The 71,030-nt window shown below is 41.4% G+C and overlaps 2 protein-coding genes across 10 annotated transcripts in view; one reads left to right on the forward strand and one right to left on the reverse strand.

The window, feature by feature from the left end:
* The first annotated feature begins 11,776 nt into the window (after positions 1-11,776).
* On the forward strand, positions 11,777-53,366 carry ACSL5 (acyl-CoA synthetase long chain family member 5). Of its 2 annotated transcripts, none has more exons than XM_069460389.1 (22): positions 11,777-11,930; positions 29,122-29,306; positions 32,443-32,551; positions 35,834-35,898; positions 36,030-36,131; positions 36,737-36,836; positions 37,812-37,990; positions 38,808-38,840; positions 38,928-38,979; positions 39,785-39,858; positions 40,189-40,266; positions 41,412-41,546; positions 44,012-44,146; positions 44,661-44,756; positions 47,624-47,696; positions 47,997-48,085; positions 48,379-48,495; positions 50,433-50,576; positions 51,203-51,304; positions 51,786-51,857; positions 52,224-52,370; positions 53,097-53,366. In XM_069460389.1, exons 2-21 carry the CDS (start codon positions 29,151-29,153, stop codon positions 52,362-52,364), a joined length of 2,052 nt encoding a protein of 683 aa, XP_069316490.1. In that variant the 5' UTR covers positions 11,777-11,930; positions 29,122-29,150; the 3' UTR covers positions 52,365-52,370; positions 53,097-53,366. The 2 variants fall into 2 exon arrangements, with proteins under 2 accessions (XP_069316490.1, XP_069316489.1); XM_069460388.1 differs by lacking the exon at positions 11,777-11,930 and adding an exon at positions 11,988-14,054.
* Positions 53,367-54,714: 1,348 nt separating this feature from the next.
* ZDHHC6 (zinc finger DHHC-type palmitoyltransferase 6) overlaps positions 54,715-71,030 on the reverse strand; it is a 17,304-nt gene continuing 988 nt past the window's right edge. For 4 of the 8 annotated variants that reach the window (XM_069459896.1, XM_069459894.1, XM_069459892.1 and 1 more), the window contains exons 2-11: positions 69,322-69,796; positions 67,622-67,713; positions 65,970-66,129; positions 64,603-64,764; positions 62,615-62,668; positions 58,435-58,602; positions 57,354-57,395; positions 56,493-56,638; positions 56,354-56,400; positions 54,715-55,319 (exon numbers count right to left, since the gene is read on the reverse strand). In XM_069459896.1, coding sequence (XP_069315997.1) covers positions 55,216-55,319; positions 56,354-56,400; positions 56,493-56,638; positions 57,354-57,395; positions 58,435-58,602; positions 62,615-62,668; positions 64,603-64,764; positions 65,970-66,129; positions 67,622-67,713; positions 69,322-69,588 — 1,242 coding nt within the window. In that variant the 5' untranslated portion in view covers positions 69,589-69,796 and the 3' untranslated portion in view covers positions 54,715-55,215. The remainder of the gene's footprint in view (positions 55,320-56,353; positions 56,401-56,492; positions 56,639-57,353; positions 57,396-58,434; positions 58,603-62,614; positions 62,669-64,602; positions 64,765-65,969; positions 66,130-67,621; positions 67,714-69,321; positions 69,797-71,030) is intronic. The other 4 variants (XM_069459900.1, XM_069459897.1, XM_069459899.1 and 1 more) reach the window with 4 other exon arrangements.

Raw genomic sequence — 71,030 nt, forward strand, 5'->3', positions numbered from 1 at the left:
TAATTCAGTGACATCACTGACAAATTTCACATTCCTGAGCAAGTCACATGACCCCTCTGTCCCTCTCCACCAGTAAAATAAGCATCATGGAAACCACACAAATGTCATCAGGTGGCCTGGGCTGGAATTCTGACTGCATCACGTGTTAGTTATGTGACCTGGGACATATCACTTCCCCTCTCTGTGCCTTCATTTTCTGATCTGTAAAATGGGGACAAAACTGTAATGGGGTATTCCCCAAAGTGATAAGATGAGGATTAAAGAGATCAAACAAGTCCAGTCTTTGGCACAATACCTGGACAAAGAAAGCTATTCCATCACTGTTAGATTTGATAATGGTGGTGGTGATGATGATGATATTGATAAGAGTAATAATAATTATCACCTGCTGATTCCATCCTATAGGAAATTTTTCTGGAATAAGTGTGCTAATGGCCATGAGAAGGGCTACTGACAACCTGGCACAGTCTGCACCTCTCGCCCAGGCCCCAGGGCACCATGGATTGGTTACTGATGGATGAATACTAACCCTCTCTCTACACAGGTCAGGGCGGGCAAGGAGCTGGGGCAGCTCTTCCATGTCTGAATATCACAGGGTATTGTTAAGTGAAGAAGCACACTATAAAACATTTAGTTGTATTTTTTAAAGCACAAAAAGTTGCATAGAAAAGATCACATATACCAAACCACTAAAAGTGGCTTTGTGTGATGAGAATTATGAGCGGTTTTCTCTTTGCTTTGCTTATCTTAATTTTGCGCCTTTTTTTTTTTTTGACAAGAGTCTCACTCTGTTGCCAGGCTAGAGTGCTATGGCATCAGCCTAGCTCACAGCAACCTCAAACTCCTGGGTTCAAGCGATCCCTGCCTCAGCCTCCCAAAGAGCTGGGACTACAGGCATGTGCCAACATGCCCGGCTAATTTTTTCTCTATATATTTTTAGTTGTCCATATAATTTCTTTGTATTTTTAGTAGAGACAAGGTCTCATTCTTGCTCAGGCTGGTCTCGAACTCCTGAGCTCAAATGATCCACCTGCCTCGGCCTCCCAGAGTGCTAGGATTACAGGCGTGAGCCACCACGCCCGGCCATATTTTTTTGCTCTTCATGTCTTTGCAACAAGTAGAAAAATGAACATTTTCATCAAAATAAACCCTACAGACTTGTACTCGTGGCAAGAAAGCACAGGGGGTTAAACTTGTGCTGCCTTAATTCCTTAGGTCAAGAGCAGCCCCACTGGCCTGGGCCCCCACGCTGCCAGACACCTGGCTTCCCTCTGTGGGCCCTAATTATTCTCTGCTGAGCTCAGCCCCTTCTCTTTCTTCATTGCCGTCAGAGACAGAGATGCAGTGGTCCAGATAACGACCATCACCGGGTGGAAAACCATTGCCAGAGTTACAAGCCCAATTTGTGTGATGCACTTGATGGGCTGAGTGGAAAGGCCTGAGGGTAAAGCCAGGCTGCGGGGTTGTTGTAGGGGCTGTGGCTGCTGGAGCTGTCTTCCACTTCGCTTCTCTAGCTCTCCTCCCTTCTAGGGGACCCTTATGCCTAGAAGTTACCAGTAGGGTTGAGAGAAGCCACATTATTTCATCTGATGATGCTTTGGAACAAAAGTCATCTGTGCTTGGCCACCAGGGGTTCGAAGTGTGGCCTCCTATGTGAGTGGGGTAGTTCTTTAATTCCTGGCTACTTTATCCCGTCTCTGTTTCCTGAAGGGACTACTACAGAGGGAGGGCATTTTCCTGCCTGGTTTATGGTTTCCTCAGTGCTGACCGGCCTAGTCCATAAACCAGATACGGGGCCAGCTGTTCCGCATCCGAGATCAGATAAGAGTAGCTGTATCCAGGATGGTGGGCTCTTAGTAAAACCTCCGGTGTGTCCCCAGCTGCCCTTCCACCCCATCTGCTTGCCCCCGCCTCCCTTCCATTTGGAAATCAGTGGCTGGATCGGGTTTAGAGGAAAAGGGAAGATTTGGAATGTGTGGGTTCTGATTCTCCTCCAGAGAGCAGGTAAGAGGCAGAAAACGGTGTGTGGCGTGCTTGGAAGACAGTGAGGAGCACCTGCACACACTGTTCCTGGAGAAGGACATGCTCCAGGCTTTCCCAGGTCAATAAGACTGCACCTGAGCCTCAGTTTCCTTATTTGTGAAGCGGGGAGATGGCAGAGGGCAGACACCTCTGACCTTACCAGCTTCTTGCCCTAAGATCTTAGGACTCCAGTGAACCCCTATCTACCCGAATACTGCACTCCTGGCCGGGGGCTTGGGGGATTGGGTGGGGTGGTGTTGTCAGCAAGTTTCTTTTCGGGTCTGGCCCGCAGATTCCTAACAGGAACATGCCTAGAGGTACAGCACACCTTGCACCAACCATCCCAGAAATAAGAGCAAGTAAAAGTGGCTCCTATCTGTCAGGGTGTGACCTTCAGAGTTCCCTGTTGTCTTCTCAGCTCTTGCAAACAGCTGCGACGCAGTCTTTGAAGACAAAGTTCTACTGAGCAAAGGTTTGAGGAGCCACAGGAAAGTGGAGTTAAGTTCAAACTGAGAGATCATGTGTCCTAAGTCCGCAACAAAGAAAATTCCTTGGGATTCAAAAGCCACTGCCTTGGGGAACCGTGCACACGCTGCTCCTAGAAGGGTAAGCATGGCCCCGGCCTTGGTTAACTAATGAGAACACTCTGGTCTTGTTTCTGAAAAAGTTTGTGCAAGAGGAAGAGAATCCCTCCATCATGGGAGGCCTACCTGTCTCCTGTGTCCTTCAACCATCTGATGTTTATCCTGTGCTGCTAAAATCGGCTCTTTATCACACCTGTGTTTGCAAGAAATGAGTCTTTAACAGGTGAGTGATTACTTTTGAAAATCTGGGGCTTCTAATCGATACTTTGAACAATCGAGTTTTTTCCTGGCTACCAGTATAATCTGAAGTTTAGCAGGTTGGTCTGGCATAAATGCCAGATTTCTGAATATTTATTTTCTGGTCTTCACTCCTACATACCAGATAACTGCTCCTCCCCCCTGCTCTCCATGAAGCCTTAGCATGAAAAGAGAAAACTTTCTGCAGGTAGCAAGGAGGACAGGCGACTGCCTGTTCCAGGTACTCAATATTCAAAGACACTGAATGATTAAGAGCAATGTCATTAATTCCTAAGCCACTGTCCATAAAATTTTAATTTTTTCAAGAAGACCTTTATTGTCACAGTGTCCCAGACACTGAACGACTAAAGAATGTGTCCTAATACATCTTTCTTGGTAATGACACACTTTTGATCCATAGAACACGTTTCTCCACGTCTGTCAATCAGTGACCCAGGTGATGCTGGGTTTGGCAGCTTCTCTCTGGTGATAGCCATCTAGAGTGAGGCAAGGCCGGGCGCCGTGGCTCACACCTGTCATTCTAGCACTCTGGGAGGCCAAGGTGGGAGGATCGCTTGAGGTCTGGAGTTCCAGGCCAGCCTGAGCAACAGTGAGACCCCAGCTCTACAAAAAATACAAAAATGAACCTGGTGTGGTGGTGTGCACCTGTCGTCCCAACTTTTCCAGAGGCTGAGGCAGGAGGATGGCTTGAGCCCAGGAGTTTGAGGTTGCAACGAGCTATGATGATGCCACTGCACTATAGCCTAGGCAACAGAGCAAGACTCTGTCTCAAAAAAAAAAAAAATAAATAAAATTAAAATAAAATTAAAAAAAAAAAAGTGAGGCAGGATGTCCCTTCTGATGCCTCCACCCTCTTCAGCTTCTTGTCTGGAGAGACCAGAAGCCCTCCTACTTCCTGGCATTTCCTCCCTGCTCCTGCTAAAGACTCTGAACTAGCTCACTAGCCGGGCGCTCCGTGTGATTCTCCCCACGCTGTGGGCCTGAGAAACCAAGGCTGCAAAGCAGACGATGATATCCCCAAAAGCTTGGCAGGAGGGAGGGACGGCACCCTTCCTCTATCTATGGCACGGAAGCCATGGCTTCTCACCACCACCCTCCCGTAGGAGGCAGTTTTGCAGAATGGCTGGGAGCACAGATTCTGAAATGAGAAAAGCTGGCTTGGACTGAACCCAGTCTCCCCATTTGTAACTACCCTGATGACCTTATGTGCGGCTTCCATGAAATAATAGATGTGAAGTACACAGCGTGGTGCCAGGCATACAACAAGAGCCAGTAAATAGTAGCAGTTTTATAATAAGGGACTGTTGCTTCAGAGAAAAAGTCATAAACTCTGTTGGATGGATTCTGTGTTAACCCAAAGGAACAAATTGCTGCCGCTACAGAAACCAGAGAAACAGGTGAAAGACGTCACTGTTATAGGTTTCTGAAGATGTCTGAATTTATAGCTTCCAATGTATACCTGAACGCACGTATTTAGCTTTCCAGCATTAAATGGGATGATGAAAGCTCTGGCTGGTTATTGGAGAAAAAATTAAAAACTCGCCAGGAGCAGTTACAACACATTTACTGCTGCCACCGGGTAACACCACCTTTTGCTTCCAGCCTGTAGGCATTAAGTCAAAGGACCTTTGGTTTCTAAATCAGCATCATTCCAAAAAAGTAATGTGAAGTAATGGGAGCCACGTATGCTATTTAAGATCCCAGCAGACACATTTAAAAGAGTAAAAGGAGCAGATAAGTTTATGTACCGAGACTACGCTAAATATTATCATTTTGACATGTAATCAATATGGTAAAAATTGAGGTTTTATGTTATTTTCTTCATCTCTGAAATGTGGTGTGTATTTTGTACTGAAACACATCGTGATTCAAACTGGCCTCATTTCTTTCTTTTTTTTATATATTTTTAAAAATACTATTTTATTTATACTCATGTATGAAAAAACTGGCTATCCTGTCATGTTTACATACATATTGATACTGGAAACAGAATTCAATAACAAACCATATTTAAATTTCATAAAGAGCACACAAACATTAAAACATTGATTGGTTACAGAAAGCAGAGTTGGGGGAAAACTCATTAGCCATAATTTTCATTTTCATTAAAGAGCAGCATCCTCTGAAAAGAATCAATTAGTAATATTCACCTATACTGCAAAATAATATGTACAAAGGAAAGTTAGTGATTGTACTGATTTTATTCCTTTTACTGAGCCATTTTATCTTCCTCACAATGCAAAGAAATCAAACATAATCTGAAGACAAATATGTCCTTATCATTATTCACAATAAAAAGAGTCTGCTTCATTCTGCAGACCTGGGCACACTGTACAACAGGGAACACTCAGTGGCTCCAGTGGATCAATGCACCATTTTGATTCTGATCCACTGAATAGAATCTCAGCCATGTCTGGTGACTGGACTAACTCCATGGGAGCTGTGACGGACGGAGCCATTTCTGTGGTATCCCCAGATCTCACTAAATAAGAAAAGACCCAACACGAGAAAATATAACAATCGATCTGTCTATAAATTATATCTATAGGCTCTTTCTTTAGTAGAAGGTGGAAAAGGGGGACCTTTCTTGAGCACGTGGATATAAGTATTCCTGTGTTCTAAAGACTGCTGGATTGATATTGTGTTGCTGTAATGAAGACAAGGTACACATCGAAACCACTGTCAGATTAAGAAACTTCCACAACCCGTGTCAGTTCTTTAAATAATGGAGCAAGTTCCTTTTCTAGGCTGACAATTAGTCCTGTATTGGCATTGCTGCTGGCTATGAAACTCACTACCAAAGGTAAACGATTAAATTGAACCACCTGGTAGGTGTTATAGTAATAGATGATACTTTTATTTTTTGAAAGTCCAAGTTTGCTCCCTTGGTCTGTTGCAAGGGCAAAAGTAGATAAGAAACCAGGTCTCAAAGCATGTTCTGGAGCATTATCATTGGCCACTTTAATAACAGGTACTCCATCCCTATCTGACAACAATAGCATGGAGTCCTTCAACACTTGGGCCAGTTAGGAAATCTTTCTAAGCCTCAGTTGAGCAATCTTGGTAATTTTTTATACAGGAATCGCTTTAGGTCATCCCAAACTGGCCTCATTTCAAGTGCTTAGTAGCCACATGCGGGTAGTGGTTACGGTATTGAACAGGGCAGGTCTCGATCTTCACTCAGAGCTACTTTTCCTTGGGAGAGAGTGATGTTGCCTACGGGATTGTTGACAGCTCTGGGAATCTAAGCCCACACCTCTCTCGAGGACCTTTTCACTTTCCATCTGATTCTTAAACGCTCTTTGGAAGCTCTTGCTGATAAAGGAGCGAGTTGCCAACACGGTGACACTGAGAATAATATTTATATGGCACACGGAAGCCCCCAGAAGAGGCTATTTATGAACACAGCCTGCCACCCTGAGTGTGCCATGTCTCACCAGCTGGGAAGCTCAGATCTAAGGCTGAAAGGCAATTTGCTTTGTGTGTGTTTTTGGGGGGAAAGGAGTGGGTGGTGAGGATCTGGGGTTGAGGGAAGCTTTTTATTGTAATCTGTGCAAACATCATTCTTGTCAACTAGGTGCTCATACTTGGGTAACACTTCCTTCCCATAAAGAATGAGCAAGTGGCCTCGAGCGTATATGTGCCCAAGCTCTTGCTGTCAGTGACTAGAGTTGGGACAACTGAGCTGCTGCAGACCCTGAGCTGTGGGGCCAGCTGCTCCCTTGTGCCCTGAGAAGCTGCCATGTTGCAGTGTTGACCGCAGACCCCAGAATGGAGCTGTGGGCACTCGTGGCATAGCAAACAACTAAGAAGAAAGAGCAGGGGGAGGGTTGCTCAGCTGGAGCATGTGGTTCATTGGCCCCTCCAGTCGAGGGAAGCAGTGAGCTAAGCAGCAGCAAGGACGTCCAGGCAGATGGGAAGCCCTTCTGCGGAGGGGTTGGTAGCTGTTGCTCCACCCTAGAATCAGGTCCACATGTCTGATATTGGATCCTGCTTCCTCTAAGGCCATGGTTCTTAATTTCCTTTGAAAGACTAATTAAAATTCTGAAGAGCAATGCATACCCAATGCACAAGATTGCTAGGGGGTCCAGGAATGGATGGTACTCAATCATGGATATGTGCTTGGGCTCTGGACTCAAGGCCACCTGAGCTCAAAATCTGACTCTGAGACTCGGCCAGCTATTGGCTGTGTACCTTGGGCAAGTTACTTGGCCTCTCTTAGACTTTTCTCTTCTTCCAAATAACAGGAACAACTTTTTCCTCCAGTTGCTATGAAAGTAAATGAGATATTGCAGACAAACCTCTCAGCACAGTGCTGCCACCGCACAGGAATTGCTCAGTAATGTTCACCACCATGGTCATCTATCTAGAAGGTCTTCAGAGAGGATCTGGCATGAGAACCTTACATTGCTGCCCAGTAAGCTGTACTTTGGGTGCCATTAGCCTTTTGAAATATCAGATAAGCAGGGGGAGGGTGGGTATGTAATTCTGATGGCTGATAATGGCACCCTTGTTAGGAACTTTGCCCCTTCCTTCTCATATCTCAATAGAAGGACAAACTTCAGAGTCGGTTCTGCCATGTGGGAAGCTAAAGGTCAGTCCATCGCAGATTTATTTTTGCCCATTGCATGCCCTCACAACCTCTGCCCTGCTGTTCCGTCTAGGGAGGGACATCTCACCTGCTTTCTTTCTGATCCATCATTGCTAAGTTAACGTGAATAGATTCAGCCTATAGCTCTAGGACTCTCCTTCTCTATCCTCCTGGGTCATGTCGCCTGACTTGTAAAGACTTGGCTTATGGGTCAAGACAGCCTAAGACTCTCCCTAAATAAGTGTTCCCCATGCCCCACGGTGTGCCTTTCCTTTTCCTTCTCATCCCCTCCTTGCTTCTCTGCCCTCACCCAGAGTGCTTATGGTAAGCATTATTTTGTGGCTGTTCTATAATCTAAATCCAATGAAATATTCTCAAGCAAAAGATCTAGAGGTTTAATATGAATCTCACAGATCCTGAGGGTAGAGGTTTTTATTAAAAGAAGAAGTTCCACTTTCCTTTACAAGCACTTCATTAGGTTCAGTGGTGTCTGGAATCTGGAAGTATCTTCTAAGACCTTTAAATAACACTTGGTGTCCTGCCTGACTCATCCCCTCAACCCGCTGTAAAATCTGCTCTGCAGTGAGCTGTGCTCCCTAAAGAAAGGCTGCTTTGCAAAGACAAGCTGCAAATCGCTTGGCTTTGCAAAATAGCCTGCAATTTATTTTTTAATTAATTAATTTTTTATTTCAGAATATTATAGTGGTATGAACTTTTTGGTTCCATGAATTGCTTTCATACAGTTTGAGTCAAAGTTATAAGTGTGTCCATCACCCAGTTAATGTGCATTATACCCATTAGGTGTGAATTTACCCATCCCCTCCTCCCCCCTCCCACCTGCTTGATTTCCATTGAATTTTACTACCATATGTGCACATGAGTATTGATCAATTAGTTCCAATTTAGTAGTGAGTACATGTGGTGTTTGTTTTTCCATTTTTTTCAATACTTCACTTAAAAGGATGGTCTCCAGTTCCATCCAGGTTGTTACAAAAGGTTCACCATTTTTTTATAGCTGAGTAGTACTCCATGGTATACATATACCACATTTTATTAATCCACTCACGTATTGATGGGCACTTGGGTTGTTTCCACATCTTTGTGATTGTGAATTGTGCTGCTGTAAGCATTAGAGTGCAGGTGTCTTTTTTATAAAATGTCTTTTTTTCCTTTGGGCAAATACCCAGTATTGGGATTGCTCGGTCAAATGGTAGTTCTACTTTAGCCTGAAATTATTAAAAAATAACTCTTGGCCCCCACCACCATCACCACCCTGTTACTGAGTTACAGGATCTCAGGAAGGTGGTGTAATTTCTCTGAGTTTCTATTTTTCTCATGTGTACAAATCATAACTACCTTCCCAGTTTATTGTAAAGGCCGAATGAAGTGTTTGTCGTGGGCCCTGGCTCCCAGATTTGGGTGTCGAAAGTATTGTTCCCACTTACACCTCACGAGTTTGCTGAGAGGCAGTCTGGGAAGTGTCTCAGGAACTGGGTGGAGCTATAGAGCTGCATGGTCAGGCCGTGTAATGTTGGCCCGTTCATATTGCCTGTCTTTTCCTGCTTTCTAAAACATGGGGAAACCTTGGTTTCTGCTTCTGAAGAGCTGCCAGCCTCTACATCATAAAAGGTATCTTGGCTGTTTCTAGGCTGTGGTACAAAACTCTGGAATGTTAGCCTCTGGTATTCTAGAACTGTCATACATTAACTGTGTGGTTCCTTTGTCCCTAGAAAAAGGAAGGGAGTGTACACAAAGCCATCACAGCAGCATGTGTGTGAGTATGTCGGAATCAGGGCTGTTGGTCAGGCCCCTCACACCTCCTGCACCTCACCAATGGGTGACATATAAAATGAAAGTTTTTTACTTTTTAAGGGCTGCAGGATGTCCAGACCTAAAGGGAATTTGGGTCTGTGTTGGGTTCTAAATGTATATGGCTGTGGGAGGGGAAGGAAGGTGAGAGGGTGTGACAAAGAAGCCTTATCTAACACGTGTTTTTTGAAGAGAGACGCCATAGGAAACAATGGTTTATCAAGAGATCAGGATGTGTGCAGTGGCTCAGGCCTGTAATCCTAGCACTCTGGGAGGTGGTAGGATCACTTGAGGTCAGGAGTTTGAGACCAGCCTGAGCAAGAATGAGACCTTGTTTCTACTAAAAATACAAAAATTAGCTGGGTTTGGTGGTAAGCACCTGTAGTCCCAGCTACTTGGGAGGCTGAGGCAGTAGGATCTCTTGAGCCCAGGAGTTTGAGGTTGCAGTGAGCTGGGATTATACCACTGCACTCTACCCAGGGCAACAGAGCAAGGCTCTGTCTCAAAAAAAAAAAAAAAAACCAGAGAGAGAGAGACAGGGTAGAGGGTATAGCCTGCCAGGGCACATGAGACCTGGGTTCTGACTTTATTATCTCTCTCCCTAAGTCAAAACATCACCTTAGCCAGCTGCTTCACCTTTTGGGGTCTCAGGTACCCTCAGAAGTAAAATTAAGATTGTTGGGTCAGCTGATGTCCCCTACGCACCCACTCTCATAGCCGCATGGTTTATCCAGCAGCGAAGCTGCGCAGCTTTGATTTATAGCTACGCAGAGGAAAAGCAGGACAGTGACTACCAACATCTGCTGCTGCTGCTGCTGCACTGCTCTGCAGCGTGGCCTGGTGGCTGGCCTTGAATAATGCCCCTCTCCCAGAGCACATCACAAGGTCCACTCTGTGTCACGTTATCCTCCCAACTGCAGGGTCACCATAGCCAAGACTACCCCAAACACATCCCTTGCGACATTTCAGCAGTGGGGCCCACTGAGGGCAGGATGGCTGCTTGAAGCAGGGACGTTCCTAGTGTGGTCCAGCTGTGGTCCCCGGACCAGCAGCATCCACACCAGCTGGAATTGCTCGAAATGCAGATTCTCAGGCCCCAGATCAGGGCTACTGAATCAGAAACTCTGGCATAGACCCAGAAATCTACATTGTAATAAGCCCTCCGAGAAACTGTAACACTCACTCAAGTTCAGGAACCATGCAGGCTCAGAGCATCTTGCTCTCTGGCACGCGTTGGTCAGACTGTGTTCGGTGGGTTGCTCCTTAATGCAATTTGGCATTAGGCCAATCAAGTGGTACCCGAGCCCACAGCTCCGTATGGCCTTTAGCTCCTTCTTAGAAGCCCTTTTCTTTCAGATACTAAGGAAGGACTAGGGCTGTGCAGCAAGAAGCAACCTTCAAGAGTTAATGTATCTAAGACCTGGATGAGAATCTGGCCTGAGAAGACCTCTATGTTAATGTGCAACTCACTCCTCCACGAAAGAGGCAGCAGGAAGTGGTATTGGCTTCTGATTTGGGTTATTGTCCACCAGACAGAATTCAGTAAGAAAAAACCTAATATAGCATTTCCTTGAATTTCTGCAGATCTGGTACAGAGAAAACGCGCAAGGATGGAAGGTCTGCAGACACACCACAGGGAGGGTAAAGCCCTGCAGTGGTTGTCGGTGGCCCTGGGTCGGCTCCCAGCTTGACTACTGGGTACGTGATTCCAGGTGACTTCTTTCACCTGAAAAGGCCTCATTGGCCTCACCTATAAAATAGAGGTTGTACACGTCTCCAGGGCCTCTTTCTTCTCTAGGTATCATTTCTGTTTAGTGATGATGCCTTGCAGTCTTAATGATTTCGGAATCTAGAGTGGTGACTAGTGACTTCAACAGGGAAAGAGAGTAAGATAGGCTGGACTGTGGGTGTGGCAGACTGTGTCCATGATTCTGCATTGTAAATACAATGCACTTAAGCGTGTCTCTCAGTCTAGACGCTAGACTTTAGACTGATCTGGCTTATTTGGTTGTCCTGAGATGTTCTAATTCTGTAGGGGACACTGGTCCCTTCTAGAACACCACTGGTTTTCAAATGCAGACCTCCACTTAATCTGCATCTTAAAGTTGTAGCTCAAGCCAGTGAGAACAGCTTCTCATTTTCTCTCACCCTACTTGCAAGGAACACTTTTTCCTCTTGTTATCTAGACCTTCCTCTTCCTATCACAGTCTCTAGAATTGTCCCACAAAAGCAGATGCAAATCCCTGTCTACCCCTTCTCCTTTCCCTGAGGTATGAGTTTCATAAAAGGTTTCTCTTGTTGTTGGCTTTCTGAGCCGAGGGCTGTTTTGATCTGTTTTTTTTTTTTTTTTTTTTTCCTTTCCTCTTAAGCCCATTGCATAACAATCTCTTATTTTAAACTTTTGCCAGGTCTGCACTTCTCCCTGTCAGAAGTTACTGCGAGTGTTTGAACAGGTAACTGCTACCTTTGAACTTCCATTGCAACAGGTTCGAAGGTTCCAGGGGACCTTACTGGCCACTCACAGGACGGTACACAGTGGTTTCAGGAGTGGCCCTGTCTCGGGAGCCGTGAAAAGGGCAGAGGTGCCTGAATGTGGAGCTGAACCAGTACAGCCAGCTGTGAGGGGAGCACTCCCTGCACCCGGGAAGTGACAGTCTTCTTACAAGGTAAGCTGTAGCGGTACTACCTGCTCCGTAGTTTATACATCTATGAGATAGCAGGAATTGAGGGGGGCGGGGGGAGGAAGGTGGGACACGTGTCTATTCTCAGCCTCAGGTTCTTTTATAATGTGATATTACATTTAGTTGAGTAGTAATCTCAGCTGACGTGTCTAGGAGGCAAAGGAAAAAATCAATTAGAAAGGGGGCGGAGACATTTGAGCTGTCTGAATGCTAGCAGGAGATGGAATTGGGAGAGAACATTAATTCCACTAGATGTACTAAAACAGACAAAGCCAGGATGTAGGTCTTCATCTTCCATTCAGAAATTTCGGTCTCGGTATGGTTAGAAGCTGCTGATGGCAGAGGTTCCCACATGGAAGGGAGAAGAGGAAGGGAATCTTAGCAGATACTCAGTGAGGTGCTGGGGACTATTCTAGGTAGGTGACTCATTGGCTGTTCGCTTTCCATGGGTAGGTGGTGTCCTTCCCATTTCATGGATGAACAGTGTGTGCAGACTGTGGACAGCACAGCCTGGGCTACAGAGCTGGGAGGTGGTGTGGCTAGGATTTGAGTCCTCACTGGTCTGCTCCATGGTGCAGAATTCTTGTGTGCTGCCAAAACCTCCCATTATACTCCGAACTCTTGAAGGTGTCACTCATGTGCACATAGGATGGGATAGGAATGCAACTCTGATGGGACCTTAGAATGACCTAGACCTTTTCGAACTTGAGCAATCAATCCTGGAGGAGACCAATAAAAAAGCCTCCTCTTCTCCCGGCCCTGAGCCCTTCATCTGGTTGGTGAAGGAAGACAGCACCCAGTGGAGAGCCCGGAGGTATTAGAGCGGCTGAGACTCGACACCCACGCTGATGTCCTCTGCTCTCCTCTGGAGGAAGCTGCCTCTTGGGGAGCTGAGCTCCTAAAACCAAGCAAAAGCCAAGTGCTCCTCCAGCCGTGACAGGACCCAGAAGTGGAGTACCAAGGGCTGCCCTTCATCTTCCTGTCTTTTATGTCATGTCCAAAGAGGGCTCCCATGAGGCCAAGGGATTAGCCCTGGGTGCTCTGAGATTGGGGCACAGCTCACCCCAGCTTCTTTAGCTGGAAGCTTTTAGGACCTTCTCCCCACAGAGAGAACAGATCCTAATCTACTCTAACAAAGAGCCCGGCTCCTGCTGAACTCTCTGTGAGCCTTTGGGGGGAGGGATCCAGGCTGGGAAAGCGCTGCTTAAATCAGGGCTGTCTGTGAGGTGGGGAAGAGGCAGGAGAACCTGTTATTTCCACTTCCAGATCTGAGGGTGGCGGCCCCAGTGCCACAGCTCCGGTGAATTGAGGCTACTAACATCCAGGTGGCACTGGGGGATGAGAGAGAGAGCAGAATACATTTTTAACTTAAATTTTGAGGTGTGAAAGGCTGGAGCTGATGTGTCTGAGAAAAAAAAATCACGTCAGTTTAATGACTGGCTGTGCCTGTCATTCTTGACTGGCTTATCTATTTTCTTGTCTTTGTCAGGACTGCTTTGGGGACTACGGCTGGCAGCTCTGGGGTTGGAGACAGGGGTTACATGGTCTTGGACCGGAGGGCTGAGGGGCCCTCTAGCTGGACTGTCCTGTCCTGCAAATCCAGCAGGGAACAATGTCACCTCTGCCTCTCTGGCGCTAGAGGTCTGAAGGGGCACCTCAAGCCATTTTATTATAGTTTTTTTTGTCTTGGTTTAGAGGTAGTCAGACAGAGGAGGACAGGGTGAATTGTGCTAATGTAAGCTGGCTTTTGTTCCAGCTCTTACGGGCCGGTGTTAAGGCTTTGAAAAATGAGCCAGGGTAGCTTTGGCGGCTTCTCTCCTCCTGGTCAGAACACTTCCACTTTCAGTTGTGAAAGAAAAACCAGGAAGTGAAGTCCCCGAGCACGTTAGAAAGCCCAGCCATGGCCTGAGTCGGGGCAGCTCAGAGCAGGGCAGAACTGGGGACACTCTGAGCGGGGGCCGTCCTCCTGCATGGACTCTCGGAAGCCTCCCTGTCCCAGGAGGAACTGGGGAGTGAGGGAAGACAGACAGGGACTTGTGTGCCAGGAAGAACTCGGAGCCAAGAAGCCCCATTCTCTGGAAGCACCAAGAGATGCGGCCCCCTCGCAGGGTAAGGGGACTGTCTAGGGGTGTGGTATTCAGGAAGGGAGTCTTGTGAGCATGTGGTGGAGGCTGGTTGGGGGGAGCATCCTGACCCCTGATTCAGCGAAGCATCCTGGGACCCAGGGCTTGCTGTGTCCCATCTCCACGTCACGCTCCCTCAGGTCTGTAAGGGACACCTTCAGACATGAATGTCAGGAGCAGTACGCGGAAGGAGGAATGGGGGGCATGGATTGGCGTGGATTTCTCCTGCCTCTCCCAGGGGAGGTGGCCCACAGCAGAGACCTCTTTTTGTGGGTCTGAGCACCAGGCATAGCTCTCTGCAGTGGGCTGGGGGTTGGCCCTCGACTTTCATGTTGGACTGTGCCTCTTTCCTGTGGTAAGAGCTGCTGGATGAGACGGATGAGTTGGGAGAGTTTGATGGAATGGTTTCTGAATGAAGCTGGACTGATTTTAAGGGGTAGGGCCACAGGTTAAATCCAAGGTGAACTTCAAGTACCTTCAGGGAGCATTTGGAAGGGACTCCACGGTGGGGGCTTGATACTTCCTGTGGTTATCAGCTTTTCTGGTCATCTGAAAGGTGGGATTGAATCTATAGCTCTAACTTTTAGGTGATTGGTATTCTGTAACACAGGCAGAGTCTGAAATGCTACAATAAAAGACTGATTTAGTTTTTTTAAAAATGTAGCAATTGTTTTGGTGTGATCCCTCCCTCCATATTCAGGCGTGGGGTCCCTCTGTGGCGGTACCCAACGATCCACCAATATTGCAGGGGAACACAGAATATGTCTTGGAAGAGATAGGGTACAAAATTTTGTAGGCATTGCCTGTGTATTTGGCATAATACAAGGAACAAAAACCTAAATAAAACAAGAGTTGTAAGTGCAATTGCTTCTGGGACAGAAAGGTAACACAGATAAGTAGATGGTGTGTAATAATATGCTGGTGGTGGAGATGCTAGAAAAATTCAGGCTGGCATGCCCTAGATAAATGTCTTCAAATTTAATTATTTTTTTAGAAACACTTTTTAATCCAGATCAAACAGAGCATTTCGACCATGCATTTGTCTAGGTCCTGACCTGATATAGTCTTCTCTCTCAGGCTGTGTTATAATTACTTGAGGGCAAAGACACCTAGAGCAATATCAGCATATGACTGCATGCCTAAGTGTCCAGCTTGCACTGGGCCACAGATACTTCAAAGAGGCTGGAGGTCTAGGAAGGAGAGAGAACTATGAACAGAGAGAGAGAGAGAGATGAAGCCAGGGGGGTACTAGCACGTGGTAGGTACTCTTATATTTAATCAAGACTATCTTCTGAGTGGATGGTTTCACCGTTTTATGTTTGAGAAAGTAGGCTCAGAGAGGTGAAGCAACTTCCCCGAGGTCACAAAGCGAGCAAGTTGTCAAACTGGAATTTGAAGCTGCAGGCAGTCTGATGCTAAAAACGGTCATCCTTCTTCCACTCTCATGTAGGGTTAGCCTTCCTTCAGAGGGCCCAGAAAACTTTATTTGTAAAAGAGATGTTTATGTATGATGATTCAGACAGGTAATGAGTTCACATATTATTGCATGTGTTTCCGGGTTGATGTTTTCCTAGAACTACAAATATTACAGCTACCAGTCGTTGAGCATTTTCTATGGGGCAGCACCGTGCTTAGTGTTTTATGGGGCTTTTATCTTTTGATCGTCAACAGTTCTATGAAGTAGCTACTCTGTCTTATAGATGAGAAAACTGAGGCTTAGAAATAAAGAAACTGGGCACATTGGAGCTGGAATTTGAACTCTGGCTCATTTAGCTCCAAAGCTGAGATGTGCCTCAATTTCTGATGAGTCAAGTTTAGAGCATAAACCAAAGAATTATAAACTGGAAGAAATTTCTCTTTTGAAAATCCCTCCACCTCAGATGTATAGAGACAGAAAGCAGATTGGTGGTTGCCAGGGGCAGGGAGGAGGGAGGAGGAGGGAGTGACTGCTTAATGGGTACGAGGTTTGCTTTTGGAGTAATGAAAATGTTTTAAATAGAGGTGACAGTTGCACAATGTAGTGAATATACTAAATGCCATTTAATTGTTCACTTTAAATGGTTAATTTTATATTATGTAAATTGAACCTCAAAAAAAGAAAAATATCCTTCCATCTCCAGGCACGTGAGTTCCCAAACCAGGATTTGGCAACTTTTTAGGAACCAAGAAGAGAGTATCTACTCATGTTTATCTTGTATGCCTGGCCAGCAGATGTTCTGACCCTCAGCTGGGGTGCAACCAGAGGTGACTCTCATGCCTGGCAGCACCCTGCAAGGGTGATGTGTCCCCGGCAGCCGTAAGCTCGGCCATCACTGTTCTTACCACAATCTGCCGTAAATGCGTCTGGGTCTATTTCTCTCCTACGTGACTGCACATCCTAACGTCAGAAAGGGACGCTCTCACTAGCTCTTCCTCCTGGTGCACGTCTGACACTTCCTAGGTTCTCAATTCATTCTGTTGGAATGGATACATGAGTTTTGGGGGTTGGAAAGTCAGACAATCCAGGTGCTGCTGTGGCCAGGCCATAGTATCAACCCTTTTCAGGGGAGCCAGTGGATCTCTCAGTCTTGCTTCTACTCTAAGCGTTGTGAGGTTGTGAGTGGCTTGTGGGAGGATGTGGAGGGTGAGGGGGCGGAGGCTAGGGCAGAGATAGACCATGGATCCTCCAACTAGAAGTGCTCTGTTCAAATAGAAACGAGGAGTTGTGAAGCCCTCTGCACATTGGTGTAAGGGAAGTTACTGTGCGAAGACCATGATCATCTCTTCTCTTTTGGGACATCTCATAATAGAACGTCTGATATTGGCAAGAACTTGAAAATTGAGATAAATGAAAGAGGGGAAAGGAGCTCATCTTTCCTAAGGACTCCCGATGTGCCTGACAGCGCCCCAGGAGTTCTACAGATAATATCCCCTCTAATAGGGATTATCACCTGCCCCTTCTGTGTGCAGTTGAGGGAAACGTGCTCAGTGACATTAAGGCACTGTCCCCAAGACCACACACGTGGTAAGCAGTAAGCGGTAGAGCTGTTTGGTCTGGTACCTGGAAAGGCAGTAGCCTTGAAAGCTTGCCCTGGACACGAGACTGCTGGCAATAAAGCTTGTTCGTACTTTGAATCCTGGGACTCCTGACCATTGGTCCAACGAGGCAGTGTGAGGGCTGATTCTGCAGACAACCAAGGCAGAAAGGCCTCTTTCACAACCTGTTTCCTAACCCCGTGTTTATGCTGGCATGGGTGACAGGGTCCTAGCCCTTTGTCCAGCCTATCTTTTTACAGACCCTCTTATCAGATGCAGTGAACTTCTGACACTGGTTGTCTTTGCTCCGTTCTCTTATAATTCATGTGGTCAGCAACCGGCTTGGGGTGCCCTTTGGGGGCATTTACTGAGACAAGGTTCTCCTCAAGGTAGGGCCATTGGACTGGGATTTGTTTGAAGCACAGTGGGGGATCAAGGTTGACTATACAACCTGCACTGCAGTGGGATTTGTCACTTCCTGTCACCACCCTGTGGTTTCTTAATGACCTGAGTTAAGAGGCTCTTGGTATTTGACTTAACAAGTGCTCTCCTGTGAAATACCACTTAGCTGGACTGCTCAAGGCCTGGCCCCCCAAAGCCCCGTGGTGTTTGTAAATGAAGTGACCCCAGGGGTACAGCGTCTACATTGGGCCCCAAAGACTGTCTCATTCATCCTTCTTGGAGGCATTTTCTTTTTTTCCCTTTCAACTAAAGATAGACTTTCCACTTCCATCAGAAATACCTCTTCACTATTTCCCTCCCCTATATGACATGCTTGTCCCACTTTAGTGCCCCTAGCACATCTGAGCACTCACCTGCTCCCCTTCCACTTAGGTTCATCCAACCTAATGCCACGATTGGTCTGCCCATGAAGAAAGTGGATGAGAAACACAGGTAGCAGTTGAGAAAGATGGTTTGGTGACAGGGACCCTGGCTGGAATCATAGTTGGGGCCTTCCTTGCCATTGGTGTCACTGGTGGGATCAGCATCCTTGACTGCCCCTGGAAAAGAGACTACTGGCAATAAAGCCAGGGGATCAAGGACACACATCCTTGAAGTTCCAGTGTTCCATACAGCTGTCTGAATCTACCCCAGTCTACACTGGCCTCTCCCTTCTTCAAACCCATGAGCTCATCCCACACACTGAATCATTTCATAAGAGTTTTTAGTGTTAGATAGACCCATAAGTCCCCAGAGGGCAGGAGCTATATCTTCTAAGTGTTTTTCCCTCAACACATGGCCCAGTGCCAGACACACAGGTCCAAGACATTTGTTTGCCTTATTGAAAGTAAATGTACAAATAAATTAAAAGTGCAGAGGGCAAATAGATCTCTCGCAAGACAAATGCTTCTCCAGCCCCCCAAGTGCTGCCAAAGCTGGGGCGCACCCCGTAGAGCACTAGTCTCAAAGTATTGTGGCTGCCTGGGGAGTTGGATGTGTCCTCTACTAAACTAGCAACTCCACTCGGTCTTTCCCTATGCTGAACACACTGCCCGGCACACGGTAAGTGCTCAAATACCCAAATGCACACACGATGAGTGAACCTTGACCTCCCTCTGGTTGGGCTCCTAGTGTTGCCCTTCTCACGGTATGAAGCCCCTGGCCGTGGCATTCCTGAGGAAGACTTGGCAGACTCTGTCCCACTCTGTAGTTAGAAGCATACTGTGTTCATTATGGGATTGAATTCTGCAATCTGTTTCCTTCAACAGACTCCCCTGCCTGGTTGCCTTTCTCTCAACTTGTGCCAATGGCGAGAAAAACAGAAGGTGGCTCAGTACCAGTGGGTTCCTTTGTATCCCAGGTGCTGCACCGTGCTAGGTGCAGTGGCGTCCATAGGCTAGGAGGGCCTCTCTGTGGTGTGTACAGGGAGGCCTATCATCCCAGAGATGTCCATGGGGTCACAGGAAGCTCCACTGAGACCCTAATCCCAGGAAAGAGCTAGTCTTACTCCACCTCTCACCACCCTCCTGACCTCTGGTTCCTGTAGCTTTTTCTGTGTGATCTGGCAGCAAAGATATCACCAGTGAATATGCATCGACTGCCCGAATGATTTATTTATGGTGCGCTCACTTGTGGGCCAGGAAACCTGTCTCCAGCCTAGACTCTTACATTTCCCTGCCAGCTGTCTTACAAATTGGGGCTGTTAGATGCAGCCTAGCAACTGCACTAGGAAGAAAGACGTGGGAGGTTAATATCAACCGCCATTTAAAAAAAAAATTATTTAAGCAATCAAACTTACTCTTTCCCGGGTATGGAAATGACGATTCAACCACTACCTGATATTTTAACAGGGCGTCCTTTGGTCCTAACTCTGTCTCCCTGCTCCCCCCGGCATGTCTCAGGGGTGATGATAAGGGGGCCCCTTCCTGTGAGCACCCAGGCACTGGTGAGAGGCTGAGGAGTTATCTGCGGGGTGTAGGTCAGGATCTTATGCCAGCTGCTCTTCTCAGCTACTTGGAGTAAATGTTGAAAGACGCAGTTTCAGGGGCCCCTCTAGCCCTGTGACTCAGCCTTCATCTTTGCTCAGATTCTTATCAGCTAGAGAAATGAATGAAAAAGGTTTCCACCCCCAGGACTGCTGTCAGTGTCTGAGAAGCATTTTACACAATGTGAGTGCTTGGAAGAAGTTGTGTCAACATGACTTTGGTGGCAGGAGGTGGGAGGGCCAGGCTTATATAATAGAAACAAAGCTGAGGTGTGTTCTCAGGTGCATTCATGTGAAATGCCACCAACTAAAGCGGTAGAACTTTCTAAATTAGCTGCCTGAATCAGAGGTGAACTTACATGAAGTTTCGTTGTCCGTTTGTTTAAAGCATGCATATTTCAGATTAAACAATACACACCATCAAGTGTTACCTTCCCAGTGAGACCTTCTCTAACCTCCCTAATTAAAACTAACCCCCCTCCCTGCTAAACCTCCAATCCTCTTTCCCAACTCTTTTGTTGTTGGTGTTGTTCCATAGTACTATACAATCCAGTTATTGGACGTAACTCCCTAACAGAATACAATCCCCTGAGGACAGGGTTCTCACTGCTATAGCCCCAGCATCTGGAAAAATGCTCCATACAGAGTCAAGCTCTTCAGTATCTCTTGACTGAATGATTGAGTACTCACCCAAAACTTTGTGGAATATCCAATCATGATTTCTCCTCTTCCATCTATCTCTTCCTATGAGGATCATCCTGCCAGAAACACAAATGGACGTATAATTCATCACAATTGCAAGGATAATGTACACATCGTCCATGTATTGTTTTTTTCTTTCTAGTTGGCAGTAGATCAAGGAGCCTTTTTCATATCAGTACATACAGATCTATTTCCTTCTTTTTAATACCAGCCGAGAGTTCCATTGTGTGAAAGTGCTATAATTTATTTGGTTACTGTCCTATCGAGGAAGACTTTCCTGGGCTCCTGTATTAGGAACAATCCTATAGCTTTAATGATGATGAATGTAATAGCTAACACCTGAACCTATATGCCAGGCATGGTGATAAGAACTTTGCAAATACATTGACTCCTTTAATCATGATGACAGCCTTAGGAGGGAGACATCATTATCTCCATTTTACAGAAAAGAAGTCATACAAAGGTGAAGTTATCTGCCCTAGGGCACAAGAAAAGATGACCAAGCAGGGTTTGAGCCCAAGTAGTATGACTCAAGAGCCCACATTCTTAACCAGTATTGCACACGTCATTTGTGATGCAGTTTATTGAGCTGATGTCTCTCTACAAGATAAATTGGTGATAGAATCATAAATTAGTTCAAAGGGCACACATTTTAAATTATGATAGAAGACAATGGGCACATCTCTGTAAGGCTGTGCCAAATTTACATTTCCTCAATTAACTTTGCATTCTGCACTGTTTCATCAATGCTAATCTAATGCATCGGGAAAAGGCATTTCATTTAAATTTGCATTTTTTAAAACCATAAACAAAGGTGAATGTCTTTCCCTAATTTTAAGTTAACTGTTCTGCTGTGAGCTTTCTAGACATTCCCTCTGCCCTCGTTTTAGTGGATTGTGTTTTGTTTTTAACTAACTTCTAAGAGTTCCTTATTGAGGAAATTAGCTCTTTCCCTATCTGGGGAATTTGCTACTTTTTCCAAATTATCTTCTGACTTTGTTTCTGGTATCTTTTTCACAGGACAAATATTTTTTAACATTTGTACGTAATCAAACTTGCCAACATTCTCATTTATAGGCTTTATGTTTATTCTGAGTCTTTCTCATGCCAAGGTTATATTTAATAAAAGAAGGTTTCTCTCTTACCTTTTTGCCCCAAAATACTCTTATGGTTTTCATTGTTTTTTATTTGTCTTTGCTCCATCTCTAACTTATTTTTGTTGTTGAAGTTAAGACAGTAGTCAGCTTTACATATTCTTTCTGAACAGCTAGCTGGTTCTCTCCATACATTTATTGTAAGTGAAAAAAAATCTATTCTGATATGAAATGCAATTTAGTATGTAATGGCATCTACTGGGTGTATTTCAGGATTATTGCATTAAACAAATTTGTCTATTTATGACCAGGAGAAAACTTCTATATTTCTATGATAAGTATTTAAATTTGGTAATGTTTGCCTCTCTGCCAACTACCCAATTCCTGTTATTTAAAAAAAAAAAATTCTGACTCATTTTGTAAGTTTTATTTTTCTGGGTGAACTTTAGAATTAGATTTATAGTTCCCAAGAAAATCCTATTGGTCTTTATTAGGGTGGTATTAAATGTATAGACACATTTAAGGAGATAGGACCTTTGACTATTTCAGGTATACCTTTCCATTTTTCAAGGCTTCTTTTGTGCCTCACAGCTAAACTTCTTTTATGTAGGTTTTAAATACTTACTCTTTTTTTAAATTTTGTTTATTTTTGAGACACAGTCTCACTCTGTCACCCAGGCTAGAGTACAGTGGTATCATCATAGCTCACTGCAACCTCAAACTACTCCTGAGCTCAAGCGATCCTCCTGCCTCAGTCTCCCAAGTAGCTGGGACTATAGTTATGTGCCACCACACCTGGCTACTTTTTCTATTTTTAGTAGAGACAGGATCTCACCCTTGCTCAGGCTGGTCTTGAACTCCTGACCTCAAGCAATCCTCCAGCCTCAGCCTCCCAGAGTGCTAGGATTACAGGTGTGAGCCACCACACCCAGCCTTATATACACTACATTCATTCTTATATACACTATTGTGAATGCCATCTTTTCCATGACTTCCAAATTAGTTATTTGTATGAAATATGGGAAAGCTATCGACTTTCTGGATACTAGTTTTGGTAATTGGCCACCTTACTGAATTATCTCAGTAATTATAAAAGTGAAAAGTACTGACCGCCTCTTATTACCTAAGAGGGTTTTTAGGATTCCTCCTCTCAACTGGCTTTTTGGTTTTGTCTTATTTTTTGATTGGGAAATATGACTACAGATTTTTATCTCAGATCTAACAGAATGTCAACCCTTTTGATCTTCGAATCATTTTAAACAGCTTGAGTAGCTGAGATTTGCTCTCCTTGGGAACAGTGTTTTTCCATATCAGGCTTTTCTTGGACTATTTGAGTTTTGTGAAACAGGATCATTGTCTCAAATCACGTTATCTTTTATTTCCCTAGTAGAAGAAAACTACATGTGATACAGAAAAGTAAACTGGTATAAGAAAAGGTTTAAAAAAATTCCTTGGCCCTAGGGTTCTGTGGAAACTGCGTGAAGGATCTTGGAATAGAGCACATGACTTGTTCCAGTTAATTGCTTCTAAAGGAAAAGGTTATCAGATTCTTCTGAAGCTATTGGTTTATAATGTCCTATTGACCTTTTGCCATGACTTTGGGGTGTGTCTAAAAATATTGACTATGTGGTTAAGGACTGAGATGAAGCCTCCTAACTTGAGGGTGGCAGGAATTTAGGGGAAATAATAGTGGAGGGTGGATTAGAAACTGAAAACTCAGCCCAGAGAGCAAAACTTTCATGTCCCTAAATAACACATACGCTCCTTAGGAGTCATGAGTTGTAAGGGCTTTTGCACATAGTCTCTAGGAGAGAGTAAATCATTGCTAGCATGGAAGAATGTGTTGACTAATTGGGTGTGAGCACTTGGGGACTCTGGTCTCCCTTTTAATGAGCTTTCTGTCACCATAGGATGAGCCCATACATGCAAGAGAACAGAGAAACCAATTAAATCCAAATGAACATGTGCCACTTTCTAGAAGGCAGATTTAAAAAAAAAAAAAAAAGCTTATCATTGCAATTTCTATCTCATAATTGCACAGAAAATAATTAATTCTCCAGGCCTACAAGCAAAGATCATTTGCCTTATCATCCTTAGAATTCCAGAAACCCAGAGTAACAGAGTGATTTATTTCTTGGCTGGATTTTCTGTCCACTTAACCAATGTAGATCACTTCATCCCAATTCCTCCAAGCCTGGAGGAGTAGCCTTATCCTGAAGGGTCCTTGATGTGTATTAGAAATACACCCTTTTCACCATCCACCATTCCTAATCCAACACCTTACCCAAGTATTGATTTGGGAGTAACCATCTGAAGATTGGCCAGAGTGATTTCTGATGATCTAGGATTTGGGAGTTTGAGGGTGGGGATTGTTTGACTTTGGAGAAACATGGATTAACTGTTCTAAAATGAGTTTTTAGAAAAGAAAATTCTGAAGTAGAAAACTGTTCATTTATCCAACAACCACTCTTTGAAAGACTTACTATGTGCCAGGCATGGTGTACTCTCAGCAGTAAACAAAACAAAATTCCCTGTTCCAATTATTCATAGAATATCACTCAGTGGGGGCAATGGAGAATAAGGCGCTGGGACTATTTCACATGGTGAACAGTGTCATGGCGAAGAGAAAGCAAGGCCTGTGACACTGACTGGGGAGGAAAGACCACAGTAAAGAGGGTGGTCAGAGAGCTAGCTTCAGAGGAAGTGACATTTGAGGTGAGGCCTGATCTATTAATACAAGCAACACACAACCATTTCAGATCCAGGGAAGTGTTCAAGGCAGAGGGAAGAGCACACACAGAGACTCTGGGGTGGGAACAGAACAGACTTGAAGATGAGGCTCTGAGTGGAGTACATGTAGGAAAAATACAATCTTTTAAAAAGCAAAGACTGTCCAAAAAATGATTTTTAGACTATAGGGATAGCCTGAAAGATTCATAGCAATAAACACAGTTGACCGAAAATCCAAATGGTAGAGTAGAAGGGGCCATTTAGGGACTTTATCTAAAGCAAGTGAGACTAAATGAAGAAAAGCTGCCCCACATCCACAAAGGAGAAAAATCCAAAGCTGAATATGGGGTGGTCATAACCTAGACACCAAGACTGGTCCAGGAAGCTTGCACAAAGTTATGTAGGCAGAAGGTCCTTCAGCTAGCTTGAGAATAAAACATGTTAGAAGCCAGGAGGTGAGAGGCTTTGGCTACAGTCATTAACACCACAGGGTGGGGGAGGGCCTAGGGGAATTCAAGGGAAGGACAAACTGGCCTCCTAGGGTCTGTGGCCAAGGTGTGTCACCCTCACCATGTCAAAAAGTGGAGTAAGCTTTTTGGCATGGGCATCCTAATGCATATTGTGGCTTGCCCAGCCATTTGTAGAAGACCTGAAACAGGAACTCCCAGACACAGTACAACAGAACTCTTTCCTCTTTTCTTTAGCCCTTCTCCCTAACCCATTTTTTCCCAACTAGGAGTGATGTTAAAGAGAAGAGAAAATGCCATCACACCAACAGCTTGCAGGTGTTCTATGTGGCAACTGAACCAGAATTGTAATTTGAGTCATATAGGACACATGACAAGAAGGGTGGTGGCTTTTTCCCCCTCATTTATTTGAGCACATCTGGAAGTGCTAACAGATTGTAAAGGTTGGAATGGTAACCAGAGCCTCAGAGTCCAGCAAGAGTGTGACCCAGGGGTCTCACCTTCTCCCAGGCCCTTAGGTTTTCCCATTTAAAAAGTGAGAGAGTTAGATGATATGATTGCAAATCCTCTCTAGCGCTAATATTATAAGGTTAAAAATGTGTTAGTGTATTGTACATTGAAAAAGAGACTATCAAGATAATAAAAAGACAATCTACAGAATGAAAGAAAATATTGCAAATAATATCATTGATGAGGATCTAATATCCAGAATATATAAAGAGCTCTTAAAACTCAACACTAAAAAGACAACTCAATCTAAAAATGGGCTAAGGACTTGAGTAGACATTTCTTCAATGAAGTACCATTTTGTTCCCATTAGGATGGCTATTTAAATAACACCACCAAAAAGGCAAAACAGAAATAGTAGTGTTGGTGATGATGTGGAGAAATTGGAGCCCACTTACACTGCTGGTTAGAATATAAAATGGTGCAGCCACTGTGGAAAACAGTTTGGTGGTTCCCTGGAAAGTTCAATTTAAAATTACCATATGACCCAGCAATTCCTCTCCTAGTTATACACCCCAAAGAATGGGAAAAATGTATTCAAACAAAAACTAGTATATAGGCCAAGCTCAGTGGCTCAGGCCTGTAATCCTAGCACTCTGGGAGGCTGAGGCAGGAGGATTGCTGGAGCTCAGGAGTTCAAGACCAGCCTGAGCAAAAGTGAGACCCTGACTCTACTAAAAATAGAAAAAGTTAGCCAGGAGTGGTGCCTTGTGCCTGTAGTTCTAGCTACTTGGGAGGCTGAGGCAGCAGGATCGCTTGAGCCCAGGAGTTTGAGGTTGCTGTGAGCTAGGTTGATGCCACGGCACTATAGCCTGGGCAACAGAGTGAGATTCTGTCTCAAAAAAAAAAAAAAAATAGTATACAAATGTTCATAACAGCACTACTCATGATAGCCAAAAGTGGAAACCCAAATATCCATCAACTGATGGATGGACAATCTATACAATTGTGGTCTTGTGGTCTATCTGTACAATGGGATAGTATTCGGCCATAAAAAGGAATAAAGTACTGACATGAATGAATCTTAAAAACATGATACAGAGTAAAAGAAGTCAGACACAAAAAGTCACACCTTCTATGATTCCATTTATATGAAATATTTAGAATAGCTATATCCATAGGAACAGAAAGCAGACTAGTGCTTTCTTTTGGGGTTCAGAGGAGGAGGCAATGGAAAATGGCAGCTGATAGGTACAGGGTTTCCAGTTCATGGTCATGAAAATATTTTGGAACTAACTAGAGGTAATGGTTGCACAACATTGTAAAGGTACCAAATGCTGCCAAATTGTACATTTTAAAATAGCTAATTCTGTATTTCATAAACTTTACCTTAATTTCAAAAAAATGTGGGGGCAGCAGGGAGGAACCATTTGAAATTCTGTGCATCTCCTACTTGAGCTGGATATCTGGTCAGTGATAGCAAACTAAGTGAGCAAGCTATTTCCATTGACAAATACATCCTTCCGTGTCTTCTGCAAATAAAATCCCTTGCAAGTGTACACAAGGTTCTTTCGTTCTCATGAGACTGTGGTCTTGAAACTTGCAAACATCTTCCTCATTTGTGATGAGGTGGTCAGTCTCATTCTGTTTGGGGGCAATATGACTGAAGTCTATCTAAAAAAGGAGTAGTCAGGAACTGGCGCACGATGGTCCAAATTAAACTCGGAGATGTGTTCTTATTTGTCCCGTACCAGACTCTTAAAACTTGCCATTAGTTAAAATTGAGGTTTCACAAAACTTCAGTCTTCCGGGTCATCTAGAGGGGAAAATCTGACAACCTGGTGACCTGGGCTCACATTACTATGTGGTAACAATCAGCTGGGATTGACAGCGGCTGCCCCCTTGAGACTGGTCATGAGCTCTCTCTGCCACTTCTCCCCTGTCACCTGCCCCTGCCGGGCTATTCGCTCTCCCTCCTCCCCGCAACTGAACAGGAGTTTCACCTTTAGATCCTATTTGGAAGACTTTGTTTGCAAAGTCTTCTATTAAGATGTAAATCTGCCATCCGGAAAAAGAGGGCAAAAGGCCTCAGTGGAACAGTTGTTCCATTACTGGAGAAGGAAGCCGCCAGTAGGTATCTCCTAATTTGCCGGATTAGGGCACAGGGAAGAAGCCCAGATAAAATACTAGCCAGACCAGCTGCAGTGTCCCAGCCGGAGCGGAGGGACTGGTGGGCCGGCACAAACAGGGCTTCTCTTCCCTTTGGCACTGCAGCCCTCTCTGTCAATTTCAGTTTTCCTGGCGCAGTCCCCTTTTTCTGCCGGGGCTATGTGGCTGGCTCTTCAATGCTTCTGCATCCTGGAGTGCCACTTCACCTTACAAGTCCAGGGAAGGCTGAATTCCAAAAATCCCAGCTCTCAGAATCCTGCCAGGTGGTCACAATAGCGCCCTTATTGTTATGTAACCTAGCACCTGTGGGACCTTGCTTTTGTTTTTGTTTTGTCTTCTTTCTCTCCCCCTAAATGCAATATGGAAGGAAACAAGGAGCTGGGGACTATAATCCCAGTCTCTGGAAGTCTAGTTTTCTTCCATTAAATGGAAAGGGTCTATGTATTCCAACGTCAGGTAATAACCACCTAAGGGGCACAAAAGTAATGATCGACTCAGGGTTTCTTGTGACTGTTCTGCCCCCATTTAAAATTCCTGTGCCCTTAAAGCCTTAGATTAGAGTGAAATGTTTCCCATAATGGAGAAGGTTCCAGATGCTAACTAATGGCAGTTGCCCCAAAGCTCTAAGGGCAGCTGTGATCTTGATCTGATAAAACTTTTTTACTGGGGTTGCTTTGTTCTTTTGATTTCGAGTGGGAATATTTGGCGTCATCTCTGAGGCACTGTTCCATCAGGCGTTGCAGTAAGCTTTGAAGAATGCAAATTCTGAACTTCATTTGCTGTCACCGGTAAGGTGCCAGACAAATTTAGTCTCCTTTAACTCTGTAACTAGAATCTCTAAGAAAAAGTGGGTTGTGGTTTTGTAGATTTTAACAGAGAAGCAGCAATGGGGAATGGTGTGGAAACTTGGACAAGTCACTTTATCCCTGGAATGGTCCATTTCCTCTTCTGTGAAATCCTACTTTTATGGCATTGCTTGAATTAAGTTAAATGAACCATGTAAACATCCCAGCCCAGCGCCTGGCATACAGTAAGTGCTCATGTGTTTGCTGCTATTATTAGCCTAAACAAGTCTGAAAGCTATGAGGCAAGAGCTTCACAGGAAAAGATAGCTTCAACAAGGGTATGTTCCTAGGACTTACTCCCAAGTTGGTTCCTCTTATTAGAGTACTTTGAAACTGAAGTTGGCTGAAAGCTATAAGAAAAACTGGGTTGGGGAAAGCCTTTGTTTTGCTTAAAAGTTTCTTGAGATCTCTTCTTGGCCTAACTCTTCAATGCTCACCATGTGTCGGGTCCGTTCTCCGGCGCCCTTACTGTGTACCTGGCTAATGTTTGCCTCGTGGAAAAATGATTCCTCTGGGCTCCCTGGAGGAGAGGATGTTGGGCATAGTGAGTTGTAACACTGTTGATCTCTGAGACCCCTTCTGATGCTCCAGAAAGAAAGCAGTAAGGCATATTTGGCCAGCAGGAAATGTCCTTCATTTGCATTTCATGCAAAATGATTAATTTCTAAAACCTGTGGTGTCACCTCTACAGAGGCCTCCTCTTCTGTTTGGTTTATATGAGGGAAATGCAGCTAGAAAAGTCCTTCCTGGCCCTCAGTCCGCGTGGGCAGAAGCAGCTCTCTGGCCCACCCTCCTCTGACCACCAGCTTATGTTGGGCCCAGCAGGCCACCTTTTGGGCTTTATGTGTCAAAAATAAAAGGCCAGTCGTTTCTCAAAATTGTCTAGGAAATGATTAATTTGTTTCCTTTGATCCTTTCCGCTTTGTGTGAGGACAGTCAAGTAGCAGGGCAGGAGAATATGTTCTATTATTTTCAACATTGCTAAGATAAACAGTTGGGTAAATTTTGCTGCCAGCGAGGTCCAACTCTATTTGGAGGGTTTGGATGTGTGTGTAAATGTGTGTGTGTGTGTGTGTCCTTCTGTAAACATAGAACTCTCAAGTAAAAAATATGGCCATTTCCTCTAAATTTTTCTTTCCCTTCCCTCCCCTTTTTTAAGGTCTGAATCTCCTGCTGCTATTCACAAAGATGCTTTTTATCTTTAACTTTTTGTTTTCCCCACTTCCAACCCCGGCATTGATCTGCATCCTGACATTTGGAGCTGCCATCTTCCTGTGGCTGATCAACAGACCTTCACCAGTTTTACCTCTTATTGACCTAAACAATCAGTCTGTGGGAATTGAGGTAACGTACCAGCCATCTTTTTACTTTGTCAACCTTGATGGGATGCACACTGTAATTCCAATGCTGGAGATAAATCATGAAGGAGATTGAGTGTAGTGTGGAAAAGTAAGCCTTTTAGGTTACAGATTGACAAACCACCTACAGATTTAAACTTCTATTACTAGCACATTTTCATTTGTAATAATAAAGGTCATATGTAGTTTGCCAATCCTGATGTAGATTGCTGGCACCATATGTTATTCACCTTTTTTGTGCAACTAGCAAGCCAAGAATAGTTTTTACATTTTTAAAAGGACAAGTAGAAAAGAAAAATAAAACAAGAAATATGATATGTGTTCCACAAAGCCTAGAGTATTTACTATCTAAACTTTACAGAAAAAGTTTGCCAACCCGTGATCTAGATGATGGAGTTGGGGGTACTTTGGGGGGCAAGAGAATATTTTCATTGAGATACCCAATGTCTGAGAATGGTAAAGAAGTCATTACCCTGAGTTACATTCTAGCTTTGAGTTAAATTTATTCTTCTTAAAACTAGTAGAAGTTGAACTGGGCTCATTCCCTGGCTTTCAGCAAGTTACCCAGCTTCCTGTATCTATGAGCAAACAGAAAGCTCTAAGAATGTTCTCTTCATATTTCTTTCCTTCTGCCTCCATGAATCTCTTCAATTTTGATCTGTAGCCCTCTTCAGAGAATAAAAGCATTCCTGTTCCTTCACAAGGGTTCTGTTCTTTTTATAATCTTCTTTCATCTACTCAGAAATCTCACTCGAAGTTACCTTCCCTCTCCAACATCCTCCTTTTTGGTACACTCGCATGTTCAATTTTCATTGGCATCTTCCTACCCTGCTATATTCAATCTCCTCTCAATCCTTCCCTTTCCCACCAGAATTTTTTAAGAGTCATCTATTGATTTCCTCTTCTGAACTTCAACCCACTGAGATCTGACCTTTCACCAGGACCATCTCCTCCAATGCACTTTGGGTCATTCACAACCTAATTTCTAAATTCAATAACTTTTCCTTCAGCCCTCCTCTCAATTGACTTGAGATTTCTTTCTTGAAACTCCTCCTTTGCCTTTCATGATACTGTTCAATGAGATTTCTTCCTAATTTTAAAACAATCTTCCTTTGGCACTTAGATTCTTTCCCCTCATCATCCTAGGGTTTCATTCTCAGTATGTCTTGATTTCTTTCAAGCAGGGGTTGACAAACATATTCTGTAAAGGCCAGGCAGTAAATAGTTTTGGTTTTGAGGACCATACGGGGTCTGTTGCAACTACTCCACACTGCTGTTATAGAGTGAAAGCACAGTACCAGACAATCTGTAAACAAATAAACATGACTGTGTTCCAATAAAACTTTATTTATAAAAGCAAGTGGCAGGCCAGATTCAGCCTACAGGTTGTAGTCTGCCAATGCCTGCTCTAAATCCTCACAGCTGAGACTTTTACAACTTCAAAATGTACCTAAAGGCTGTGACACTCAAATCTGACTTTCTAGTTCTGACCTCAGTGATAAGTAACTCAAGCTCTACAAGTCTCTCTATTGCACATAGTTTCCCTTCACACACGCGCGCGCAAACACACACACACACACACACACACACACACACAGGCTTTCCTGCTCTATCACAGTTACATGTTGTCTCTTCTTATCCAGTTGCCTAAAGTTAAAAATATAAATCATCTTTGATACTTCCTTCTTCCTCACCCCATGCATGTACACAAACAGCAAGGCCCTATCTTCCTTCACTAGATAAGGAACTTTATTTTGGATATTTTGTCTTCCTGTGACATTTCATGGAAATCTTCCCTGATGTTCTAGACTATCTCAGATCCCTTGTTACAGCCTCATGTGCTACCCTATACTTCCAAAGCCCTTATCCTGGCTAGTAATTTACATTTTGAATGCTTATTCAGTTGATGCCTATTCCTCTCTAGACTAACTTTCAAGAGGGCTGGACCCTGCCTGTAGCTGTTCTTGTAGCTCCGGGATCCATCCAAGGGCCTGATCCTTTAGTTCCAGCTGACATTTCTATAAATCCCTAGCTATTCCTTCTTTCTCAAATACCCTGTTTTCTAGCTATGCACCAGGCTCTGCACTGTGTTTTCTTGCCTCTGTGCCTTCCTTTACACTGTTCATTCACTCTGGACTATTCTTCCTTTTTTTTCCTCCTCTACCCTACCCTACCCAAACCACATCCTTTTGGTAAATGCCTAATTATCTTCAAAGTCTCTGTTAAAATATATTTTCTTCCCTGTAACCATTCTGCTTAATACAGAAATGGTTGTTTCATTTGTTTCCCAAATGCTGTATTTATTTTTATTACAGCATGTATAGCACAGTATTCATATTTGTATTTTTCCCCTCATCATTCACCTATACTCCAAAAACCCTAGTTTATGAGGTGCTCAAGTGTTGCTATTTTGCCTTAACTCACATTTACAGTGTTTACACAGTTCCTAGAACAAACAGTATGCATTCAATAGAAGTTTAAACTTGACATAATAAAAAAAAGATGTAAAACTATACAAATAGGCCAGGTGCAGTGGCTCATGCCTATAATTCTGGCACTTTGGGAGGCCTAGGCAGGAGGATTATAAGAGGCCAGTAGTTTGAGACCAGCCTGGGCAACATAGCAAGACCCTGTCTCTACAAAAAGTAAACAATAAAAAAATTACATGGGCATGGTGGTGTGCACCTGTAGTCCCAGCTACTCAGAAGGCTGAAGCAGGAAGATTGCTTGAGCCCAGGAATTTGAGGTTACAGTGAGCTATGATGGTGTCATTGCACTTCAGCCCAGGTGACAGAGAGAGACCCTGTCTCTTAAAAAAGATACATATACTCTGTCCTCTGTATATGTATTCCAAGAGGGTTATCAAATACATAACCATGACAATCTCTGGGTGGTGATATTACAGATCAATTTTTTTGTCTTTTTTATACTTTTATATTTTTCAAAATTTCTCTGATGTGAACATACTACAATTTTGAGATTTAAACAATTGATTGAATAGCAAAAAGAACATTCCTGTAACCTCAAAATCAGTATTTGTGTTCTCTTCAATACGATCCACAAAGGTTTCAGAAAGTGTATGAGAGACTTGGACTTGGCCTAAACTTGGTCTTATATCTTAGGGAGGAGCGCGGAAGAATCCTTCCCAGAAGAACAATGACCTAATACGTTACTACTTCTCAGATGCCAGGACGATGTATGAAATTTTCCAAAGAGGACTTATGGTGTCTGGTAAGCCTGGCAGTCTGTCCTTGCCTGAAGAAGACTGAGGTCGACTCTGTTCCACACCTCTTCTTCCCTGTCTCACTCCTAAAACCCTGGCTGTTCAGATGCAGTGGTCTCAGTAGACTCCCAATATATTAATACAAAGTAGAGGAGACGTTAGCGCGGTATCAGGATGGGTCCTGGAAACAATGTGGGACAGACTCCAGTGTGAAGCACAGTTCTTCCAGTTCCAGCTGTGTAACCCTGTGCAACCCACTTTGCCTCTCTGAATCTGTCTCTCACTTAACACAAGAACTTCCCTGCCACATCGTTTTTAAAGAGTCAAGGAGATAATAGAGTGTAAGACAGTATTTTGACTAACTCACTAGTGCAGGGCATTTGTTTAGAAACATGCTTTTCACAAATGCACTTCCATGCATTTACAGATAGGGAATCTGAGCCAGGATTAGCAGAAAGGACTCCTGACTTCCTGCCTTTCCTTAACTCCAATACCACACTACTGGCCCATGCTGCCACTCTTAGGATCACTGAATGAAATTACCTTTGGACTTTCTTATATACCATCAAATGGGCTTTGATAAGTTCCTTTGGAACAGATCCAGCCTTAATATTTATATCTTATATCACTGAAGACAATGCTGGAGACATGTTTTCTTTCAAAATTAACTTGCTTACAGCAAATAAAAACAAACCAGGTTCTATGTGGCACATAAGATACTTCATTTAGGATGTTTTTCAAAGCTAAATTAAAGCTAAAGCAATAAGGCTAAGATGGTTTCTCATGTAAACAGGCATGAGAAATCTGGTGTGGCTACTTCCATAGAAAAATGACACTTCTGGTCCTATCGAGGGTTGACTATATCAGCCCTAATATACCCTTTTAACTCCTAGCCAGTAGTTTGTCTATGTTGAGAATCACCTGGGGCTATTGTTTAAAATATACATCCTCTGGCTCCACCTTAGTTTCACTGAATCAAATTTCTAGATGGTGAGAACTAATAACCCTCAGGAAGCTTTGTATTTTTAACAAAGCTTCCAGAGAATTCTGTATACCAGAGTTTGAATTCTACTTAGCTTAGGGTGGCAACTTTGCCAAGAAGTTGTTGATGGGTGGGCCCTTTGCAGATGGCCACACCTTAGAACTTAACAAGGTCTGAGTTGCACAAGTTAATCAAAGGCTAGGCTGTTGCCTGGTCAGGAGTTTGACTAATAGGGTGAAGGTGATCAGGGCACAGAGTTTAATGAAATCGGAGTTGTTGCCCGTTTGGGCCAATTATTTGACTTGTTCCTTGGCCATCAGCCTCTGCTAGCATTTTCATCAATCAGGAAGTGATAAGGAAACGCAAAATAGTTTCTTTCGCATTTGTCAGCTCTACCACTTACTGGGTGAGCTTGAAGAAGCTGTGCCAGGCCTTCATAATTCTAAGGGCAATGGAAAAGATAATAGTTGGAAACACTGAACAAGTTAATGTGCCTGGCATGGAGTAAGCATTCCATAACGGTAACTATCATTAGCGATTAATGTTAGCACCAACGATCTCATTCCTCGGTAGACCACCCGAGGCCCGCATGCTGGGGTAGCACTGGCTCCAACCATCTGACCAGGCAGGACTCGCCATGTGTAAGGGAAAGTCACTGTCCAAGATTTTACTTCCTGGGCTTTCATGCAGCTGTTTCAACAGGAAGAAAAGCACTAATGTTTCCTGTGGACAGCCTCCTCATCGTTTTTTATATCTCTTTAATCAGAGTAGCTATCTCTTTCCTGCTTTCCTTCCTTTTCCCTCTAGACTTTAGTATAGAAGTTCACTGATTTGCCTCTGAATTCCTAGTAACCCTCTCTCTGAATACTCCCTTTTGGCAAGACCTGTATTCCTCTCAGCAATTTGGCTAGATTCTCTATGTAAAATTTCCTTCCCTTCTGCTTGTCTGTTTACAACTAGGCTCATTCTGGCTTAGATGTGGGGGCTTCTCAGCCACTAAGCGTTGTTCTTCAGCCTAATATCACAACTTCCATGCCTTAGTTTTAAGAATTGAGATGACTATTTACTCTAGTAAATAGATGTTCTCAGACTTATTTTAACTTTAAGTATAGCTGAGTAGTTTAGATGTTCAAAAGTTAAATTCTTCTGTTTGCAAATGTAAGACACAAATTGGAAAAATATTGAAGGCAAATGTATGTGTGTGTATGTGCATGCGTGCATATGTTCTTGTAGTTTTTTTAAGAGCCTTGGTATCTTAGAAGACACTCATATAAATGGGTAACACACATGAACAGATGATTCATTTGTGAAAGTAAATAAAACTTAATAAATAAGGGGACAAGTCCCACTTTACTAGCTGTTGAAGAGACTTAGACTAAACTAATAACTTTTCAAAACTATCAGACCAGAAGACATTTGTAAAAGACACTGTTTAGTGTGATAAAACTTGGTAAGTTGCTGGTGGGAGGAAAGTGAATTGTCACATCTGCTCTGGTAAGCAGTGTGGTGCTAGGTATCCAAAGCCTGACTGTTCTGAGCCTCCCTTACCCTTTCCAACCCACTTGTTTCATTTTAGGGACTCTATTCTAAGAAATGGTCTAAATTTGAAATTATCGATTTGAAAATACTTAGCATTATTTAAGGTGTCAAACTTGGAAAGAATCTAAATACCCACAATGAGATAAAGTCAACTACAGTACAGCCCTTCATGGATTAGCCATTGAAATCTCTACGGAGAAGACGTAATAACATGAAAATAATTATATCAAATTGGGAGAGGAAGCAGAATTCCAAATTAGTATATTCATTTCAAATATGTAGAATGGATATAACTCCATAAAACTATGCAAAGGAGCTATAGAAGGAAATGTCAGTGTTAACGGTATTTGTGTGATGAGATTGATGGTTCATATTTTGATGTTTTCCTACATTTTCATGAACATGTATTTCTTTTATGATAGGGAAGCTCAATCTAAGATTTTTCAATACAGGCTGTTTGTGTTGGTCACATTACACAGGCTAGCCCACAGGGATGGCTTTCTCTGAATGCCTACGTGACCATAGAGGTCACATATCCAACACTGAACCACTCCTGTTTCGTAGCATTTCCTAAATGTTTCAAGCATAGTTTATAAGCCTTTGAGAACTTTCTGACTTTGCATTTCCTTTGACTTTGGCCACATAAGAGCAGCTCAAATTCTTGTTTGATTTATCTTTTATGTTTTGCCTCTTCTTAATCTCTTTTTACCTTCTCTGGTCCAAAAGATTTGCCACTGGAATTGATTTTCTTTTAATATTATATTTTTAGACAATGGGCCCTGTTTGGGATACAGAAAACCAAACCAGCCCTACAGATGGCTGTCCTACAAACAGGTAAGTCAGGCCCATGGTTTTAGAAAGATTCTTTTGGTAATACAGTATCCTGAGCTAATTTGGTCTCACTTGAGCTTTGACACCTCTCTCCCTTTCTCTTCCTTTCTCTCCCTCTCTCTCTCTTTTTGTAGGTATCTGACCGAGCAGAGTACCTGGGCTCCTGTCTCTTGCATAAAGGACATAAGCCATCATCAGACCAATTTGTTGGAATCTTTGCTCAGAATAGGCCAGAGGTAACTATGTTGAAGCTAACTAAGGGAAATGAATCAGGATTAAGTTTAAAACCTTTAAATCCCACTCCTAACCCAGCATTCTGGCACTTGTTAATGACTTACCAAAGCTAGTTCAGTATCTCATGCTGCTTATTCTTCTGCTTGAAAGAGTTAGGCAGATTCTGACCTACCTTGTCATGTGTATGTACACAGTGATGTCATGCTAGCCTACCTTTTTTCATTCACTTCCTTCTTCCTACCTACCTCTGTCTCTACAGCCAAATCCTACCAGTCCTCTAAAGCCCTGCCCAGTTTTCTTCACTTTTCCCAAAGCAGTCCCAAATAGCCTTGACCTCACCCTTGAAAGTGATCTCTGCCTCCCTAAGACTCCCTAATGCTTTCCACACCTCTTATGGATGAAACTTACCACTCTCTACCTTTGTATTATTGTCTACCTTTGTATTGTAGTTGTCTCTGGGCCTGTCAGTGACAGTCCCTCTGGCCCCATAGTGATTTTTTTTTTTTTTTTTTTTACATAAAAGTTACCAAATAAGCATTTGTTGGCTGAATGAATGAATACTCTTCAAAGTGCTCTCCAATGCTTACATGAACTTCTCTCTGTACAGTGGATCATCTCTGAGTGGGCTTGTTATACATATTCCATGGTAGCCGTCCCCCTATATGATACCTTGGGAGCAGAAGCCATCATTTATATTGTCAACAAAGGTAAAACTTTGCTAGTACATTACAACTTGATTCTTTCTTAATGCTGAGTAATTCCTCAATCTCTGCTTACTTTTAGAGGACTTGAATTGCTGTGGCCAGAAAATGCTTAAGTCTTTCTGATCTTGTAGTACTTAGGATATAATTTATAGGGAAGTTACAAAAAGCCCATGAGGCAGAGATCTACACAGATAGAAGCTTCAATGAAATGCTTTCAGGTGACATAGTATGATAATACAGTTTAGAGAAAAGACTACTTACTTTGAACACACTGGATAAAAGACCATAGAGTGAGCTTAATTGACTAAATCACAGTGAAGCTACAGATTTAATTTTCTACTTTTGTAAATTCAAGTCAGTACAGTTAACCAGCATGTGCCAATGCCCATGGTGAGTCTATAGAAAAAATTGCCATTGTTAGAGAAACAAGTCCAATTTCAATGGACAAGTAACAGTCCTTTCACAGGTCCAAGATGACACTTTCTATCTTGAAATGAGTAGATCTATTTGAACACTAGATACCATCAGAAGCTTTATATTTGTACAAACAAGTATCAAAGCAAATGATCACATTTAGAATCATAAAATATTTATCAGCTAAAAATCCCATTTTCTCCCTCCTTCCTCTTCTACTCCCTACTCCTCTCCTCAAAATAAAACACGTTGGTAGGACCACACCTCAGTCATCTATACACATCATCTGTATGACTTTTCTTAAGCAGAAGGAATTTCATGGTTTCTCTATAAACCGTAAAACGTGTTAGCAGCATGCAAGAAAACTATGTGCTTCTGTTTCAATTAAGCTCATTTATTATCAATGGAATGTTTCAGGTTCAACATTATAAATCTGATTTGCAGACATAATCTCCTTTGGGGACCTGCTAGCTTTGAAATTTTTAAAAATCTCTTCTTCCTTGCAAGGCAATTGAGTATGTAGCAGAGCAGGAGGGTGACCCGTGGCTCTGTTTCTGCTTTCAGCTGATATCGCCACAGTGATCTGTGATACTCCCCAAAAGGCATCAGTCCTGATAGGGAATGTAGAGAAGGGCCTCACTCCAGGCCTGAAGATGGTCATCCTCATGGACCCCTTTGATGACGACCTGAAGCACAGAGGGGAGAAGACTGGAGTTGAGATCTTAGCCCTGTCTGATGCTGAGGTATGGGTCTGAAATTCAGCTTGCAACTCGAAGGCTGGTCCAAATCCATGGGCAACTTGCAGGACGTCTACACAAGAGCACAGGGCTATTGTTCTCCAGGGGTGGCACGGGAGGAATGAATTAAACTTGTGCTGTGAAGCTTTGAGAATAATTTTCTTAGGACAACTCAGAAACCCATGCCAGAGAAGGACAAAGTACTATGGCCAGCTGCATAGAGATTCTAAGTAGAGAATGCATAAATACAGAGTTTAGTAATAGCTAAGTAATAGTCCTGGAGCCAGGCTGCCTGGGTTCACGTTCCAGCTCCACATCTATTATTAATAGTTAGGCAATCTTGGGCAAGTTGCTGCATACTTCCCTTTCCCCAGCCATAAAATGGGAATCAAAATAGCCCCTACTTCACAGAGGTGTTGTCAAGAGTTAAATGAGTTAATATATGTAAATTGCTCAGGACAATGACTGGTCGGAGAAGCCCTGAATGGTTAAAGCCCTGAATGAAAAAAGCCCTGAATGATTAATAGTTAATCCATAAACTAGGATTTAGTTATGGTCCTAGGTGACTGAAACTTAAGACTATGATGGTAAATTCAGAAATTTGGGATCTGCCCTCTTCAGGCTGGTGTTCCAGAGAAAGCTCATGCTCTTCCCTGGGGCTTCTGTTGTGCCTGAATATTGTCTTCTGGGTCTGATCCAGGTTGGAATTTTGGTTATATTCCCATAGAGGTGTTTTCATGGAGAAGAGAAACAGAGGGCTGCATCTGTCATAGTCTGTCCATCTCAACTAATGTCTTTTCTTCTTGGTTTTCTGTTCATGTAGAATCTAGGCAAAGAGAACTTCAGTAAACCTGTGGTAAGTTTTCTTCTGCCCAAATCTGAGTCTTGCCATAGTCACCTCTCAAAGTTGGTGATAGAATAAGCTCTTGTGCTTCCCTTCCAGCCTCCTAAACCGGAAGACCTGAGCATCATCTGCTTCACCAGTGGGACCACAGGTCAGTGTCCATGAAGCTGTCCCTTGAGGCCCTGCTCAGCCAAGCATGGCTGGAGCCCTTGCCCACTGGTGGGCTGGTAAATATACCCTACAACTGAGCCCTATCCTAGGGGCCCACAATCTTAGACTTCTGAGTATGGATTCCCAAGTAGAAAAACATAAGCAGAAGTAAATAAACTTGGCTGAGTATACTGGAAGGTGTTTACCTGTTATGGATTTCATGGTTCTTAAAGATGACATTGAAAAGTCAACTCCCCCACTACCCCAACCTACCACTCTCTCAATTTGACACCACCGGAATAATTTCATTCAATCAAGGTAACTCAGTGATAGTTATCCACAGAAAGCTTCAGCCCCACCCCACATCCACCCATTTATTAGAATGCTTAATACTTTAAAATGTGGCCCATGAAGGTCTACAGTTAAATTCACTCCAGTATGCCCAGTTTATAAAGGTTTGTAACAATATTACTAGGTAATATTTGTAGATTTGAAATTCCAAACACAAACAGCACAAGGTCTTGGGGGGGGGTGTTATTTGGATTTTTCTTTGTGACTGTGTTGCTATTTGAGACCGTGGCTGTGCCCTGTGTGGTAGTGGAAGGCCAATGATGCATTCAGCAGTGGATTCTCTGGGGGCATTAATTATTCCTAAACAGAGGCATATGCCATCCACAAAAACAGTGACAGGAAAAACTCTTGGCTCTCTGGAACCAGACCACTTGAATCTAGCTGCTTCTTTCAAGGTCAAAGGCTACCTATTAGCTACATAAAGGATCTTTCTCCCCACCTCTTATTTCCTACAGGTGACCCCAAAGGAGCTATGATAACCCATGAAAATGTTGCTTCAAACGTTGCTGGTTTTCTCAAATGCATGGAGGTCAGTGGTCAATTGAAAAAGAGAGTCTCATTAAAATGTGAATCTGTCATAAGATTTTTATTTTTGAAGTTAGAAGAGGCATGGGGTTGGGGGGAAGTTTAAGTCCTGGTGTGGTCTTTGGTCCAGAGGAGTGTATATTTTCAAGCCTGGTCTTTTAGGATCACTGCAAATCTCTACACTCACACAGTTAAAGGCAACTCTTAGAGTTACACAGTGTACCATCTGCATAACTATATGTGGCAGTCCTGAGAAGGTAGTTTTTAAATGTCCTTTGGAAGAGAAAGTTGCCATTAATCCAATGTTGTCTCCTCTTTGTTCCCTGATCTATAGCATACTTTTGTGCCCAACCCCAATGATGTGACCATATCCTACCTCCCCTTGGCTCATATGTTTGAGAGGATTGTACAGGTGAGTGTTCCACGTTTGTAGCGGGTATGTGAAAAGGGAGTCTTGACTTGCTAGTCTCGTGTTGATTCCAAAGGCTGCCATACAACATTTACAGCCCTTTCTCTAACATGAGAGGCACGAGCAGGGACTTGGCTCATCTGAGTTCTAATCCTGACATCAACTCTAACTTGTGGAGCCTTCTTCTTTAAGTTTGTGTGTGCCCAAGGGGCTAACACTTGGTCCTGCCTTCACAGGGTTGTGCGGGGCCAGTGAGATCACATCCAGGAGCTTTCTGTCTATCTGCCCTTAATTCTGAGCTGGCACATGCGACATTGCGTCTTTTTTTTAAATTCATTTTGGTTAGAATTTTTGACAAGATCTAAGGTTAGAGAAAAGGAAGTTCCTCATAGAGAGTCAGGGAAGAAGCACCCATGTAAGCTGAGATGTGTCCCCCACGGGAGTTTTTGCAACACGCCTGAGCGTGTGAGGTGGTGCTGTCAGCATGGTGTGTGTGCTGGAGGAGGGCTGCCCTTGTGTGAGTGGATTCCAAGCTTTTCAAACTATTCTGAGGCTGATTTGAGAACTGAAAGCAGCAACAGCCTTTCAAAAACACAGATAATAAAACTGGAAAGTCCTCTCTCTGCTTCCCCTCCCCCAAATGCCTCTTCAACCAGCTTATGGTTGATGCCTAAAATGTCAAAAAATGCAAGATTCAGTTCCTTGGGCTCAAGTGTTGATATCTGATTAATAAAAAATCAATTCTAATAAGCCTTTTAAAAATATTTTTAAAGCTGATGAAATTGGGATGGTCTTACGATTGAAGGCATGTCCTACTTTAATTGGCAGTGTTTTTTTCTTAGTGCTACATAATAAATGATGGTGTCCTGCAAAGGAAGATATCTTAGACTGTCACACAGAGCTGTGGTGGAGTTGGGAGGGCTACAGTCTCATCAGTCTTATCTGTCCTGTCACCTCAACAGAAATGAATTTCCATCCTTTCTTGGGGGGAGGCTCTCATGGTCCTGGGTACCTGAATTGGGAAGGGGGTGCTGTACAGGGAAAAGTACCCATGGACCCCTCAACTCACTTTCTCAATTCCGTCCAAGACAGGCTCCACCCAAAGGGGTCCTTTGGCTCTGAGCTCTGCTATTTGGTTTTGTTTTTAGGCTACTATATACTGTTGTGGTGCCAAAGTTGGGTTCTTCCAAGGAGATATTCGGTTGCTGTCTGATGACATGAAGACTCTGAAGCCCACTGTGTTCCCCACAGTGCCTCGACTCCTTAACAGGGTCTATGATAAGGTACTAACCTTGCTTCTAATGGACTGGCCCTGAGATGAAGGGACTGTCTGTGACTTAGCCCTGCACTAAGGCTCTTAGGGACTCTATACCACTAAGAAATTTGCTCCGCATCCACCCCTAAGCCCCTACAAGTATCTACTCAAATCTATATTTACAAGTCCAGCCATGAAAAGCCCTTATACATAAAAGCCCTTTTACTCTGGATAAGATTACCTGGGCCTGAACTTAGACTTAGGGAGCCCCTCAAAGTCCAGCTGACTTACCAGGAAGCTGTCACTCTGCTTTCATAATGTGGCCTGGGTACCGAGCTTCTTGCTGAGGTGCCATGCCCCAGGATACGCACTTCAGATGCATTCTCTCATTTAATCCTCACAAACACCTAGAAAGGTCACACTTATTATCTCTAACTGATGAGGAGGAAACTGGGCCTCAGAAGTTAAGTAACTTTCCCAGGGTCATATACAGTAAGGGGTAGGGCCAGAAGCAAACTTTCACACAGGAGTTGTAGGTGTCATTGATCACTGCTGTATTTTTCATTAATGATTGAAAAATGGTGATTTTTCTAATTCTGTCATTGCTCTTGCATTCATCAGCTGAGATTCTTCCATAAAGGCATGACAAATATTTCATTCTTTCCCTTTACTCATCGATCTTCAGAATAATGGGATTGGTGCCTCGGCAGTCTTCAAAAGTGGCCAATGAGGTTTTTTTCCTTTGTATTTTTAGGAACTCATGATTTTCATATTTGTATGTTTGAGTCATTCTTTTTGATTCTTGATGAATTCAAACTGTCCCATCTTGGAAGTTGGGAGCCCTCATCGGGTTACTTGTATGTCCTTTTGACGTGACCCCTGTAGTCTTTGATAGGTTCCTCGCTTTCTGGCACAGGATGTCCCAAACTCATCTTGTATATTTCTCACCCAAGTCTTAGATTGGCCAATTTCCCTCAGGAGCCGTTGGATCTGGGATTTGAACTCAGGCTATAGACTAACATCTCGTAATTCCACAGGCTTGGAGCCCTGGAAGTAACGCATGGCCATTCTTTACGTTTTGGACCCCACCCCTGAGATTCTAATATTGCCTTTCACGCTTAGGACTCTCACCAGATTATAAACTGGGGCTCCAGTGACAGGGCAGGTAGTGTTCTAGAACACAGATGACCCCTGGACATTAAAAGCCCTGGTTTCTAGCAGAATTGTTAACAATTCTAACAGTTCTTCATCGTGCTATGGAATTATTAGATTGGATTGTTGTTACGATTTTTGTTCATGTTGTTGGACCATTTTGTATTTCTGAGAGATACTTACTATTTTGTAACACTTAATACACAGTTCACTTATGGAACTTGTTTTTAAAATAAAGGACTTTTTTTAGCAGAAGTCTCTAATTCTAGCTCTATATCAGTGACTTGTTTGGGAAAGGGTGAGTCTTATGAATGTTGAAGGAAAATACATCTCTTATAGTCGAGAGAGGTATCAGGAATGGCATGATGCAGGAAGCATTTGAGTGTGGATCTTAGAGAGAGATGGCGAGATATTGGTAAAATGACAGTTACCGGCACAGTAGGATGCCATGATCCTACAGCACAATTTATATTAGAAGGTAAAGATGAGCAGTCTTTGTTGGCTCAAAGCCCAGCAATGAGAGTGTAAACATGGAAGATGATTAGAGAAGCATTCGTCAAATTTTGAACTGGAAAAGAACTTTGCCTAGAATCTGACTTCCAGAAGGGTGGAGTCTTGAAAGCTAGTATATGGAGTTCAGAATTTAATTTTGGATCTAGGAGGGGAGTTCTCTTTGAGTTTCACATGGGAAAACTCTCCTTTGGCAGGAGTGTGTGGATGGACTGTAGAATCATAGTGAGGCCAGAGTCAGTGAGACTAGGAAAAAAATGTGAGCTGGGAAAATGGTGTCACAATTAAGCCCAAAGGGGAGAAATAATCTAAGTAGGAAAAGTCTGTTGGGTTTTGTATGCTATGGCTAAAAGCGAAAGGTGGTAATTCTCCAAGTTTAGTTATATAAGCATCATAGGGGGACAGCGAGGAAGAGGTGGTCCTTGTTTTAAAAAATCAGATCCTAGGCTCTTCTTTGACCCACTAAATCAAAACCCTAGAGATGGTACCTATTGAGCTGATTTTTTTTTTCCAATCTAGTACCCCCAGATGATTTTGTAGGTAGTCTTTCTTGACCATCTTTTTAGGACATGCTTATCTCAGTTGTCAAATTTTTTGGCCAAGAACCAGGAATGTGGGGAGGGGCTGGAGTTCTGTACGTGTGTACTAAGCTCACTTCTTTCTGAGTGTGGCCATAATTATTCTCTGGGTCCATCATTATTCAGTAATCCAGCCCATCAGTGTGGGACACTTCCTTATGAAGCTAGAATGCTCCATCTCTTGCTCACTAACTGATGGTCTTGGTGAGTATCTGCAATAGGTTTCCAACTAAGAGGAGCTATCACCTTGCAGGTACAAAATGAAGCCAAGACACCCTTGAAGAAGTTCTTACTGAACTTGGCTGTTACCAGTAAATTCAAGGAAGTGCAAAAGGGTATCATCAGGCGTGACAGTTTCTGGGACAAGCTCATCTTTGCAAAGATCCAGGTAGGTCGGGTGGGTCCTGCACTGAGCCAGGCAAATATCTGGGCTGCCTGTGACTCAGTGTACTCTGCTTTTCCTCTGATGGTTGAGCATCACTTTAATTGGAAATCCTTTCAGATTTTGTGCCCACTTACCTTTTGAGACACCTCTTGTACAACTTTGCCACTAAAGGGAATTGGGCAAAAAGCAGAAAAAAGATTTTATTTAGGATCTAGCACTCTCCCTTATTTCCATTAGAGGTCATAAGTAATTTGAGGATCCCAAGAATAGAAATTATATGAGGAACTTTAAAAAATGTAGCTTCTGTTTCCAGTTATGGATGGTGATGACAATAATAGCTAATATTTTAAGTGGCTTTCTACAATGCCAGGCTCTATTCTAAGTGCTTTGTAAATTAATATAAGAAGTAATGTAAGTTTAATTCTCATAACAACACTGAGCTATTATACCCACTTTACAGTGGGGGAAATTGAAGCCAAGAAAATAGGTTTCAGCAAGTCTTATTTCAATTCAACAGGACAACCTGGGTGGGAAGGTTCGCATCCTGGTCACTGGAGCTGCCCCCATCTCCTCTTCAGTCTTGACATTCCTCCGGGCAGCAGTAGGATGTCCGGTAAGCCAAGCACCTTTTCGAAGACAGCTTATTTTACTTTTCCACAAATAAATCTCACTGTTGAAATAAAAATGAAAACATAACTAAAAAGTACCAAGGAAAAAGTCACCCAAAATCCAAAGAAAATATCCTTCTAGTCACCTCTCTACACATCTGTGAATAGAAACATCTATGTAAATAAAATCGGTGTTCTAAATACTTGTTAGGCCAGGCACAGTGGCTCACACCTGTAACCCCAGCACTTTGGGAGGCCAAGGCAGCAGGAGCACTTGGGCCAGGAGTTTGAGACCAGCTTGGGCAACATTGCCAGATCCTGTCTCTACAAAAAATAAAAAAGAAATTAGCCAGGCATGGTACCTGTAGTCCCAGCTACTTGGGAGGCTGAACCAGGAGGATTGCTTGAGCCCACAAGTTGGAGGCTGCAGTGGGCTATGATTGTGACACTGCATTCCAGCCTGTGTGACAGAGCGAGACCCTATCTCTAAAAAAAATAATAATAAAAATAAATAAAACGCTTTTTAAACAGTGCCCCATCAACATCGCTCCTTGTCAAATAAAGATCTGCATCATCTTAATGGTTTTGCAATAGTTTATTGAATGTACAGTTGACCCTTGAACAACAACAGGGGTTAGGGCCACCAAGCCCCTGCACAGTCGAACATTTGGGTACAACTTTTGACTCTCCCAAAACTTAACTACTAATAGTCTATTATTGACTAGGGCCTTACCTATAACATAAACCATCATTTAACTTATATTTTTGTGTTATGTGTATTTTTATACATGCTGTATTCTTAAAATAAGTTAGAGAAAACAAAATATTATTAAGAAAATCTTAAGGAAGAGAGAATATATGTACTATTCACTAAGTAAAAGTGGGTCATCATAAAGGTGGTCTTCGTCATCATCTCCATGTTGAGTAGGCTGAGGAGGAGGAAGACAAGGGTTTGGTCTTGCTGTCTCATGGGCAGAAGAAAATCTGCATATATGTGAACCCATACAGTTCAAACCCAAGTTGTTCAAGGCTCAACTGTACTCAAATAACTAATCTCCTGTTTATGAACACTTGAGTTGCTTACCATTTTTTCACTGTTGTAATCAATCAATCATTATTGATTGATTGATACAAATGCATGGGACCTCATTTGCCCACACTCTTGCCAGTGACAGACTTGATTATCAGTCATTTAAATCTTAGCCAGTCAGATACATGAAAAGTCTTACTGCAATTTTGTTATTAACACCAAACATCTTTCTATTGCTTATTGACATATGTATTTCTTCCATGAATTATTCTATTACTTCCTTATAGAAAAATGGGCAAAGGATAATTTGGTTCTTTTTCATATTGCTTTCTAAGATTTCTTCATACAGTAATACAGGTTGACTATCCCTTATTAGAAATGCTTGGGACTACAGTGTTTTGAATTTTGGATTTTTTCAAATTTTGGGATATTTGCATTACGTGGGTTGAGCATTCCAAATCCAAAAGTCCAAAATGCTCCAATGAGCACTTCCTTTGAGCAGCATGTCCTTGCTCAAAAAGTTTTGGATTTCGGAGCACTTTGGATTTTGGATATTTGGATTAGGGATACTCTACTTGTAATACTAACTTTTGTCATATTGGAATTACTTTTCCTAGGCTCATCTCTTCTGCCTTGTGTATGACTATATAAAAGTTTCAAATGTTTTTGTGGTCAAATTGATTCATTTGTTCTTCTTATGGTTTTTGAATTGCTTAGACAGGACTTCCTAACCCCCAATATGTCATAAGACTGTTTTCACCCATACTTTCTGGTAATCTTATCATTTTCCATTTTTCCATTTAAGTCTCAGCTCCATCTGGAATTTGTCCCAGGGCTTGGCCATGGATATTGTCTCATTTTTCCTCCAAAACGATAACTAGTTCATTCATTCAACCAACCATGAACAGCATGGACAAAACAGGCATAGATTTGTCCTCACAGAGGATGTCCCCTGTCTATATGACCACTATCAAAAAAGATTCTGAATGGATGCCAAGGCCAGAGGTCCTCTCGTCTTTCAAATTAGCATCCTCTTGGCCATTCTTAACACCTTCCTTTCCCCTAGCCTCCAAAACCAATAGATCAGAAGGTCCTGTTGCTACCCATCTCCCAGAAATGTCTTCTCTAAGCCTTCCTCTCTCAGTCTACCAACTCTGCATATCACAGGCCACACCCAACACTGCAGTAGCCTATTAACTTGTTTTCTGTCACCAGCCTCTCTCCAGTCAAGATTAGCTTCTATACCAGAAGTTGGCAAACTGCAGCAAAAGCCAAATCTGGCCTGCTGCCCGTTTTTATAACAAAAATGTTACTGAAACACAGTCATGTCCATTCATTTATATATGGCCTATGGCTGCTTTTGTTCTGCATTACCAGATTTAAGTTGTTGAGACAGAGACCAGATGGCTCACAAAGCCAAAAATATTTAGTATCTTGCCTCGTATAGAAAAATTTGCCAACCCCTGTTCTATACTGTAGCTGCAACTATTGCCCTTAAAAAAATATGCTACTCCCTTTCTTTAGTTCCTTCAGTGGTACTCTGTTGCTCAGGTTCAAGTTCAATTGTCATTGGTTTGTACATAGCTAGTGAATAACTTACATTTTCCCACCTATTTGAAATGCCACATTTTCATGTAAATTTCTATACTTTAGTCTATTTCTGGACCCTTTTGGTTTTTTAGTGGCCAAAAGACTCAGCAGCTTGGGCATGAATTCAGAGTTTTAAGACATTAAGTTTTCTCAAACCCTTAGAGATCTTGCTTTCCTCTTGTCCTGGCCACAGAGCTTGACAGGCTCATGCTTTATCTTGCGTAAGTCTCAAAACCTTCTTTGGTTTCCCAGGTGCATGAAGCTTACGGTCAAACAGAATGCACAGCTGGCTGTACATTTACATTACCTGGAGACTGGACATCAGGTAAGTCCTCCATCTGCTGGGCAGGAGGTGCAGTGGTTGGGAGAAGGGTTCTAACTGGACTAGGACTTTGGAGTCTTCATAAATCTGAATGGACGCCAAGGCTCTGGACTATCATGGCAAACGCCAAACTCAGTTTGTGGGTACAGGCCTGCCTATCTTGGTTATTCTGCATTGGTGCCAGGTGATTTTTTTAGTCTTACTCTTTTAGAGTCAATCCATAAATATGTCAGAATATGCCTGGAATTATCACCGTTTTCTGGTTTCCCAGTTTCCCAGTTGATTCAGTGTGGTATGTTCTAGGCCATGTTGGAACCCCCATGGCTTGCAATTATGTGAAGTTAGAAGACGTGGCTGACATGAACTACTTTTCAGCGAACAATGAAGGAGAGGTGGGTAGGTCGTGCCCTGTAGGCAGACAATCACAGTGGGGATGTTTATATCAGAAAGCATATGTAATTGTGAACAAGCTTGGGTTTGACTCCTTTGAGATCTTTAGCAAGGACTTAAACATCTCTGAGCCTCACCTTTCTATCCCCTATGATGTGGACTAACACCTGGTGCTCTTCACAGTGTAGTGGAAATCATCAAATGATTTAAGGTGGGAGCAGGTGTTTTATAAAGTGCTCAAGCTGGGAGTAGCAGTCTTTGCTATTGTTACCACCTTGTGCTATCTGGTGTGCAGATCTGCATCAAGGGCCCCAACGTGTTCAAAGGATACCTGAAGGACCCAGAGAAGACACAGGAAGTCCTGGACAATGATGGCTGGCTTCACACAGGGGACATTGGTCACTGGCTCCCGGTGGGTATTTCCTCATAACTTCTGGGAGTCTGTGCTGCTGCACTGGGGAGAACGGTCTGTTTATAGCAAGAGGGCCAGAAATGCAAGTAGGTTAATCAGCTGAGGCAGCTGGAGGGGATTAGGTCAGTACCCTACCTGGCTTATGGTTTCCTCATACTGTGAAGAGAAGAACATACAATTGAAAGAACCCAGGCTGGGAGTTGGGGGATCTGTGTTCTAGTCCCAGTTCTTCCATGGACCAACAATGTAAAATCCTGAGAAAGTAACTTAATTTGTGATGTGGAGCTTCCAGAGCTAGAAAGGCCTCCTTTCTGTAGGCCAAAGAGTACTTTTGCTATTTTGATCACAATGTTGCAGAAGACACCAAGACATAGACCCGTTGAAGGGTTTTCTTTTTGCCTTATTCCTCATCAAATACACCATCTGCGGTAGTTAATTTTACCAACAGTGTTTCCTGACCCAATTCAAGGTGAGATTCTTTAATAAGTCAGACAGTCCTGAATCTCAGAGTTGGCATGAATCCCTTGCAATGGAATTGATTTGCTCACAGCCAAGGAAAATTAGGTGACTGTTCCAGGAAAGGGGGTAGGGAGATGTGGTATTGCAATTTTTTTTTTTTTTTTTTAACTTTCCTTGGGGCAGAAATTGTGGTTTAACTCTTGGGTTCACTTTATGAGCTTTCAAGAGATAATTCCTTCCCAATTAACAGAGACATATTAAAACAAGGAAGCCTGATTTCTAGATCAAGTTGTTTGCATAGGCTAGTGTTTGCCTCTCAGTGACCTTCACAGTTTCTTTCTGTGGCAGACACAGAGACATTTTTAAGCACAGCTTGCTGACAAACATCAGCAGTAGTCATGGTCAATCCTGTCTGTTTTCCTAAGGGAGGAAATTATTGCAAGGTAGTGATGGAGCCTTAGAACCCCTGCAGATTTTCCAGAGGGTCTCCCCTCTCAAAATTTTGTCTACTGTGTGCTGGGGGAGAGGGAATGTACCTAGAACTTAAAACTCCTTTCTTGCTCAATCAATATTTAAGTGAGATTCAAGGAATGCTTGAGAAGGAGACCTCTAAGATGTATTTCATAGACTTGGGTTTAGTAGTATCTTGCTAACATATCTGTTTCAGTTTGATAAGAGTTCCCTGTTCTAATAAGCGTAGGATGTAGGCAATAGATATGTCGTCACACCTGAGTTACAGAAGGCTGTACCTTCTTAATCACTTTCAAATAATGAATGTTTGGGTAAATTGATGGCTAATTTCTTGAGTCAACCTTGTTGATGGTTCCAGGGATTGTTCAGTCAATTGCCCTATTTAGAGTGTGATCATGTGGATTGCATTTGCCACTTGTCCCAATTCTACAATTCCAACTTCTGAAAACCTAAGCTCCTCAGACCAATTAGCTCAGAGAAATGAAGCTGCAAATGACCTCTGGTGGCTGATCAGAGAGCCCCCCCAGCCCAGCTTCTGTCTTAACAAGCCCAGTGAGGGACTTGATTAGCACAGTGGAGCTGTTGTAGCCTGCTCCTGGCTCTGTCAGAGACACATGGCAGGGAGTCAAGGAATTCAAAAGTTTTGATAAAAGATAACTCCTTCCCTATTCCTGAGAGTTCTGGAAATAGAGTAATTGGAAATTAAGTTATTGGAAATTGAGATTTCTTCTTTGGGTGAGGCACCCATTTGTGTAACCCCAGTGGGTCCGGGGACTATCTGTGAGGTTGCACATTGACATGCCACATAGATATACAATACAGACAGGTTCTTGCCGGAAGCTGCTTTCCTCCTCTTTCACCAAAGCTAAGAAAGAGAAATGAAAGACTGCTCCTAAGTTCTGGAGCGATCAGCTTTAAAGAAGAAAAGCAGCTCTGACTTCACCACTCTCCCCACTGATAACACTCCTATGGCTCAAAAATATTGATCTGTTATCTGTCTCATATAGAATGGAACTCTGAAGATCATCGACCGTAAAAAGAACATTTTCAAGCTGGCCCAAGGAGAATACATTGCTCCAGAGAAGATAGAAAATATCTACATCAGGAGTAAACAAGTGTTACAAATTTTTGTACATGGGGAGAGCTTACGGGTAATATATCATTTTTCTTAACAATAGCCATTTTCAGGCACAGACCATGTGATTTCTGTAGCTACAGGGAATTTATATAGGTGAGCTCAGGATGAGAAGAGCCTTGCTTATAAAACTAATGAAACTACATTCCGAACTGCAAATAAGGCAGTATCAATTTTTTTGAAAGTATGATAGACTTTGTAAACAAGTCGGTAAAATTGTTAATACGGTTGTACTATAAAAGGTAGCCATTTAGTAATAAAAGAACTACACCTTGGACTTGATTTCCCTCCAATAGGAGTGCCTCTGGCCAATAAACTATTTTATATGTACTGCTCTTAAACTTAGCTTTTTAGGGAGTGAGTTGACATGGACGGGCCAGACAGAGATGCTTTAAGCTTAATGTTGAAGAATCACATCTGGATAGATCATCTTTGTAATGAGATGCTGGGTGGGAAAATGGAGTAGAGTTCTGTGCAGGTTTGAAATATATGGTGAGAGAAGAGTAGGACACTAGTTCTGAATTTGAGGTTTAGTGGAAATACCCATTATAATGATATAATAACCCTGCTTGCTTTACCCACTGGGGGACATTGCTACGCTAATTCTCCCATGCCCATGCACCTTGTATTTCCTTTCCACAGTCATCCTTAGTGGGAGTGGTTGTTCCTGACCCAGATGTACTTCCCTCATTTGCAGCCAAACTTGGGGTCAAGGGCTCCCATGAAGAACTGTGCCAAAACCAAGTAAGTCTTGCTCAGGAAAGTTCTATGCACACTCATGGGCCCATCATGCCAGAGAAGAGGCCCTACCAGCTGGGTAGGGCCATGAGCTCCCAGGACCTCCTTTCTGGAGGAACAGACGCATCCTACATCAGTGACAGGTGGCTGCAGCCCCAACAGATTGAATAGTTTTATGAGATTGGGGGTTAGGATTGGAAGTTCAGAAAACAAAACTCTATTCTTTTTATAGTAACATGTTCATTATAGGGAAAAATTGGAAAATAAGAGTAAAAAAAATGCCACCCAGAAAAAAAAAAAACCCTAATATTTAATTAGGGTTAATATTAATATTTCTTTTCATTTTTTCTTTGATAAATATTGGGTGTATAATGTGCTTATACATATTTTAAATCCTTTTATCCTGATCAGCTTTTATAGGCATTTTGAGTTTCATTTAGGCTCTTTTTCAAACAGCCTCATGTTAAGTGATGTTTTGTCTTCCTAGGTTGTAAAAGAAGCCATTTTAGAAGACTTGCAGAAAATTGGGAAAGAAAGTGGCCTTAAATCCTTTGAACAGGTATATACTACTACTGATCTTATTCTGGTCTCTCGTCATATTAGACGGTTTTATTTAAAGTTTCCATTTCTTATGGGTTTAAATGTATAATAGTTAAAGAATTGGTTTTAGATTTTGTACCATTAACTACAAATGGCAATGACCTTTTGTAGTTACTTGTACACCCCCTTTTTGCTGTTTATTATCCATTCTCCCATCTCCCTGCTCATTCCCTTTCCATATTGTGAGTTTGTGAGAATGGGCACGTGTGACTGTTATCTTTACCCTCCTGAGTCGACCTCACTTTCTTCACAAGGCCCTCAGAGGGCTCTGCAGAAAAGTCCAAATTACTAATAAGCATGTCTATATGTTCATCTGCTTTCCCAGGTCAAAAACATCTGTCTTCATTTAGAGCCATTTTCCATTGAAAATGGCCTCCTGACACCAACATTGAAAGCAAAGCGGGGAGAACTTTCTAAATACTTCCGGACCCAAATCGACAGCCTGTATGGGGCCATCCAGGAGTAGGTTAAGGTACTTAAAGCTGGAAGCGGCTCAAGGCAGCCTGCCTGTCTGCCCAGTCTGCACTGCTTGCGGCAATATGGATTAAAAACTTTTTTGGTCTTGCCTCCTATCTGTTGTTTTACCTGCTAAACTATAAAGCCACAGCTTTTGGCTTTCATATTGAGAGATTTATAATATGGAAGCTTAGCCCTGAAATAAATAAATCCTGTTCTTCCCATCTTAAATGTTGCTCATATTAAGGCTTTAGGGCTCCTTTTATCAGTGTGCCTGTCTTCAAGGTCCCCGTTCGTATTCTACGTCCCTTTCTCATGATCTCCAACCTTAATGCCATTTTGATAAGTGGCCACTAGGGTCAAAGGGAGCTTCTTTGACTTCTTCCTTATTGTTTTATAAGCCTAACTTGCCAACAGTCCTAACACTTATTTAAGTCTTCTAATATTCAAACTAGGAGATTTTTAAGTTCTGAAAAGCTGTTTATAATTCATGTTTTCTAGCTATTCCACAAAACCACTAAAATTTTAAATTGAGTTTTAACCTATCTCTCATATAATATCTATGAGACAAATTTCTTCCAAAATCTGTGTACACAAGGGAAAAGTTTGATTGTACCAAACATTTCCTAAACTCTCTAGTTAGATCTGAGAGTACTAAAAATTGGGGCTCTGACATGTTTTCCAAAAAGAATGTTGCTCCTGAAGTGTTATCGTAGCTGGTGACTCAGTCTGTTCCCTACAGTTTGCTGCTGAGCTGGAGGCTGTGGGGGAAGGAACTGAAACTATGTCCAGTGAACTTTTCTAGTAAATGAAGCAAGCACTGAATAAAAACCTCCTGCACTGGGAATAAAGATCTATTGGGCAAGCACGATGCCCACACTACAGGCTTATCTTCTGTGAAGGAACCAGCTGACCTTCCCTGACCCTTGGATTCCAGTTCCTGCTGTACCTTACCCCAGATAACACGCGTTGCTTCTACCTGTAAATGTAAAGTCTTTAAAATAAACTATTACAGATATTTATTATGTTGTGGTGTTTGTTGCCTCAGGGACCATAAAAATCAAGTAAACTAGTGGTTCTCAAACTTGGCTGCACGCTAGAATTATGTAGAAAATTTAAGAGGATACTAATGCCTGGATGCCACCCCAGGGATTCTGATTTAAATGGCTAGAACACAGCCTGGACATTGGAATCATTTGTTAAAAGGTCCCCAGGTGATTCTAGTCTGCAACCAAGTTCGACAGCTACTGAAGAAAAGCAAGTGGAGAGGACTTAGGCTTTCTTATTCCATAGCTGTGAATAATAAAACACATACCAGCTGGGCCAAAACTCCAACTGAGCATAACTCATTCTTTCTCCTTTACCACCTTTGTTGTTACTCTAAGTAATCTTGAACAGTGTTCTTTTCTGGCCTTTACTGGAGTTAAAGAGAATATTCTTGGATAGTCTTTCTAGACCTTGAGCCCAGAAAAGCTGAAGAAATGTCTATTCTTGAGTATCTGAAACAAAAGGGAAGGCAGGAAGTCACAGGCAGTTCCCTCCATGGTCCAGCCCTCTATTAGATCTCTCACTCATTCCAGCTGAACCTCACTGGTTGCCTTCCTATTCATCAAACATGCCAGGCACATTTGAGCCTGTTTTTGTTCTCGATGTTCCTTCTAAAATGCAGATACCCCAGAGACACATGACTTGTCCCCCTCATCTGCTTCAAATGCCAACTCAAGACAGTCCCACTTTCTTTCTTCATAATACATGATTCCATCTGACATATATTTTACTTGTCTGTCCACCTTCCTGCCCCGCTGGAATGGGGCACAGTCATGTTTCATTCACTGCTGAATCCTCAAGTGCCCTTCCCTTATTCTTAACTATTACAAGCCTGGCCCCCAAAGCTTCAAATTCCCTGCCTTAGATAGAATTAACGAATACTGGATTAGGTTCCTGAAGTCCAGATAAACAGGCTTTCTCTTTCTTTCCGTGATTTGGCTCATATGTCTAGACAAGCCCAACTTTAAGTATCCAAGCTCACCAGCTTGGATTCTATCACTTGTGCAAGCTTCAGTCCTTGATATATTCAAGTGTACAAGAGCACTTTAAACCACTAGTTTTAAAGTCTCCTAGAACACTGTGATCTCAATATGCCCTTAGTAAGCACAGTTCATATATTGAAGTGAGTATGTAATGTCTTATGACTCATGATTCAAGATGGCAATTTTTCATAGGGTAGCAGAACAGTTTCTCCATAAGGAAACTAAGATGAACCTTTTTAGTCTTTCCTCTGAGAACCCTGAAGAAAGAAGGCGGGACAGTTTCCTCAGACCTTTCTTACTTGAAAAAATGCTTTAAGTAAAAACTATGATTTATAAAGAACATCCATTGACCTTTATTTGATTTGACAAAATCTGCATTATTAAAAGACAGGTAACAAAATTTGAGCTAATAGTGATTTTGACAAATTTAGTTCTCTAGTATCTAGAATATCATATAAGAAATATCAACTGAAGGGAAAACAAAAGTATCACATGCAGATGCTCCTGGCAAAAGGGGAACTGTATCTGCAGGTGAGGTCCAGAGTGCAGTGCATAAAAAAATCCTAGAGAAAATGCAATTAACTTACTTGGATGAAATGCTTTTCCTTTTGGGGGGAAGAAGAGGTGGTAGAGAGGCAGGAATTCAAAGGCATATACAGAATGGCTTCTCCATTTCAAAATGGTAACAAAAATATTTAAATCATGGCACTAGGGCACCTTTGAGGAAAAGAACACCTTAACCAGAGTAGGCTCATTGCATAATTCTTTAGTAATAGGTATGATTTTCAAGTAATGGAGCAGACTTAAAGAATAATTTGATTTTCACAGCAGCTATCTATTTTTCTTCTCGCCTTCTGGGGCTTGATCTGTTTCAGCATCACAGGGACACTTTTCCACACAGTTTCTAGGAAACCATCCTCTTATTCTTGAAACACCTGAGGGAGAAAATGAAACTGAGATGAAATAGATAGATGTACAGCAGTGAAATTACTGAGACCAATAAGTCCTATTGCTTCAAATTAATAAGCTTTTAGTTTTTTTCCCCCTTTCACTGTCTCTTATAAGCACAGCTTGAGGTGGGGGAAATATATGGTTTTAAAATGCTCGTAGCAAGCTAGAAAACAGGTATTTCTCAAATTCTATTATCTGGGAAACGGGCTAATATGGTTGAAGACAGCTCCTAACTAGAGTCGGGGTGCGGGGGGGACTTCTACACATCCGATCGTGAAAAGAGTTTTTGGTACACCATCACACTACCTCTGTTCCAGGGAACTATCTCCTTGTAGCCTTTGTGAATTTTCTTTTCAGACTTTTTCTAACATAGAAATTTCCATATCAAGGTTGCCTAAGCTGTCATTTGGGGTTAATTTATGATTAACTATGAGTGTTTTTTAAAGAACAACCTGAGCGAACCTTTACTTTAAAAAGGAATAATTCTGAAGCTCCAAGTTTTTATAATAACTTAAGAGAAATGCTCATTCAAAGAGGGAGCAAATAGCACAGGGGTTTGGTGCACGGAATTTGGAGTCAGCCTGCTTGGGTTTGAGCCTTGGCTCTACCAATTTTTAGTGTGTGGCTCTGGGCAAACTGCTCAGCCTCTCTGTGCTTAGTTTCCTCACCAAGAAGATGTAAATGATAGTACCTACTTCAGAGATCTGTTGGGGACTTTAATACCATAAGTGAAGCACTTATACAAATACCTGTCACATAGTTCATTATGAGCTCAAATATTAGCTATCATTAAAAAACCTGATAAAGGGGAAAGCTTAAAAAAAAAAAAAACCTGATATATAAACATAAGTGCTATGGAGAATATGTAAGAAGCTTCTTTTTATTGCTTAATGATGTGCCCTTCTATGCAGTTTCCCTAATACATTTGGCATGTGATTGTTTATAAAAGTTATTCATGTAAAATTTGGAATTATTGATAACAGTGTTGCCCTTTAAAGATGCCCTTCCATTTCCATACCTTCTATAAAGGAATCATCAAGAATTTTGTCTCCATACAACCAGTATCTGAAACATATAAAAGATTAAAATTAATTTTCTTTAAGGTTAGATGTCAATTTTGTCACGAAAGAAGAAATGTCGTACTTCCTATTACTTACCGCAAGCCTCTTGTGGCTAAAATGAACTCCCCCTTTTGTAGCTGTATTCGAGGCTCTTCAGTGCAGGGGCTTGTGAAGAAGGTTTTGATTCCTTTATTCAAAGGACAACAGGCACCACTATAATCTTCTATTACTTTATAGCGAACCTGTTATCAGTGATCAGAAGAACGATTTGAACACTTACCAATGATATCTGAGGTTGTTTTTAGTTTGAATTAAAATTTTTAAAGGTAGATCCAAAATACCTGGTGACAAGCCTTCTTCCCTCCCAGTTTTCCATCCAGCCAGTTCCCCTATAGGAAGCAACTGATGCTTCTAGTTCTTAAGACTTTTTTTACCCCTCATTTCAAGCACATAGCTAAGAATTAAATTCTAGAGCAGAGCTAAGAGAACTTTCTGCACTGATGGAAATGCTCTATATGTTCTGTATCTGTGGTATCCAATGCAACAGCGCTAGACACATGTAGTTATTGAGCACTTATAATGTGGTTAGTGGAACCAATAAACTAATTTTATTTAATTTAAATAAAATAGCCACATGTGGCTAGTGGCCATGATATCTGACAACCCAGTAGTAAGGATCAGTTTCATAGTAGTAAGTCGTAACAAGCTATACTGAGGATAATTATTTTCCTATATTGGCAATATAAATTGACTAAATTATCTCCAAACCTTCAGTCCCAGCTATTTAAATAAAAACAAAAGCAAACCGCATCAAATGCCAACAAATGTATTCAGGAATATTATTTAATAAAAGCCAACAGTTGGTTTCTGGTCAAAGTCAATTAAAAAAAAAACTATACAGAAGTATAAAGCCCAACAAAGGAAAAAAATTAGTATCATTGCAAAAGAATTACTTACACTTCTGACTCTCTTATCTGCTTTTTGTTTCAACTGTTCTATCTGTTTGGGAGATATAAAAAGAAAAAAATAAGTCTCTTCTCTCAATGTTGAAAAATAGCCTTTCCTCATCTACTAGCAAAGTGTCATGACAAACCCCCAATTTTCCAGCATTTCAAAGTGCTGACAGTTTAAAGGCTACAGGTTGTTTTGGTATGGAAAGAAGGCTCTATGACTGAGAATGAGGGGCTGAGAGTGAGACTTTCTTCTTAGTTGTCACTCTCTAATGTCATCATCTGTGCACAATCCTAGAGAGCCCACTGTGGCCGAGGGATCAAGGAGATGTATTCTCTGCCCTCACGAAATTTTTAGGCCAGTGCTTAAGGTGAAGACACTGAGATTCACTGATTCTTTAGTGACACAGACAACAAACTACACATGAACAATGAAGAACATTTAACAATGAAGTTAAATGAATGAATAAAAGTCATCACTATAACTCACTTTTTTTACTTAGTAACTATTAAATAGCACTGTTAGATATATTAGGGGAAATAAAGATAATGCATGGTCTCTGTCCTAGAATCTTGTCATGTTAAAGATGTAAGATACAAGAATTAAACAAAAATATGAGACTTCATGAGTTACCACACAGGAGTGTATGATTAAGTGCCAAATCCAGATGAGTCTAGAGTAGGTAGGTTAGACTTTATGGAAGAGGTGGGACTGGAACTGGTCTTAATAATTCCAGATAGAAAGGAGGTCATACTAGCTAGAAAAAACTGTGCGCAAAGTTCGGTGGCAGGAATGTACAACGAGTTCATATGACACTGTAAGTGGGAAGGTAGTTTTTGGCCAGATTTTATAAAACCAAGTTAAGGAATCAGGACTTTATCTCATAGATAGAGGGTTAAGGAGAGATTTAAACAAAGGAAGAGACAAGATACAAGAAGTGCTTTATGATTATTAACTTAGATTCATTTTGAGATAGTGAAAGTATATGTATTACTTATTTTACTATAAAATGTCACCTGAGTTGAAGGGGAGTTAAGGGGAAGAGGGTGAGGCCAAAAGGAAGGGCTATTTGAACAAAAACACTCACTGTTAAGCTGTACTGGTGACAGCCTTCTCTTATGGGCCACTCCAGTCCATCTCCTTCAGGAACCCCAGACCATGTAAATACTTGTTTAAAGTTCTTCCATCGACTCCCCATATCATAAGGAAAAACAAAGACTTCATCTAGTTGATAATACTGAATTCGATCTTTAGCCTGCAGGTAACAAAGACATAAGATGGCAGATGACTCTGTCTTAAGTGGCTTGCAGTAATGTACTATTAAGAACATTTAATCCCCCAAATTTGTATCATTCATAAAAATGCTTCCTCCTTGCACTCACGTGCACTAATGTGAGTACACATGGAAGAGAAAGACAACTTTATCACAGTATAGGAAGGAAGAAACTTGACATAGAACACCAACCTCATATGTGATCACCCAGAGAATACCCGACAGAGTTTCTTTGGGAACAAGCAATCATAAAGGCTTATCGAGAGTTAGCTAACTTTATCTGATATATAAAAAAAATCCCCAATGGTTGTTCAGTAACACAAAAAATCCAAGTGTATATACAGAGATTCAGGAGAAAGCAAGGGTTTATTCAGGATGGTACTGTTTTATTCAGGATGGAACTGTTTTGTAAGGTGTACCAGAAAGCAATAGTTGTATTGTGGGTGGCAGTGGCACCTGTGGGAATGGTCAGGAAAGGTATAACAGGGGAGTCATTTATGAAAAACATTTTTTAAAAAGCTAGCAGGTATGTATAGGAGGCCTTCTTTCATTTTTTTATACTATCACACATGTAGATATACTCACTTATATACATTTACATGTACATATACGTAAATATTCAACTTGCATAAATTATATTCTAGGCATTTAAATTGTTAGCTTTAACTTTAAGGAAATGAACTGTGTTCAAATTTCTTAAGTTGCGCTGACACCTAGTGGTACAAAGACATTATTTATTCCAACAGCGAGTGTACAAATCCCACTGAAATTTATTGTATAAATTTTAGTATCTGGTAATTTCTATAAATTTCATATGATCACTTGTTTGAATTTTTTACTCAGCAATAAAGTACCAGTTCCAAAATAACTTCTAGATGTAGCATGACACTTTATAAAGAGCCTTGGTCATTAGCAAAAAAAAAAAAAAAAATGTTAATCTAATGTCAATACATTTATTATGCTTACTAGAAATGATTTTTTGAAATATGTCATTACTGGGGGATAGTATTTTATGGAAAAGCTTCTTGCAGTTATTTAAACTGATATTAATATTAGTGGTTAATTAAAAGAATTGTCAAGCTGTATCCCATATCCCATTTAAATTATATAAATCCATCTTCACCCAGAGAGTAAAGGGTAATTTCTTTTCCCTTTTTATAAACACAGCTTCAGAGTCTTCAAAATGGACTGAATTTCAAAGAACAAAGATCTTGGCTATTTACAAAGAAAAACGTAAATATGAGAATAGTTTACAAAATGACTAAAACATGTCTTTGCTTAAAAGAAGCACTCAATAAAGTTGGGATTCTATCAACACTGTGTGTTAAAAGGTGACAGAAGTATGCAGTAGATGTTAGGGGAAAAAAGAACAAAAAGTACTTAGCCAAGTCTAGGGAGGGCCAAGGACGGTTCCTGGGAAAAAAAATGATACATCAACTAATTCTCAAGGAGTAAGAAATAAGGCAGTAAGAGACGAAGAGTGTTCTAGGCAGAAGGAACAACACGTACAAAGATACACAAGCATAAGATATATAAACTATGAGTAATTTGTTATTCAGTGTGAGATGGGGTGAAGGGAGGGAAATGAGGTTGGAGAAGCAGATAAAAAGGGGGAAGTCATGAAAGCTCTTATTATGCATAAGCGAAGGGGCTTGGACTTAAACCTGTGCATCAGTGTTCTCAAAGCACCTTTTAGTTGGTCTGTGACAAGCTAAATGTTACAAGCCTTAGCTACTGTCTAAAACACCAAGAAAAACTTGATGGCACCTTGGTAGGATGGAAGTTCCTTTCCAAATGGGCCACTTCTCTTCTAGTCTGAGAGATAATGGCGAGATGGTTCTCAAAGTATACTCCTTTGAGTCCCTAAGATTTTTTTCCTGGAGTTCAGCAAGGTCAAACTATTTTCATAACAACATCAAGATGTTATTTGTCTTTTGTTGTGTTGACATTTGTAATGGTGGATAAAATTGCTGGGATCTTAGCGGGAATCAAGACAGTGGCCCCAAACTGTGTTAGTAGTCTATACTAACTACTATAGTAGAATATACTATATTCTTCACCAATACATACTTACAGTTTAAAAAAACCAACAATTTCATATAAGAATGCCCGTGATAAAACAGTAAAAATTATTCTTTTATTAAATCTCAAGTCTCAAGTAGATGTCCTTTACTTTTAATATTCTGTATGACAAAATGAAAAGTACACAATAAAGCATGCCCAGCTACATTGGTTATCTCAAGGAAAACACTGGTTGTCAGCTAACAAGCTATATAGCCAGCTTTTTTCATGTAACACTACTTTTATGTGAAAGAATGAATAAGGTAACAGTCAAACTAAGATTATTTAGACCTCAGTGTTTGGTGAGCATTTTCTCAAAAATAAAAAGTCAGACTGTCACTTCAAGGGAAACAATTGACAGTATTTGTTGCCAGTGACAAAACTCAGGCTTTCAAGTGGAAATCGGAGTTTTATACTTGCATCTACCACTATGAGCTTGACAGTTTTCCAATAAAGATTTTTCTCATAAAATTGATAATGATATAAGTGAATGCAATTTTTGGATACTGCATAACGAAAGGTGTTAATGTTTGCAAAACCTACGTAACCCAGCAAACCGATATTTTCCAAACAACCAATGCCCAACGTTATATAAAACCATGTATTAGTAAAAGATCCATTCAAAAAGCAAGACAGACTGATAGATTTTAATGTAAGAGAGTACAAAAAGTTCACTGACATGAAATATCATTTGTCAAGTTTTAATGTAATATTGAAGAATATCCACTATCATCTAAAATGCCTGTTAAAATGCTTCACATTTTTCTACCTACTTATTTTATCTGTGTGAGGCTGGATTTTCTTCATACACTTCAATCAAAGCAACATATCTCAACAGACTGAATGCAGAAGCAGATGTGAGAATCCAACTGTCTTCTGTTAAGTCAGATATTAAAAAGATTTGTAATTAAAACAATACCACTCTTCTCTCTATTTTAATTCGGAAAATTATTTTTCATAAAAATGTTATTTTAAATAAAATGGGTTTATTAATTTTAAATGAAATAAATCTTTCAAAATTCTGTTAGAAAATATGGTAAATATCAATGGATGTAATACACATAAACAAAAGCTCTTTAGAGCCCTTAGCAAGTAAAAGGGTCCTGAGACCAAAAAGTTGGAAAACAGCTGCTGTAAAGTTTACAAACTGGCTGCTAGGGGACTAAATTTATATCCAATAAACATGCTTTATTTTGCTCACAAAGGTTTTCTGTTTGTAATTTGAATTGCTAACATTTAAAAACTCGAGGGGATCTCACAGAAATCTAGGTCTCTAAATTTTCTAGGAAAAAAATTAGAAGATCTCACCATACTGGGTGAATGTTCCCCTGTGGCAACAGTGTGGTCTGGCAGGCAGTGATTTGGTGTACAGGCTGCTCTCCTCATTTAGGTCATCTGCCTGGACAGTGCAGGCATACGAGTTTCCACCCCTGCTATAGTGATGGGGAGTCTCTGAGAAGTTTTAAGCAGGAAGCAGGGTAGCTAGATTTGTGTTTTACATTAAAATCACAAATTAAAATTAAAATCACACTTCACAGTGTGAAGTGCTTATTGTGAGGTCTGTGACAAGCTAAATGTTATGAGCCTTGTCTAATGTCTAAAACACTAGGAGAAACTTGATGGCACCTTAGTAGCATGGAAGTTCCTTTCTAAATGGGCCACCTCTGGTCTGAGAAATAATGGCTAGATGGTTTAAAGTGTGGCTTATGCCTCTTCAGCCACTCAGGGTGTATGATAAGCATACTTCTGTGGGAGCTATATTAAAGCAGGAAGGAATCAAATGTTTCCTATATTTGCCTTTTATGTGGCATGCAAAAGACTTAAGGAAGCCATTTGGCAGCCAAGTTTTTGCTTTTAGGTACTTATTAGTTAATCTGGTCTATTAACTAATCAGTATTTTGTTAATATTGAGGAAACAATTACTAAAATTTACCTTCTCTTCAATCCATGATTCAATAGACGTTTTATTTCTGAGAATTATTTTCATCTGGAAATTAAATGATAGTAAAATTTAATAATTTGACTTTGGTTCATTTAAGATCATAATATTCACAGTAACCCTATGAGATAGCTTTTATCGCTCCATTCCATAGACCAAGATACCAAAGACAATAGAAGTTAGGTAACACAGTTAATATCTGATGTATTTGATTCTAAAGTCTTTGTTTTTACCCATTGCACTACTATGGCTCTCAATAAAAATGATCATACCTACCCATAATCAAATCTGAATCTAGTATTTCAATCAAAATTCATGTCTTAAGTACTACCTTCTGGGCAAGGCTTTCAGAGTATTACTAAAAATAGATCAATCCACTAAGTCAGTATTTAAGTGTATTTTGCTACTAAAATCTTTTATCACTATTTTTAATTAACTTTAAATTTATGGTTATCTATTTATGACAAGCAACAGTGACTCATTTCAATCAACCTCAATGTAAAAAATCAAATGTATTCATCTTTGTTATTCAATTTTCCTAGATATGACCAATTCCACATACAGAGATTTTTACACTCCTAGATCTTAGTTTATTTCTAATATGATTCTGCCAGATCTTAGTTTATTTCTAATATGATTCTAATTAGAGGCATTGGGGAAAAAATTTCAAAGAATTTGGTCCCAGGCTAGTAGAAAATATGAAGTATAAACATAATCAGCTTATTTTAAAACCAAGAACTCAAAATGGGTTGGGTGATGCAGGGCCCTCAGGCCCAGCATTTCTAATTCTAAAAGAGCTTTTCCATTCCCTTGAAGTCTAGCTGCGCCTTCATACAGTGTGGCACAGTAAAAACATCCCTGGACTAGGACTGCTCATCATATTCCAAGGGCCTAGCACAATATGTAGCCCACAGTAGGCCTTCAATGGATGAATAAATTAATTACATGAATGCAGTAAGGCTTAAGAACTGTTCTTGGTCCCTTCGGAGCCATGTCCTCCTACTTTGTGTTCCAATAGCAGTCTGTCCATAAATCTATGATGTATATATGGCCCTGTTTTAGTTAATTGTTTACTATTAGTCGTCAGTTCCCTAATGGCAGTAACCTCTTTATTTTCTGTACTGCAGCTTCAGAAATTAGCAGAGTGATTCATCACAGAGTAGGCATTAAATAGCATCTAAATCATATGGTTGCTATGGAGATTAAATGAGCTAATACTGTGGTCCCCAACCCCCCACCCCCATGGGCTGCGGCCCAGTATGGGTCTATGGCCTGTTAGGAAGAAACAGGCATCAGTGCCTGAGCTCCACCCTTGCCCCGCCCCCCCACCACGTACAACCCCCAACCCCCAACCCCAACCCCTGGTCCGTGGAAAAATTTTCTTCCATGAAATTGGTCCTTGGTGCCAAAAAGGTTGGGATTGCTGAGCTAATGCATGTAAAGTGCCTAAAACAGTGCCTTGAACATAAAGTGCTCAATGAATGTTAGCTATATTATTATGATTACTATTATTAAATGTATACTATTATAAGGTAACATTAATAAGTATGAAATAATTAGTAAACTAAGTACATGAAAGGGTGACCTTTGGTAAGACATTTAACCTTTCTGAGAAACAATTATTCATTTGTAAGAAAAGGAAAATAGTGATACTCCTCTACAATATTCTTACCATACAGCTGGGTTTGGTGTAAAGATCATGAGACTAGACTGTAATGGTGAGAAGAGCTTTCTCAACCATAAAGTGCTACATATCTCCAAGTTAACATCTTAAAAATTAAATCAATTACCTAGAAATTCTGGCAAAATTACTTCAAAACAATCTGATGAAATACAGAGAAGATTAAATTAGTTACCTAATGAATAGCCAAAAATAATTTCCATTTCAAACTACATGCGTAACTGCAGTCTGTATCTCTTTCTCATTATAATCAGTCCCAAGAACTTGACAACTTTTAGCTAGAGGTTACCAAGAAACTTACCTGGATAAAAAACAACATCCCAACAGCTATGGTTGTTCCTAAAGCTAATCCCAAGGCAAACAAGGTGGCAGCAAATGCAGCTAATCCAAATGGAACAATTGGAGCAGGATCTCTCCGGGCTGCACTCATATCAATCTTTACTGTGTTCCACCCAAAGGACAGCTATCAACAACGACAAAAGCACTCACTCAAAATACTTGGTTGTGGTAACTGTTCGGACTCTAACATTTAAAACAACTTCATCAAAAAGACGACAACTTGACACTGTGGCCAAAGCAAATAAAACAAACATAGCTGCTTTTAATTAACACGGAGGCTTGAGCTCATAGTGATGTGTATTGTATCCTTCTTAGTTTTCTCAAATGTTACTTTTGTTTCTTTGTTTCCTCACAAAATGTCAGGTAGATCCCACAAACATCAATATGCAGAAAGAACACTAGACATCAATCTAAACTGCAACTGTGTTTCCCATCTTCTTGCTATTCTGTATTTATAGTAGTCTTCCACAGCAACAAGTACAGCCTAGAATTCAGTTGTTTCTACCCTTATGTTTCACACTCATTGGTTATTAACGAAATGCAGGCAAAATATGGCCTGCAGATGTGTATTGCCTGGACTGCACAATGTTTTAAAATGCTCAAAGTTAGGTGCCAACATTTAAAAATCAGAAGATTTCATATAAAAATCCAGATTTTCTGATTTTTCTTTAAAAAACTGAAAGATCTAGCATCACCAGACTAGGATTCCCAAATACCACAAACTGTGCGAATAAATGTGGGTTTTGCTCTCCAAGAAGGATTGGTATGTGCCAGTTTGTCGCAGTACTATCAGGCCTGTGTCACTCGTTTACTTTCCAGGCCTCTTTAGGGGGTTAATTTGTGACCCCTGAACTTTATTTCATGACCATTTGCCCATAAATCAACTCGATCTGATTTAGTCTATTCATATTTTAGGGTGTGCATCTGTCCCACGAGCTACCTTCCAGGGCACTGGAGTCAGAAACAAAAGACTACCACTTGCCACATGAATTGAACGAAAACAGAAAGCACCAGTGTGGTCTTTTTTCCCTCTCACTATTCTTACCATAACTATTAAGTTTGAAGTTTAATAAGTTATATGTGCAGTACTAAAATAATTATCAACTTCCACTAGAGCATGTAAAGTAAGATTCCAGAACAAAATAATCTTTCCTCATCTTAAAGATTAAGTTTTAATGTTTTTTAAAAGGAATCCACATAACAGTAACAAAGTTCTGTTTCCCCACCTAAATCATAGAAAGCTTATTTCCAAAAGGAACCTCTTAAATAATTTTGATAACGACCATTTATTCTAGCATGAATGATTTTATAACAAACACTTTTACTTACCCGATTATAAAGCTGTGTGTACATAGTCATAACAAAAATGAAAGCAGCATGGATACAACCCAGTGGTGCTAAAAGGAGAAACAGTGTGAACGAAGCATGATTTTGGTAACCACAACAGTTGTTGATCCAAGGACAGTGATGGTCCATCTTCATCACACATCTAACAAGAAAAATTTACATAAGACATGAGGCAGAGAATCCTGTCTACTTTAAATAACTTTGGTCTTCAAAAGATCAAGCAAGGCCAGGTGCAGTGGCTTACTCCTATAATCCTAGCACTCTGGGAGGCCAAGGTGGAAGGATCGCTTGAGGTCAGGAGTTAGAGACCAGCCTGAGCAAAAGCGAGACCCCATCTCTACTAAAAAATAGAAAAAATTAGTCGGGTGTGGTGGTGCTCACTTGTGGTCCCAACTGCTTGGGAGCCAGAGGCAGGAGGATCACTTGAGCCCAGGAGTTTGAGGTTGCTATGAGCTAGGATGATGCCATAGCACTCTAGCCTGGGCAACAGAGCGAGAGTGAGACTCTGTCTCAAAAAAAAAAAAAAAAAAAAATCAAGCAAATAGGAATCCAGCGTGTCCATGAGTCATAGGGGAATTATATTTCATGGAACAGAAAGAAAAATCTTTATGAGCTTTTAAACAATTATGAACAGTGACTCCTTTCAAATTCTAAACAGCACAAGAAAGGGAAGGCTTTGTAATAGCATATGAGGAAAAGATGTCAGCTACAAGTGTGTTTGTTTAAAGAAATTAGGGGCTCAATATAAAGAAATCATGGTTCTCTGGTTTTCCTCTAGCGTGGAAATGCAGTGACTAGAGTGAACTATCATAGAGACTCAATAAAATCACTTATAAATCTCCACTGGGGTTGATGGGTCCAAACTAACTCTTGTAACTTCCTTCCTTCCTGTTTTCACAGTATCCTTTAGATATGAAATCTCTGAGCTAAGCAAGCTAACTCCAGAATAAAAGATGTGGTACAACAAGCAAAGTCTTACTGTGCTTCTGTTCCTTATTTTTGCTAGAAGAAAATGTCCTGGCCTCAAATCAAACTTTATTTGCCTTCAATCGTTCTCTAAATTTCTTATTACTCAGTGATATAGCTGTTTTTTAAAAAAGGTCTTAGCTTATTTCAAATTTTTAAATAGGGATTCAGTTTTCTTCCCATTAAGGTTTTGATATTAAAACATTTATGATAATAGGCACCTGGATTCATTTATTAGATTTGTATAGAGTATAAATGTTTGTCAATAAGTAATGGGAAAAGCAGGTCTCCTTTATTATTTAGACACAGAACAAATTTAAAGTGAGTTAAGATTACAGCTGACAAACACAACTAATCCTGATATATGGAAATAAACTGAAGGTATAACTTTATACCCTGTTCTTGTAGGACAAGAGGCAAAGTAAATCCGTAATTTTCTAGAAAAATATTTTCATTTATAACAAAAAAGAATGAAATTTGTTTATTATCTGGATTGATAATCCAGTGTAAAGTGGAGATTATAGACACAAGTATCTTGAGAACATTTTTTAGAGAGCGGCAACCTTGCAGAGAATAAAACTAGGATTGATGAAGTAGAAGGAACAACAACAACAAAAGACCAGTAACAAGTTGAATAGCCTCCAAGGAACAGCAAGAAAGACAGGTACCTGCTACACTTTCTGCAGTGATGAGAACGTGGTGCCTTGTATGCTTGGCAGACTTTACAATACTGGAGATACATGGTATCCTGAGAATTTTCCTTGGCAGCAAAATAGGAACAAAAATACATCAGATACCTGAACCCAAATAATAAGTCAGGCTTTATAAATAAATGTCTTCCTATAGTATGATTTTCTTTTATGGGAGATAGGGAAGGATGGAATCTTACCTGCATCTCTAGCCCATTTATTTGAGCCAAAAAAATTTTTTTTCATTTTACCAGATCAGAATGAAGGGAGAGCCAAAATAGTTTTAAATAACAAATTTCTGATGAGAACAGCATTGTTCTCCCAATTACCCAGAAGTCATTTTTAATTTCTCTTTCCCATTCCCACCCAAATCCAATGTCACTATTTGGTTCTACTACCCCAAATCTTAGGAGAATGGGAGGAGTTCGGAAAAAGGTAGCTGACAATTTGGCAAGTATTTTAAGAGTGGGGATTCAAGAATGAGTTGATATTCTTTCTGAAATCTGCCTCCTCCTTGATATTATCACCATCACTCCCCCTTTTGGGGACATTTTAAAACTAGTTTCCTTTACTGTAGTTTCTCTCTCATCCAAAGTGTGTATTATCAAAATAATATTCCTATAACAACTCTATGTCAGAGCTCTGCTTGAAAACTCACAATAACTCCCTATAGTCCAACAATTTCTCATATATTCAAGACCTTCCGTGATTTGCCTTTGTTTCAACCTTCTCTACAATACATAATCATTTTTCCTGTCACAGTGGACACAAGACAAGGCTGTCTACTGTTTCCGAACATGTGCTCCTACCATTCTCTCAACCTGAAACGCCCTCTTCCTCATGTCCTGTGGAAATTCCCACTCCTCCCTTAGGTCCCCAGCTATAAATGCTCAGTTCTTTTAACTTCAACAGCACTCACCACACTCTAGTTATTTGCACAAGTGCATTGGTTTCATTCCTAGGTTATAAGCTTTTTCAGAATATGAATTGTATCTTACCCATCTCTATACCCATTTTGAATAGTACATAGCACACCATATACACCAGTGTTTCTCAAACTTTAACATACCTAAAAGTCATCTGGGGACTTTGTTAAAATAAAGATTCTAATTCAGGAGATCTGGAGTCCAAGCTTCTGCGTTTCTAACAAGCTACCAGGTGATGTCCCTTAGCAGGGAACATGGACATTCATAAGCATAAACTTTCTAACAATTTTTAAGAAGCCATAAATTGATTCATATTATCTTCCCAATGTTATACTTTTCAACCTTTATGACTTAAACCAGCGGTATCTAAAGTGTTTTTCCCAGTTCTGAGAAATGTTAAGGTACATGAAAAAAGACCCTAGAGCTAAAATACATTGTATGTGATAAACAGTGTTTCTTAAATTTTGGCCAGGGACCCACCTCAACTCTCACCTCCATTTTTTTTTTTTTTTTTTTTTTTTTTATGCAAGGCAAATATTCAATGAAATTGCTTTGGAAAGCGCCAATTTGGATCAATATTTTCAAAGACATGAAAGAAATACTTTGAGCATAAATGATCAGTGATTAGAGTAATACACAGTCTTTACCAGGTCAAGAGTAGGCTGTATTTGATATTATTGGTTAGTAGATAAGGCAAAAACTAAATATATGATTATTATTAGAGTTCATTGTCTTAAGGAATCTTTTTCTTACCGGTTTCCACCCCAGAGGGACAAATCCGGGACCGACAAACATTGCATTGAAGTAATTATAAAGAATCATGACAGTCCAGTTTATCAACATGATGAAATTCACACTTCCTCCAGTTGTATGTAAGGGCCAATACCACAACACAGAGTCAATCATGGCCATTGTAGAACATATTGCTATAACACCAAGGGCTATGATGGGACCCCAGTGACACAGTCTCTTTAATTCTTGGAGATTTTCAAACTTGATAACTGAGCAGAATGTACCCATTTTGGAGAGGAAGAATGCCTTCCTACTTTTAAATAATTGCAGATTTCCTTTTTCTGTGCACACATTTCCATGTGCCACAAGTCCATGTGTGTTCTTTAATTGTCATGCCTTCAAGTTGTGAAATGTTAATGCAGATTATGCCATTTTCACTGGTAAGCACTTAAAACTCTTAACTAGAAGAATCCAGTATCTTGTTTTGAAACTCAACCTAAAAAAAACAAAATGGGAAAGTTCAGTAAAAAACTTTATTATATACTGTATTTGTTAACTCCAACAAGCACCTAAACAAAAGCATCTCACAAGTGCATGACTTTGGGATGAGCCTTTTTTCAAAGGTCAAAGAATCACTTTTTTTTTTTTTTTTTTTTGAGACAGAGTCTCACTCTGTTACCTGGGCTAGAGTGAGTGCCGTGGCATCAGCCTAGCTCACAGCAACCTCAAACTCCTGGGCTCAAGCGATCCTCCTGCCTCAGCCTCCGGGTAGCTGGGACTACAGGCATGCGCCACCATGCCCAGCTAATTTTTTCTATATATGTTTTTAGTTGGCCAGATAATCTCTTTCTATTTTTAGTAGAGACAGGGTCTCACTCTTGCTCAGGCTGGTCTCCAACTCCTGACCTCGAGCGATCCTCCCGCCTCGGCCTCCCAGAGTGCTAGGATTACAGGCGTGAGCCACCGCCCGGCCAAAGAATTACTTTTGATTGATCCAAAATACGGTTGAAGTTTGAATGGTATGTAAACTGGATATATGATTCCAAAATAGTTGTTTTTTATCCTTCCTCCTCAGCTTGACCGTCCAACACTTTGTGATTGGTTTGAGAAGACAAAAAATTTTAGAGCTGGGAATCAGAGCTTTGGAGTTGATCCTAATCCCGCTTCCTTCTTCGTAGAACAGAAATTGACTTAGAGAGGCTAAGTGATTAGACCAAGGTCACAAGTAAGTAACAGCTGAACCCAAAATAGAAGCCAAGTCATCGAACTCGCTTTAAGGAGTTTTAAGCTGCCTCTTAGGAGGTCTTGAGTTAAGCCAAGCATGAGTCAGACATGGTCTACGCCATTTGCCTGCAGTTGCCCCCTAAACGTCAACATAACAGTTTATTTGGGGCAAAAGTAAAGAAGTAAGAGTTAAAGCAAAGAAGGCAAGGAGAGGAGGGGAGGAGAAAAGGAGAGGGAGAGAGGGGGGATGTGAGTGAAATCATGGCTAAAAGACTGTAGGAGAAAGAACATGAATAAGATTTGGGGGGGGGGGGGAGGAAGAAGAAGAAAAGGAAGTGCCTCCAGGAGCCAGGGAGGGGGACGGCAGGACAGCGAGCGCGGCGAAGATGTGTAGGGTATTTCTGACTGAGGATCTGAGATACATGGATAATACAGATTCCCACGCAACAGATGCTGCTGCCTTGTGCCTCAGTTTCCCGCCCGTGTTATGGAGCAGAGCGTTTAGA

This window comes from Eulemur rufifrons, chromosome 28, assembly GCF_041146395.1.
Source record: "Eulemur rufifrons isolate Redbay chromosome 28, OSU_ERuf_1, whole genome shotgun sequence".
Taxonomy (NCBI): domain Eukaryota; kingdom Metazoa; phylum Chordata; class Mammalia; order Primates; family Lemuridae; genus Eulemur; species Eulemur rufifrons.

Excerpts from the sequence above, each read along its gene's own strand:
- ACSL5 (XM_069460388.1), top strand. The coding sequence starts at position 13,916 with ATGGACTCTCGGAAGCCTCCCTGTCCCAGGAGGAACTGGGGAGTGAGG. Across the intron at positions 32,552-35,833 it reads AAGAGGACTTATGGTGTCTG|ACAATGGGCCCTGTTTGGGA; the intron begins GTAAGCCTGGCA and ends TTATATTTTTAG. Across the intron at positions 37,991-38,807 it reads TAGCCCTGTCTGATGCTGAG|AATCTAGGCAAAGAGAACTT; the intron begins GTATGGGTCTGA and ends CTGTTCATGTAG.